Consider the following 72,089-nt stretch of genomic DNA (forward strand, 5'->3'; position numbering starts at 1 on the left):
CTATGATGGTAGAAATGGAGTTGTTGAAGATACAGTCTTCAAACATAAGTCTTTGAGAAATTTCAGAAAGCAAGACTGAGATTTTTTTGATGTGAAATATGACATTGCAGCTCAGATTGCTTAGAGAGGACAGGTGTATCTCACCTGCCAATGGCAGGTATGACTTTGGTGCTAAGAAGGAGGATACCCTGTAAACAACCCCTCATTATTACAAGATCTTGCCAAGACTTGTCTTTTTCTGATGGTGACATGTGTCACACTAGCTCTATGAAGAAGTGTGGAGCAGATGACGTTTGTTTTGAAGTTCCAGCTGTCTATTAAGAAACCTCTGTTCCTGTGTCTCAAGTCTTCTTTCCAAACCTGTTCTCAAAAATGGGATCCTACTCTCATGGTAGCTTATCACTGACTTGACACATTCTTGGTTCTTGGTAATTCTTAAGCTTGTTGCCCCTCCTTTACACCTCTTTTTTCTTCTTTTTTCCCTGTGCACAGGACCTCAGTAGGGCATCAGTAATATTTTAGGATGTTTTTATTAGTAGTATATGTTTGTGATACATAATAATTATAATTTTCTTAGTGAATTAGTACATGCATGTTTTGCATCTTGATCATTTTTATTGCCCTTTTCTGCATCAAGTTTTAAAAATCTCCCTGTGTGCTTATAAAGTGCAGTCAAGGCTGAAAAACTTTGTACATTCAAATATCAAGAAAGAGCAATAAAAAGCCTTACTTGGCGTCACTAAATCATTGTACAATATAGTGTTTGTTTACTATTGACTATTCTTTGAGGCTAAAAGAGATATCCCCAAGAAACTGGAAATACCAAAGTAGACTGCTTTTCAAAAATAAAGCCCTAAAGGACTACAGAGAGTTGTCTTGGATGCATCTTCCCAAAATGAGTACAGTCTATTTTGTGAGCATTTCCCAAATAGAGGGGGACACTGACAGGGAAGAAGCCATTTGTGCAAGGATATGGAGCCAGGGCCAGTAACAGAGAAGCATTATAGGATATGGGACATTGTTTATCTCTAAAGGTCCACCTGTTAGAGGCCTGGTCCCTGGGGTGGCACTGCTGGGGGCTGGATGACGGGCCTACTGTCAAGTGATTGGGACACTGCCTGTTGCCCTTGAACGGAATGATTACTGGCCTCGCCATGTGAGTTGGTTCTCCCTTCCTGCATGCACTTGTTTCCTGTTCCCCTCCTCCACAGCCAAGGGGGCCCTTATAAGAGGCTGACAAGATAGGGCTGTCTAGTCTTGGACTTTCAGCCTCAGAATTGTGAGTGAAATTACCCTCTTTTCTCTGTAAGTATGCAGCCTCATGTATTTTGGTATAGCAACTAAAAATGAATATACTGAAGGTAACTTTAGACTCTGATTGAACGAAGTTTAAAGTATGGTTTTGTTCATTATTAGCTGTGAAACCTCCAACAAGAAGTTTGTCTTTTCTAAATACTAGCACTTTTGACATATGTATTATATAAATTGGTAAAATAACATGATGCATAAATTGGGAACCAAGATTACACGCAAGCAAAACACTGAAGTATCATCTGAGGTGATACAGAAACGAGAGAGGAAAGAAAGGTGAAACTTCAGGGTTGGGTTGTCAAACCTTAGATTAAGGATCATTATTGTTGCTCTGAGCTCTGTCACTAGAGATAAAAATCCATTCATTGAATTAGAACCAAAATGTATTAAGAGTAAAGTGGCAAGGATAAAAATCACATAGAATTGCATAACTCACCTAATGGTGGCCAATAACAGACACACCTTATGGGCCTCCCCTAAGTTTCTAGGTGCTTTTGCCTCATACTGTGACAAGGATTCTTCTTACGTCCTCTTGTTCAGCCAACTAGGCCTTATCAATTCCTAACTCAGACAAGTCTGACACTCCTTGGCTGTCACTGAGCAGCCTGATGGGATAGCCATATTTTCCATGTTTCTAGCTTCTTTCCCCTTCCATACTTGGATAATACTCCACAGCAGGGAGTGATTTGGGGATGATTATCTAGAAGTGTGAGGTTAAACTCTTTATGGTGTCTTTTTGACCAATGGGTAACAGGAGATAGGGAGAAGATGGAAGATAAAGTTCTGTCCTTCGTTCTTCCCTCCTAGAGACTTCTCCAGCCAAGCTTCTCCCATATACCTTGTCATCAGAAACCCTACAGTGCTGAACTAAACTTATTTGCAAAGCAGGCTTGTATGATCCATGGTCTGCATGAAAATATATCATCTTGCATTTTTTCCCATCTTTCTTTAGCTCTATTAACTTTTCTTTCACTTAATTCTTTCTTCAAATTCATCTGTCTAGAGAATCTGCATGCAAATTGCTTAGCACATAAACGTTCATTAAATATGAATTTTCTTCTCTCAATATTTTATTAGTACATGTTTGTCATACTTAATGATTGCATTTATTGTGGGGAGTTTGTCCATGTGCATAACACACCATAATTCCTCTTTTTGTTCCCTTCCCTCCTCTCTCTCCCTGCTCCCACCAAGTCTTCTTCCCTTCCCCATTTGCAGAAGCTTTATTTCTGTTTTTTCTTATACTATTCTTTCTAATCCCCTTTCCCTTCCTTCTCTCCACCCTCCCTCCATCTCTTCTTGTTCCCCTTCCCTTTTGGAAAAGATATTTCTACTTCCCAATATCTTTTCTTTTTTTTGCTCCTTACTTTGGGTTTTGCATATAAAAGAAACAATGCAATATTAAGCTTGTGTGATATTTATTTCACTTAAGATTATGGTCTGGAGGTGCATCCACTTAACTAAAAATGACTCAACTTTATTCTTTATGGTACAGTAGTCCTCCATTGTATATAAATGCCACATTTCATCTGTTGATGGACATCTGACCTTGGCCAAATCCAGGATAAACTTGAACTTTAATGTGTTAGTTGACTTTATCCCTTATCTTTTCTTTCATTTGAGTTAATTTTATATCTCAGATACTGATTTTCATGTCTGTTTCTCATTTGAGGCTGAAAAATGGTTGGTCCCTTTATGTGGTGTTTGGTTTCTAGATATTATGAATTGCTTTAAATCCAAATTCTGATGAAAGATTCCCATGAAAGCTTTTATCTCAAAATTCTATCTGTACAAGAAGTTGCTGGTTCAGTTCATTTAGTTAAGGTTGACCTACTCCCAGGCATTTCTAGTCTAGCCCACCTAGATTTGAGAAGAGCATGAAAATCAGTGTCCAAACTAGTGAATCTTCTATGGCTTAGCAGTGATGAATTCTTTATCCCAGAGAATTTGGACTCATGAAAACTCTAGAATATTTTTGCGTAAGAAGGTATCAAGCTGAGTAATGAGAAGATTTCTGTAGGTCAGAATTCCATCTTCTACAGTCAGATTCGTAGCCACCCCTTTTTAGTAGATCCCATGCCAACTTGCCAATGAAAGAATGTAGATATTAAGTGTCCAACTTCAGGCCCTGTCTTCGGACTCAGATAATTCCAATTCCATTGGGCAACCAGTGTTAGTTTTCATCTCTGTTAGATCTATGAAGACCAGCATAGTTAGCACAAGCTTGAAGGAGAAGTTGAAGTTTCTCTGTAAAGATTGTTTCTTGGTTTTGCTGGAGCATACACATCTTTGTTCCTTCATTTCAACCCATCAAAACTAATTATTAAAGATCCACTTCAAATATCACATTCTCCATGAAATCTTCCTTATCTTCCTGTCTGGAAATGATTTCAACTTCACATCCTAAATACTATGTCTCTTTACATATTGTCATGTATTGCTGTTGAACATGAGCTCTTTGAGGGCAGGGGCTAAATCTCACATATCTTTGTAAGTGTCCTGAGCACAATGTTTAGCACATGGCATGATTGAAAATATTTATTGAATTGAGTTTTTCCTGTCTTTCTACTTATATGACTTGAATATTTACTACATACCAAACACTATGCTACGCGTTATGTAATTCAAATTGATTCTCCCTCCTCAGACCCAGCTAAGATCAACAGGGATAGTCTCTAAATTGTAGTCCCTAGAAGAAAGCAATAGTAACATCTTAGAATTTACAAAGAATGCTTCAGTTACAGATCACTTATTTGTTTGAGTACATCTGTGTGGTTCCTTAGTGTCTGGGTTAGAAATACCATCTCAGTCAATTAGCTTTCTTTATTGTCTTAGCTCTTCTTCACTGCTGTTATTGAGGATTTTTCTGATTTCAGACCCTCTCAAGTTTCTTCAATTTCACAAGTTATTTATATGTTTTATTCACGTAAGTGTTATAATTTGGATGAATTTAGGTTATCAATATCAGATATTCTGCTGTTTTTCCCATTCTGCTTTCTATATAGGGAAAATTCATTTTGAGAATGAGTATGTTTTATAACAATTATTAGTGGAGAGGTAAAAAGCTGCATTTAATATTCATCTCCACTGGAAGTGGTGGTAGACACCTGTAATCTCAGCACTTGGGAGTTGAGGCAGGAGGATTGCCATGAATTCAAGGCCAGCCTGAGCTACATAGTGAGACTCTGTCTAAAAAACAAAATTCATTTCAAAGTATTACTCATTATTTACAATAGTGCTGTCCAATAAAACTTTCCACAATGACAAAAAATGTTCTAAATCTGCACTGTCCCAATAGAGTAGCCACTAGTTGCTCTGGCTAATTGGGTGCTTGCAATTGGTTTATGCTAAGTCCCTGAGCTTTATAGTTTGAGCTTGAATTACAGTCCTCCTGCCTTAGCCTCACAGAGTGTCATGAGTACAGATATTTGCCACCAAACCGGGCTTTCATTAATTTAAATTTAAATAGACATATGTGATTAGTGGCTATTGTCCCAGACATTGCTAATATGGAACAATGACAGAATTGCCTCATCTATTTTTTTAATAAATAAAATGCCCTTGGATACAGTCTTTTGGGAACAAGCATAGTATGTTGTATTATTTAATTCTCCATTTGGAGACTCACAATACAAAGAGACATGTTAAACTAAGACACACTTGTTGTCTTAGTTACTATCTCATTGCTGGGATAAAATATGCAACACCCACAAGTTAAAGGAGGAAAGGTTTATTTCAGCTTGCAGAGGTTCAGTCCACAGTCACCTGGCTCCAAGGCAGAGGAGCATGGCATAGGGGCATGGAAGAGGAGAAACAGTCCATGGCATGGTAGGCAGGGGCAGCAGCCTTTCTTCTCCTTTCCCTTTTTATTTTACCCAGGCTACAAGCCTATTAGTTGGTGCTAATACCAACTAATAGTTGGTGCTAATACCAACTTCACACCCAGGGTAGGTCTTTCATCTTTAGTAAGCCCATTCAATCACACACAGAACTATGCTAAACCAATGAGGGGACTGATCCAGTATTACAAACCCATGATCCAGTTACTCCTCAAAGCCTCGCCTGTGAGTGCATGAGGCTTTGGTGTTATCAAGCCATAACCCCTCATTTTACCTAGAATTCTGTGAGCTCCTTTCACTGTGGAGTTGATACTTCTCCCCTTTCCTCAATGTTTGTGAATAATTTGTGACCTTATTCTCAAATCTTTTTGAAAATCTCCTTAAACTACTTTTCCCATTAAATGCCTATGCTATATCTTTAGCTAGACTCATTTCCTCTTCTATTTTAGGGGGAGTATAAGGATGACTTGAGTAAGGATGAAAGGGAGTCTTTTCTAAGCTCTTTAAGCTTTATAAAATACATTCTGCCTCCAGAAAATGGAGCCTGATATTTGCTCTATGAACATGAAGCTGTTGAATGTGAGAAATTTCTCTTTTTGGGCACATTGTGTGTTTTCTAGTTAGAGCTGTGGCTGAGCCTCAATCAGTTTGGTGGCTGGGCCCATGACATATCCTCAGAGTGACCTATGACACAGGTAAGGCTCCCTTTTAAGGGCCGATTGGAAACAATTGTCCTCCTCTGGTGTCACGGTTGTCATGAGTTTACCCCCCTAACAATACTGTGGGAAGGAATATGATAACATTCCGTTGTCTTTTCCCCTTTCTCTTAATAGACCAGGTGGTGATGCTTTGGATAAAATTGGTCTGAAGGCTGAGTGCAGGTCCATTATTGGGAGCATTTGCTTTAAATTATGAAATTCAGGAAGGCTTGTGGCAGAGAGGTGGCCAGTCCTGCTGCAAAAGGTGCTCGCTTGTCTGTTTCTTGCATTCTGTTAAATATTTCTTATTTCCTCAGAATACACCACAAGGACCATTTGACTGTCCCCTCTGGCTTCTGCATCTTGCTTCCAGCATGAACAGACAGGTAATAACCGTTCAGCAGGGCCATTACCTCTTCTAAAGACTATTATCAAAATGGTCATTATACATAATGGAGATGATTACAGGCAGCCTGAGAGATTTTTTAGATACATCTCTACAGTAATAGGTGGCCTTTTTTAGCCTTATATATCTGTAAGGATAATACCAGGGCACAGAATACATGACAAATGGTGATTTTTAGCAAAACTCTGTCAGCTTTTAATGCATTAATTGGATTGTGGATTTAAATGGCATTGATGCAGAAACTCTTAAATATTAACTCTTGACAAATACATAGCACAGTAGGAACATTCCAAGAACAGGAGTTAAAAGATATGGAATGTATTGTCAATGTTTGTACTGTGCAATCACCTATATAAGAATACTAAAATTAATGAAGTTTTTGAGATAAAACTCTTTTATAATGAAGTAACTAGTCAGCCAATCAATAAATATTTATAGATCTTGGGCTTCATGCCAGGCACTGGAAATATGGTAGTAAGAAAATAGGAAAGCTTAGATGCTTAGAATCTAGTGCTCTGATTTTTTTTATGTGAAATTTCAAAAATTTTGATCCCAGACAATAATGGATTCTTGTGTAGGTTACATTTGTCCACAACCATTTGAAGGTAAATAGTTGCTATTCTAAGTAAAAATGTGAATTTTACTATGTGATATACAACTGGTTGCTGACCAAATAGCCTTTCTCCTTTAAAGCCATAATCCCATTTTTGTTTGGCTGGAAAGTGTATCAGTCCCCATGAATAAATTTTTAGGGGGCCAAGTCATCAAATTAATAGGATATTAATATGGAATTCTTCACAACTCAGTTTTGACTGGAGACCCAAAAGACAGCAAGAGGTGAATAATAATCTGTCATTCCAAAAGGAGGTGGTAGTCACAAGGGACTGATATTTGATTCTTTCCTGAGAATATATGCAAAGGCCAAGGACTTTCGGTAACAAGTGATGCTCATAGCTGAGCAAAGACAGGTGGCTTCATGGGAGTGGGTAGTACCATTAGGTTTTCTGGAGCCAGTGATGCCTCTTTTGTCTGGACCGGTTAGGCATTACTGAGTAGAAAGAGCTGATCTATAATTAACACACAAGGACTTTGCCGGAAGGGGTCACCCAGAGGGACAACTGAACCCCAGAAGGAGAGTGTTGCATGGGTCATTGACAATCAAGTGACCAAGGACCATTACTATGGCCGAATAGAGAGAACATTGCATAGGTAGATGCCTCAAAGATTTCCTTGCATTAGGAACCTCTTTCACAACACGTTTTATCTCTCAGAAATTCATGCCTTGTGTTTGAGCACTTCTTAACTGATAAAATAATTTCCTCTCCTAGGCCTCCTTCCTCTGGGTCTTCCTCATTAAGATATCAGTTTCTACTTCCAATGTCCTGTATAATACAGGTTTCTGCATTACTCATACCTCCACTGTTTTAGAAGAATGCCTGACAGTTGATATAATTTTGTTCTCTTATTGTATAGTACAATTTCCCCTCTGTACTTAATATGTGTAGTAAGATAATGAAAATCCCTCCATATTTATTTGTTAACCTTCTGTAAATAAGAATTTTCCTTCCTTCCCTTCCCTACCCTCCTTCCTCCCTCTCTCCTCTCCCTCTTTTTTTTTCTTCTCTTTCTCCCAATTTAGAGCTAGTATGTTGAGAATTTCTCTTAGTTTTTGATTTCCATAGAATGTCTTTATCTTTGCTTTCACTCCTGAAGAATACTGTCAGTAGGTTTTCAATTCTAGATTGGCACTTCTTTTCTAACTTTAAAATTATTCCATTACATTGTGGTTTATATTATTTCTGTTGAGAAGTCAGCTGTCAGTCTTACTGTTGCTTCTTTGAATATAAAATGTCCTTTTATCTCTGACTGCTATTAAAATCCCTTTATTCTGGTTATTATTTATTTTAAATCTGTTTTACTACTCTGTGTATAGGCAGAATTTGTATTTTCTTTTGGTACCGGAGATCGAACTTGGGTCCTTGCACTTGCGCAGCAGGCACCGAAACCACTGAGCTAAATCCCCGGCCCAGAATTTGTATTTTCTTGTATGAGAAGGCATGACAAAAATTGTGGCTGTCTAATCCTGCCATTGGTGAAACCTTCCCATGTCACTCTCTATATTTTAATTCATCTAGCTCTAACTCATCTTTCTAGCATTTTTGTATTATTGGCACTCTCTAAATGAAAAATAATAAAAGCCAACCAAATATATATTAAGAAATGGAAATACATTTTAATAATCATGTCTTGGAATATAGGTTGCAGCTGATCCTCAAGAACAACTGGAACAAGAAAATGAAATGGTCTGTAAACGATTTTATCTTTCTTTTCTCTATGCCTCTACTACCTTGCCTTCTCCTTCCTTCCTTCCTTCCTTTCTTTCTTTCTTTCTTTCTTTCTTTCTTTCTTTCTTTCTTTCTTTCTTTCTTTCTTCCCTCTCTCCTTTCTCCTCTTATACTTCCTTTCCTTTCCCTTCTCTCCCTTTCCCTCCTTTCCCTTCTTTCCTCTCTCCTTCATCTCCCTTTTTCTCTTTCCCTCTCCCACTCTCCTTCTCCCTTTCTCTTTCCTTTTCTATCTCTCTTTCCCCCTCTTCCTCTCTTTCTACTGAGGATTAAAATCAGGGTCTTTGCACTGAGCTACATCCCCAACTGTTTTTATTTTTTATTTTGTGACAGGGTCTTGTTAAGTTGCCCGGAATAGGCTCAAATATTTCATTCTCCTGTTTTGGCCTCTGAATTCTGGGATTACGGTTGTGCCCCACCACACCCAACTCTTTTTTCTCTTTTATTATAGATTTCTAATATACATAATAGGAAAGTGTTACTTATGTCTTCTGAATTTATATCTCCTCCCTTCAAGAAACCAACCAAACCATGTCTACAATATCATATACACGATTCCCAATTCCAATGGGAAGAAACTCATTGCTTTTTTGCAACAGAAGACCCAAGGCATGTCCAAGCAAATTGAGCCAGTTAGGCAATGTCACATTTTACATACTGCATGATTTCTGGAGGTCCTGTGCTATAATCCTGTGTGCTGAGGGGAATAATTTGGGCAGACAGCCATGGAAGAATTGGCCGAATTTTCCATTCTCTTTGGAAACTAGTCTCTATAATACTCTACTTTGTAGAAGATATGCTTTCCAGAATGTAAAGAATTTCCATATGAAGGAAGTTACCTTAAACACCACTGAAATGTAGATATTTAGATAGTCTTACTATCTGTAGGATACTGAATCCAGAAAGATATTCTTTTGCAGAGCTTAATTTCCCAAACCCAAGCTATTGCCTTAGGCTATGTCTTTACCTTTCAATATTTTTTTTTTTTTAAATTATGCCCTGCTGTTCTCCTGCCTCAAGACTCCTGGGTATATGTTTGACAGGTATTTTATGTACTGTTAAACAATCTTTTTATATCATTTTTCTTTTATCTGCTATTGCAGATGGCAGCTATTTATTCTTTTGCTACTTTGCTTTTAAATATTAAAGTTATTGACAATGAAGCATATCATAGGAATGAATTATTTCATTAAGAACGGGATGATCCTACATAGATGTGTTACCTCAAGTAACATATTTAGCATCATTTATATAAAAATGAAGTATATGTTTAAAATTCAACAACTATTCACATGTTCTTGAAGCTGAAAGTTCTAATTTTACTTCAGGATCTGGGCTTCACATTTTTAAGTACTTCACATTTTTCTCTTTTCTTTTGTTTCTCTTTTTTTCTGTGTACCTTACATATGTGTGTATGTATGTATGTCTGACATGAGAATGCACAAATTTGTCCCCAAATAACTTTAGAAGTCAATAATAACAACAAAATAGTGACATCAAATATTTCTTTCAAAGGATTTTCTATTAGTTTTAAGATTGGGAAAGTCCTTGTGGAGCCATGGTTAGCTTCTGCTTCTGCTAAGAGAAATGCTTGTATTTTTGAGATCAGGCTTTTGACAAACTTAAACGTTCATCACATTTCAAGAGCAATAATATACAAATGTGTAGTTGCTCTAATTGGAAAAGAGGGTCATCAGAGTTAGCTTTGTCTAAGCACAGTGGATATAGCACTAACATCTGCAATAAGCTGTGTTATTTAACAGCCTGATGCTAACAACCCACTCCCTAAAGGATCTGTTGTGGCTTATGAATTTCAGTTATAATAATGTGTGCTTTCGTGTCCTAATGAACTTGGTGAGGCACATTCACATGGCCTAGGCTTGTTGGCTTCCTAACAGCTGCTCAAATTTGCTGAGGGCTTCCCTGTTTTATTTTTCCTACACTCCCTGACTGCTATTTATCAAGGCAGTATTCATGAAGCATGTGAATTGTGTATTGCTTATCTGAGATGGTTGAAAAACAGGATGTCAGGACCCAGTTTCTCCTGTGTATGCTCCTGTCTGATGGGCATCAAGGGGGTGTGGCATCATTTCAGAGAGAGCTACTGATGTTGTGACATTCCTTGAATGTATGGATTTTTTTTCCAGTTTAAACATTTTCAAAAATTAGTTCTTTGTTAAGCACTTTATAACATCAATCAAGGGGAAAAAACCCCCAAAGCGTAAAAGTCAAACCACAGTAGTTATTTAGAATTCTCACACTGCCAGTGACAAATTACTGCTCCCTTTGTGGCTTAAAACAGATGTGTACTCATTCACTATTTCAGAGGGTAAAAGTCTAAAATCAAGGTGTTGATGGGGTTAATTCCTCCTGGAGCCTCTTAGAGAGAATCTGCTCTATGTCTTTCATCTAGCCTGTAGAAGTTGTTAACCATTTTTTGACAATCTTATTTTATACACTCCAGTCTCTGTTCCATCGTCACAAGATCTTTGCTGCATGTCGCTCTGTGAGTCTTTCCTGTTATAAGTCCTTCATTGATTTGATCTCATGTCCTCTACAGTCTAGTAAGGCCTCAGTTTAACTTACATCTAAATTACATTTGCGAAGACTATATTTCCAGTAAGATCACATTCACACATACTGGTGGAAGAATCGGACATATCTTTTTGGGGTATATCATTCAAACCATTATAGTTAGATTTTGCTTTACAGCCTTTCTTGAGTTACATTCCTTCTATTTTACCCTATTTTGTCACAAAAAATCCAAATTTTCCTTTCTCATATTTCTTCAGTATATTTGATTATTGAGTTGAACTTTAAAATTATTAGTATCAATTAACATAAACTATTTTTGATAGTAAAATCATTAAAAGTAATATTTAGTTCCCACAAGATAGCTAGATAAAGAATTTATATTAGAAAAATATGACACTAATTAATAGGTAACAATTTATGTGTCTAATGAACAATGTTTTCAACCACTAAATATACTGAAACTTAATTCAAGAAAGAGATGCTTTAACAGAAAACAAATGCACCTTGATTTCAAACAATACATGAATATAGGGAGAAAATTGTTTTTAAAATAGAAATGTAAGTATACTTACATTAAGTATGAGATTAATTATATCATTTTCCAGGTCAGCCTTTCTAAGCTTTTTGGTCATTTTGTTCACACAGTTAGGTCTGAGATAACTGTGCCATAACCTTGGTTTGGAAACATTCAGTGTGGATCCATATATATTTACTAGCCCTGTTTCTTTTGTACCCCTCTCAACTTTTCTTTTATCTCTTACCATACCTTCTCTTTTAATTTTATTTATGTATTTATTCTGCCTTCTCTTTTTATATTAATAATTCATTTCCTTTTAGATGGCACACCAGAATCTTTACCCAGTAAGTCTTGATTTCCTATTGAAAAGGGCCAGTTGAATAAATAAGAGAGATTCCTTCTGTTTGTGTGCTTGGCTTTTATCTCTTCTGCTAATCACAGTGTCATGCTCTTTCCACTAGTAGTCACTAGTGTCCTAAGTCTAACACATTAATCGCTTTTACTGAGTATGAAGTGTATGTGTGTATATGTGTGGAAGACATTGAAATTCTTTACTTTAGAATTCCCATTGTAAACCACATAGCATTTCAGTCAAGGATGTGCCATAGTTTAAGTGATCATTAACTTGTTTGACTTACATACCATTTATAACCTTCCTCATTTTACTAATTCTTTTTACTTTCATACATTGTACCAATAAGAATTCCTGGTTGCAAATAAACAGAAAACTATCAGTAATACTTTAAGAACAAATGTTATTGGATATGTGGCAGACTCAAGGATAAGTTCCAACACTTCATGGCCCCATAGTAGAAATATATGTACATACCCTTGCCATTGTCTTGTGATACACAAAGTATGCATGCCTCCCTCTTGACTTGGGCCTGGTTATAGACTGGATTTGATTGATGTGATGTGAGTTGATAGGATATGTGTGTAAGCTTGAGATGTTCTTTGCACTTGAGCCTTCCCTTACTTTTTGGTGATCTGAGAATATACCTCATGCAGGTGGTATTTCTTCAGCCTGTATTCTGGAATGACACTTGTGAAGTAGATCACTTTTCTTAGGGGACCACTGAGTAATTGATTATCTCACAGATTCTGTGGGTCAAGAAGCTGGACACAAATTAGCTATATTCTCTGGTTCAGGATCTCCTTTGGGGCTGAAATCAAGATGTTGGCAAAGGTTGTAAGTATCTCAACGGCTAGTGAGCAAGAATCTATTTTCAAACTATGATTAGCAAGATCCAATTATTTAAAGACTATTAAATTGAGAGCCTTCTGTCTGCACTGGCTGTTGGCAAAAGCCTCTCTCAGTTCCTTGCCTCTGTGTAGGGCAGCTTAGAACACAGCAGCTTGCTTTATGTGAGTAAAGATATGAGGAGAGGTGGAGAGAAAATGTGAGCAAGATGAAAGTCAATTTTGCATGACCTAATCCCCACAGTAATATCCCATCACTTTTTCCACTTTTCTTCACTACAAGCAAGTCACTAGGTTTAATTCCAAACATAGGGTCTGGGGAGAAGGTTATAAAAAGGTTTCAAGATGAGGAGGCAGAGGGCCCAAGGGATAGTTTCAGAAGCTTTCGACCACATATGGCTTGCAGAATTGACTAGAAAGCTGGAAACCAATTTGAACATTTGGTGGAACAACAGGAATCAAGAAGAAGGGTATTCAGATGCTTAAAATGACCTGCAGGCATCTTTTACCAGAATCCTGACCACTGTCTGCCATATTATTCCTACTTTGAGAGATCCTGAGTAAGGGGACTGTGCAGTCTAAGATTCACTGAGTATAGAGTCGTGAGTAATTTCATGGGGGTTTTCTGAAGTGGGAAATGCTCATTGTTTGCATTGAACTTCATCATGGTGACTATTGTACATAAAAAACAGTCCTTAAAGAATAAAAGCAAATTCCAAACATCTCTAGTCAGCAGAGAAATCAGTTGAAGAGATTATTTGGTAATAGGTTTGTCAAATATTTTTTTCCCAGGTTTAAAAAATTATGTTTCTCTTTTATTTCCTTTACAGTAATTATCACAATGCTTAAATATGTGTGTTTGTTTATTTACTGCTTATTTTCTCAACTAGAGTATAACATGATTAGCTCGTGCACTTAGTTATGTTATGTGACATATCACATATGCTTAGTAGTGGATGAGTATGATAGCTTTTCTAATAAGGGATTAGGAGTTTGGGGAAAATAAAGAACTATTGCTAATTTGGGAGTCTGGCATATTTTAGAGGAGGTTAAAACTAAATAATACTAAACAACTAAAGGAAATTTAGAGGCCCTGGTACCTTGGAATGACAATGTAAAGAGAGATTTTATGTTGACTACATGTTCCCGATACTCTGGAAAAGTTCTATTTCTGTTCTGTCAACTCTTTACATTCATTTGTCAATGTTATTTGTTCCAAGACTGATTTCCAAACTGATGAAAAAAGGGCACCTTTTATGCAAAGAATAAATAATTTTGCATGCTCTCAGTAACCCATAATAGATTTTGTCTTTGGTTCTGCCAGTCAAATATTAAACCCATTTTCAGGCGGGTTCTCAAAGGCAACACACTGTTAGCTACCCATTGTTTTGGCCAAAAATTACAAATTTAAGGTGTGTGTGTAGGTGGGGAGGCTATGCACATGTGTGCACGTGCTCATGCACATGTGGGTACAAATGCACATGGAAATGATTACATTTGCTTTTGTTTAACATTTCTATTTAACCCAAACGTATAAAGTTTAATGAAAATATAACAAAGACCCACATCTGCAAACCTAGATCAAGATATACAAACCAGAGCAAAACAGAGCAGACAGAGTGTTATTATTAGCTGACTAGTGGAATTAAAGAAAAACTATCAATTTTCAAGGAGTTCAGATTAGAATGGTAGAAGTTCAAGGCAAGGCAGCCTTCTCCTGCCTTGGAGCAGAGAAAGAAAGGAAGGAAACCTGCCAGGTATATGCGAAGTAAAAATCCCCTTTCTTTTAAAACACAATAGCTGTGTAATTTTGTCACATGCATCTGTTGCTCTCACCTCTTACTCTGTGGTGAAGTGCTTACCAGAGCATTCAGGGAAGCGCTTCTCCCTCCCACCCCTGACACCTGCCATGGAAAATGCTGCATTATTCATCGGAGAGCTAATGGCAGGTGATGAGATCTTTTCACGCTACATCCCTCTCAGTGGGTGTTTATCACTCTGTTCACCAGCAGCCCTGCTATTACTGAGGGGCCAGAAGCACCCTACACATTCGCTTGAAAGGTAATGGGAAACGTGCTCAGCTTTCTGGGCTCCCAAGTGCAGATGAAGGTTATTTCCAGGGCAGCTGTGGAGCCCGGAGCGGGAGAAGGGTGGTCACTCTAAGTGAACAGCTTAATTTTGGAAATCCATACAAATCATGTCAGAGCCATGATAATCCATCTTCTTTAGCTTCTAGCATTTCAGCAGTCATTGTGCTGTAATAATTTCCCCTGATTCACCTGTGATCTCTATAAATAACTAGAGTGAGGGAGCAGAGGAGAGGAGACAGGAGATGAGTTTGGCTTAGTATCTGATGAGCATGCCAGCAAGGAATTTCTCTCTGTCTAGTAAGCAAGATGCTGTCTTCTGCAAAGTGGGCGAGGATGTGGCCACACTCAGGAAGCTAGGAAGGGGACAGCCCTAAGACCCCAGCTCAGTGCTCTGTTGTCATTTGAAACCAGCTTGACAAGACAGGTTCTAATGATTTATCTGAAAATATAGGATAAAAAAATTATGGAGCGGTGGCCCCTGAGTGTGCAGGGAGCCAGTTTCATCTGCAAGTCCTTCATTCCTCTGGGAGCAGCCATATCAGAAATTTCTTTGCCATATTGTTTTGTCACAAAGGATTTATTTTCTGCTCAAGTATTTTTTGTTGTCGTTCGGAGTAAGGTGAGCTTGGGTTGATAGTTCTGTGTTTCGGGGATGTTAACTAAAGTAAAAGAATCCAAGTTTGAAAAAGCCATTGCAGTCAAGATAAACTGATAGGAAGGGAGTCAAAATTTTGTCCTCCTGACTCATTCTGGCTGGTTTCACTCTTCTGGGATGGGTCCTATTCCTGAGCAGCACTGGTGGCATACAACGTTTCTCCCATCACAGGCAGGATGGTGTAGTGAAAGTCAAAGGGACATTAAAAATAATAATTTAGAATACCAATCATTGACTGCATACTGCAGATGAGGTTTTCTTTTTTTCTTATACCACCTTTCTCTCTATTCTATCTCTCCTCCAATTGTTGATACTTACGTTTTTATTATGTTTTCAATTTCTATATTGTTTTGTTAATTGAATTTCACATTATTTTATTGATTGCTATTGTAACTTTAAGTAATTTGTTTGTTTTTTAATTAGCCAGATTTAGGCAGTAGATATCATGAATCCTTTACTTTTTAAGATCAAAATATTTTATTTATCCCTCTATTTACTACCCCATACCTTCAATTCTCTCAGCTGATCCATTACTTTTCTATTATTAGGACTTACAATGTCTATCTACAATTAAGTCTTCTGTACCTTTCTCTAGGTTGTTTCTGAACATGGAAAAGCACTAAATAGGGTTTCTGATATTATGATTACATAAATAATTTACAGTTCAAAACCAGTTCATGTAATTCAACTCACAGAGAGAGACAGAGCCCAGTGTTACTAAAACAGTGTTGTTTGAAGGAGAACATTCCTTACAAGGCCAAATGAATTCTCACCTTAGCCTTCCATCAACGGCTCAAAATTTTATCATGTGTTTTTTGTGATAGCATATGTAGGTCATCATTTTCTTAAAAACATTTTGTTTTAATTAGGATTTCTTATTACCTTTATGCTTTCATGCTTCTTTCACCATAGTACCAAGATTATTCAATTTCTTAGTCATATTATTTATTGAATGCCAAAGTTTGAACACATTGCTTTTTAGGCCTGTTTCATAGCTATTATCATGATCTTTGTTTTAATTGTTCTTCTTGAACAATTTTGATCTATTTCTTTTCTCTTGTATTCTTTTTTACATTAAGCTACTGTCTTGTTACTTTTCTTGTTGCACAGACAAAATACCCAACACCCAAAATTAAAGGAGGAAAGATTTACTTAAAGGCTCACAGGTTGTAGATGTTCAGTCAATAGATAGCTGGCTCCAATGCAGAATGGCATGGCAGAAGGGCATCACAGAGGAGAAATAGTCCATGGCCTGGCAGGCAGAAGGCAGCAGCAAATAGTGAGTATCAAGCAGCAGCAGCCAGCTAACCTTTCCTGTTTATTCCATCCAGGCTACCAGCCATTTGAGTGTGCCACACAGAACTATGCTAATTCCAACAAGTGGACTAATTTAGGTACCACACACCCTTAATCCCAGTATCACATGCCCTAGATCAGTGGTGGTGAGCCTACAACATGCATGCCACAGAGGGGTGTTTGTATCTTTGAAAGTTCTAAAATGTTGGCCATCCAGCCAGCTCTGAAAAGCCCCACTTATGAGTGCATGAAGCTTTGGGGGAACATCTAGATACAAGTGATAACAGCTACCTTTTATTTCATTGTCTCCCCAGCCCAAAATGGTGAATGGGAGGTATTTAGGCATGAATGGCTATTAAATTGAAATGTCCCAATTTAGTGGGTCAATATACTTAATGAATTTATGGTTTGTATATTATTGATTTGTCAAGTTTCCCTTTTCACCTCAAGGTAGAATCTTGGAGAGCATCTATAACTTTCTGAAGAATTCTGGCTAAAAATTATATGGTCAACTCTTAGATCTTATCTCCTTTGGATACTATGTCCTTCTCTTTCTCCAGGAATCCTTAGATCTCCTTGCCATCTTTTGTACTTTATCTGACCTAGCCTTTTAAGGTGGGGCTGTGAGAGTCTCTGGTCTATTTCTGGTATTATACTTTTCTTCTTCTCTTTTGGGGCCTAATCTTCTGGTCTCCTCCAACTTTTATTGTTTCAGAGAAATTACAAGTGCTAAATGGCTGCTACAGCTGTTTATAAAGGGATGACAGTGTATTAGCCATCTCCAGATCCCTCATTTTGCAAGAGAGTAGCAGTCATTCATTGATTTCCTGGTTAATCTGAATCTTGAGAGTATAAACCAGGCAGCAACAGCAGGAAACAGATAAAATCTCCTCCAACCACCTAGCATCTTTGGGACTGTCAAGGCTACTTTTCTTCCACCAGTACATTCTGTCTTGGCCACCAGTGGAGTTTTTCAATTTATTTCTATGACTAGTAAGTGGAATTTCATCTAAAATTCTGGCAATAGTCTGAGGCTCTGTTTTAATTTTGATATGATTATGAGATTTTTATATTTTCCTCCCTACACAATTATGTTAGTAGTAAAATATGAGCCCCAATTATCTATATTAATAGTACATAATATTGAATATGATATCTATTATGTATTTTATATATAATATAAAATAAAAGACCTGTGAAGACTGTTAATTAGGTCCCACTATGAAATTCATTTATATATGGATTTGGATAAGTGGAATTTTTCAGATAATTCTACTTTGGGTAACTCACTTCTATCTTGCATGGTTGACTTGAAGTATATTATTTTCATGTTTATTTCAATGTCATCACTTAGATATCATAGAGCAATGATCACATTTTTAAATTCATACTTTGTCAAGCCCTGTTTTTTTTCTAAGTAAAGGTTGGCTAAACCATATTTCTTCATTAAATTTCTCAGCATGACTTGCTGGCATGTTTGGCTGTAGTGGATAATAGCTCTATTTTGCAAATTAAAAAGAAAGATGATAAGACATTTCTTGAAAAGATGAGGTAAGGGGTACATGAATGTAAGTTATTAAAAAATAGAAAAAACTTTAGAGTGTTTAATATACAGAATCATTCCATCTTATCAAGTGATCAGGTTTTTGATAATCTCTATTTAGAAGATAGCCCAAACCGGGAAGAAACAAAAGAGCTGTCATCAGAACCTATAGATTAATTATTTTGACAGTTATTAAATTATGTTCAGGAACCATTACTTGAAAAAATAGGAATATGTGGACAATTTAGGAAAATATATACAATTTTGATAGGAATTCTTGGCTTTTGACAAGATGCTGATTAAGTACTAAGGAAAGCTGTAGCACCCAGGCTTCTTCATGTGCATTTGGGCCTTCGTAACACCCATCTTTTGTAGGCTGCTTAGCGATGTAAAGACAATTATTAACTGATGATATACTATGAAGAATAACCACAGACATTAATTATATTGAATAAATAAGGCTTAGACAATACATCCCCAGTTTGCTGAATGTGTCTGAAGAATGATCTTTACAGATTTGGCCAGGATGTCAACATCCACACTTGGAAGAATCTTCAGTAACATTTAAAAATGCTCTACCAATGATTTGGGAAAGTGCTTGTTAACTGTTGTCTGTGTTATGTTCAAATGAATATTCAGCCCTAGGGACAAGAGTAAATCTTTCTTATTATGTGTTATCAATTACACAGTGAGCCATAACAGTTTGAGGACCACCTGCATATTTACATGCTTGAGCAAGTACTTACAAATGAAATGAAGTGTACCTGCTATAAACTCTAGTCATTTATACACACCTCCTAATGGTGTGATATTTTTCCATTTTCTTTTGGTTTAGGTAACTACTCTCTTTTCTGCCTAGTGCAATGGAAGTAATTGTGAGAGTTCAAGCTCCAAAAACTAGTTGTATTAAATTTATATTTTACCACTATAAAGTATGACATGAAATTAGAAAAAAGTCCTAGTATTTCCCAAAACTATTGTGGCAACAAAGACCTAGTACTTTCAGACAAGTGGAGAAAACAGTAAGAAATTATAGCTAATTATGTGAGGATCAACTCCGAGGGAGGACGGTGGCATCCATGTGGGACAGAGAGGCAGCCGGGGAAACAGGCTTTGCAGTCTGATGAAGTTGTGATTTCTTTCCTGTCTTCTTCTTGAGCCATCTTGAAATCACAGGATCTCTGTGAGCTTCTGACTTCTCAGCTGGGCTCCAAGCCACCCAAATTGGGTTGGAACCCAAGTTCTTCATGAGTCAATTATGCAGACAAGATCTTTAAAATGTTGAGCCTCATCTGCCTCAAATGTAAAATGAGGATAACAATAAATTCATCGCATAAATTTCATGGGGTTAAATGGAGCAAGGTTCTTAAATACACCTAAAGTGTCACACATGTAATAATGCAATTAAATGTGAACTGTTGTGAGTATCTGGTTGAGTTAGAGAAAAGAAAAACTCTGGGGCAGATCAGTGTTACAGAAAAAGATGTTTACCAAAAATCCTTTTTCTCCTTTTACCACCTACGATAGGAAGTATAATGTGATCCTGGCACTCATTTCTATTTAATTCCTGGGAACTATGAGAGAGAGGGAGAGAGAGAGAGAGAGGGAGAGAGAGAGAGACAGACAGACACTGGTGACTCAAAGATTTTGCAGTTAGAATTAAGGACTTTAAGAGAAGAGGGGTTATCCTTATGGACCTAAACTAATTGCATGAGATTTTAAAAACAAAGAACTTTCTCTGGCTGGAAGTAGGAGGTTCAACAGCAGGGACAGTCAATATGAGAAAGATCTTGAAGGCCTTTACTGGCTCTGAGGTACTGTGCTCATGTATACGAACCTCAGAGAGGCCTCATGAACACAAGGCAGCTTCAGTTCATAGGACTTCAGTCCTAAAACCATATGAGCAGGAATCTGTCAGAAATCAGCATGAGCTGAAGCAGAATTTCCCCAGCCAGCTGGCCAACACTGTGATTTTAGCCTTGTTCAACCTACAGAAAAAAGCAACTGAATCAACCTAAACTTCAGACCACTGGAAGTGTGGATAATAAATTTGTATTGTTTTTATTTACAGTATTTGTTGTACTTTGTTGCAGCAGAGAGAGACAACTAGTACACTACTTGCACCCCTTAACATTTTCTTCTAGACTGAAAGCTGCAATTTCAAGGGAGTCTCACAGCAGAAAGGAAAAGTCTATGTAGAGAGTCAAGTAAGAAGCTGGAAGGGGTTTAGTAGAAGGATATGGTCAAAATTAGATGAGCAGCATAGGGTAGGATGAAGAATTACCTGTGTTGCTATACTACCAATATGTACATTTTTTCTGTTAAATTATCTTTAGATCTGAACACTGTTTGAAATGACTGGGGAATTTAAAAACTGAAAACTACATTTATTGCTGCTTACTTTTATCCACTTTTTTTAAGATGAAGAAATAAAAAGTAAGTTGTTAATGGACTTGCCTGAGGTCAAATATCTAACAAACTGCTTCTCCTAAGCTGAGACTGAACTGTCAAATTCTTGTGGTGTGCTCTTCTTTCTGTAAATACTGTCCACATCTGGTGAACTCCTGTTGTATAGGGGAGGATAGAAGGGCAGAATGCTAAAGGAATTGAGCAGTAGAGAGTACTTTCCTACTCAATCAGGAATCTTAAAGAGCAGCTTCTTTAAAAATATTATTTTAGGTATGAATATGCACAAAGCTTCATTTACTTCCTAGACAGGTCTTACATATATGGAATCCTAACATACATTTCTCTAGTGTTCTGCTTTATGTATGAACTAATATGGGTATAGGTAGAAGGAAGTCCATGAAACATCAGATGAAGGATTGAACTAGGTGACAGCCAAGGTAATTTCCTGTCCCAGGGTTATTCAGATCATTCAAAGTAGTGATTTACGTTTGGTTAGAAAGATGCCATCTAGACCTTGCCCAGTGTTTGAGAACAATTTCTAGTCAGTAGTGCAAAGAAATAATTCTATAGGTTGTCAGTGTTTAAGGTATGTTCATGAAATCACTGAGAAGACAGGTTCCTGCATCATAGAGCCTTCACCTAGGTTTATATCACCAAGATGCTATTGCCTTAAGAGGCATTTATGAGATATATGGTGGCAGCAGACAGCAGAGGAGTTATTGTTCTCTTTGCAGTCTGAGAATCTGATTTTCTTTTTGTATGCTGTCAAAAATCCCAGTAGATGCAAATACAGTATGACAACAAATGAGATTTTTTTTTCCTTCTGTTTATCCATAATTGATAGGGGCTCACGGTTGAAGAGGGTCCAAGTGCTCTTAAACGGAACCATGAAAAATGGGTTAGCCAACTTTTCAAGGGTTAATAAGTGAAAGTCCAACCTGCTTTTCTCTTTCATCTATTTCTAACCCCAAGGTGATAAGAACAAGACTTGCGTACATTAGTTTGTTAGAGTTGCCATATCTAAATACCACAGATGGAGTGGCTTGTGCAACATAAGTTTATCTTCCTGTGGTTCTAGAGGCCAGTATGAGATCAGTATGATTTATCAGGGTTGGTTCTTCTGAGGTTCCCCTCTTGTGTTGTAGACAAACATCTCCCTGTGTTTTCACATGGACTTCCTTCTGTACTTGTCTGTTTTCTAGTCTCTTCTTCTAGTAAAGACACAGTCCTGTTGGACTAGTTGGTCTAGTAAGACTCACCCTAATAATGTCATTTTAACCTAATTTCCTCTTTAAAGACCCTTTCTCCAACCGTAGTCACATTTGAACTTCAATATGAGAATTTGGTGTTGGGGGGGGCACAATCAAGCCCATAACAACTGGGAAAGGAAGAGAACCACTGAGGTTTGTAGTCTTCTAAGAAGTATTAAATTCAAGTTGAAAAGAATGCTTTTTCTCCTTATCATGGAGAGAAGTAGGGTGAATTTTCCCCCTAAAGCCAAGAGAGAGGGCTTCAGAGTCATCTATAAAGGTTGAGATGTATTTTCTAAAAGTGCATGCATGTGGTAGATTATACGGCTTACTGAGATGGATAAGGCAAGGAGAAGTACATGGGAGACAGTTCAAGAATTTGAAATGTATTCCCTAGAGTTTGGGGGATCCCTATAGATGGAGAAGATTAGGCCTTCTTATCTGGAATTTCTGAAGGCTGTGTTTTTACTGAAGTATCTCACAGCAGCAGTATAGATGGGATACTGGTATGTTAAATGTCCTTAATCAAAAAGAGACCACTCCCAATATGATTTTCTTCTATTCTTGGACAGCTTATCTTGGTTAGATTTCCCATTGCTGGACACAGTATTTGACACTTAATTTAAAGGAGGAGAAATTTATTTTGGGTCAGGGCTTAGTCTATAGTTGGCTGGCTCCAAGGCAGAAACTGCATGGTGAAAGGACATGAGAGAGGAAAAGATGCTTGACCCATGGGAATTAGGAAGCAGAGGGAGAAGGAAAAAGCTGGGGATGAGAATACACCTTTCCAGGTCACACCATCACTGACCCACCACCAGCCAGGCCCCACCTCCTAACAATACATTCTGCTACTCAACTCCTCAATGGAGAGACCCACTGATAAGTATAGATCCCCCATGATCCTACACACTTGAAAATTTGGTGGGTGTATTTTAAACTGTTACAGTTTTTTTTCTTTTGGTACCAGGGATTGAACTCAGGTCCTTGCGCTTGCGCAGCAGGCGTTGAAACCACTGAGCTAAATCCCTGGCCCTGGTGGGTGCATTTTAGATCTAAACTAGAAGACAGTTCAAAAGAGAACCACAACTAGTGTTACTTTAGCTACCCATAAAGGGCTATGGCTAGATATTTCTCCTTGGGCTGCCCAGGTGACATAGACTAAGCAAGGAGAAACCACACACAGTGAGGATTTGAAAGAAAGCAACCCTAGTGAGGCTACTTAAGAGTTACACAGATTGTCTACATTAGTAGTTCTCAATCAGGGTGAATTTGCCTTCCAAAGGGTAATTCAGTCTTGGTTGTTGCAACTAGGAGGAACATACTACTGGCAAAAGCCATGGATAATGCTCAACATGCTACATTGCACATGGCAGTTCTCTCAATAAAGAACTACACAGGCAAAATGTCAAAAGTCTGTTAAGAATTCTTATCTGTGTGGAGTCTAGTACCTTATCACAGTTGCAGTGCTGCATTTGTTCCGCACATGAACACAATATTTATGAAAGAGTGTTTGGGAACCCTGTACACATGAGGGAAGTACATCAAACTTTTCCTTAAATGCATCACCATACACGTGGCATGCCTTTTCTGTGCCAGGGATGGGGCATGTAGAATTACTAAAACATAGTTCTTAGCCTCAGGATCTTGTACCCTTGTGAAAACAGACATGTGGGTCCAATGGGCATGCTGGATGGCTGGTGTGACAAGTGATATATTGGAGACTTGAAGATCTTGTAAATAAATGGATGGTGAATGGCTTGAAAACATTATGCTAAATTCTGTGCAACCTCATTTTGTGTTGAAAATACATATACTCATAATCCCACTTAAAATAAAACAGTATATTACAAAAAATCTAGAAATGGGTATATGGATGTGTTAATAAATTGGCTAATGACAGGATTAATAACATGTTTTAAAATTTAATTTTCAAGGTAAAACTTTTTTTAGGTTTAAGATATTTTGCTCCCCGTTTTTTTTAAACAAAGAAAATCAGGTATTGTGTAAGGATGTAAAGAAGAAAAAGTAACTACCAATCCATTTTGAAATGTAAAAACCACGAGCGATTTGGTATATGTCCTTGAAGACTTTTTCCTAACCATAAAACTTAAAACAAATAGTTTAGATCATGTTTCATTTAAGAGCTTCTTTTGTCTGTGTTAATGTGTTTTATTTATAACACTATTTTAAAGGAATTTTACAATGTATAATTCTTTACTTGCATAGAGAGAAGCTAGAATGAAGAACATATTTTTTATGCTCATTCTTCCTAACCTCTGTTTCACTCCCCAACGGCAAACATTTTTACATATTGCTGTCTTTACTTCCTCTTGTGGTTACTTCCATAAATCTAAATACTATGCTTATTAACTACCACTCTTCCTCTTTCTTTGCTTATTCTTCTACTTTCCAATTTCCAGCAACTCTTTTTTTAAATTTAGCATCATCACTTTAAAAGTTTATCTTTGTTTCTGAAACTATGATTTTATGTGCTTCGTCCTTAGCTTTTGCTGAAGACTGAGCACCAATAAATGGCATCTGTTTCTGTGGCTGTGTACAGATGATTTATCACAAACTCACATAAAAGTGTTGCATTTCCTTTTTACCACCAATATTACAGTATTTCTACCATTTGAGAAAGAATGTTCCTAATGTCAAAGTGAAATGTATTCACTTTTATTAGAAACCTTTCACATTTTAGTAAGATTGATTTACACCTTTTTTTTTTCTGAGCAGCTCTGTTTTGCCTGCTTTTTGGTTATGGTTGACTTTTTATCAATGACTTTCTTTTCTTTTCTTTATTGTATTTGATTCCCTTGCATTTTCACTGCCAATAGTAGTGACTTTTTACCATATTCTCAGAATTACCCTGTCTCCTGCTTTGCACAGACTGCTTGCAGCAAAACCACTTCTAGAATGCCCTGACTTACTGGTGTAGCCTGGGCTGGTCCTGTTGGCCCAGTCATTGCTCCAATAGCTGTTAGCCCCTGAATACATCTTGTAATTCTAAGCTTCTTTCTTTTGAGAGCCTACATCTTTCCTTTTTGATTTCAACTTTTTTGTTTTGTCTGGAGCAAATACTCAAAAGTTTGCCTCACAAATAGCGGCTGGGCTGTGGAGTCCATGCGTATCTAAACACACCTTTATTACACCTTCCAGCTTGTTTGGTATTTTAGGTTATGCTGAGAGTCTTATAGAACTTTGAATATGTCTTTATCTTCTGACATTCAGAAGTGCTGATGAGAAGTCTGATACCCATCTAATTTTGTATGTGTTGTTTTGCAGATGGCCCATGTTTTGATTTGCATTTCTAGAAACTTTAAAAGGAAGGACAGTTTCCTGGGCCAGAGATGATGATGATGTTTGAATCCAGCCCACATTATGGGAAGTTGCAAGAGACAAGCTGGAAGTGGGATCTATGTTATTCAGAGGGTCTCATAACATAAACTTCCATGCTTAATTTTCTTGTAAATTCTAGCTGGAGCTGTTCATTCTTTTTTTTTTTTTGGCACCAGGGATCGAACTCGGGTCCTTGCGCTTATGGGGCAGGCGGCAGAACCACTGAGCTAAATCCCTGGCCCCTTGGAGCTTTTTATTCTTAAAGCAGATGTGGTCAATGAGAATTTTTGCATGACCGCCATTTTTAGAAGCATAGTATAGCTGAGCTGAAGGATATCATTTATACTAATCTTTCAGAGGTAAATCCTAATTAACCCAAGTCTTTGTATTTTAGTGATGGTTTGCATTTTGAATTCTCTTTGTGTGTGTGTGTGTGTGTGTGTGTGTGTGTGTGTGGTGTGTGTTTCAATCCCTGAAGAGTCAGAGGATAGCCACAGCTTCAGGTAAACTAGGTATTACTACAGGGGGAAAAGGATATCAGCTTTTTGTGTGTGAGTAATGAGAAATGTTTTATCATTTATAAGTTGTGATTTTTGGACACCCAATGGTAAGCAGAACTGAGATGAGTTATATGAAGATGGGATGGCTTTATTTTGGAGTGCATCTGTGATTATCCAAACTAATGCTGTCTTTAATCTACCAGGTCTAGACCCTCCTTGTTCAAGTGTAACTTCCCCCCAGGGTCTAGAAAGAATGCTTTTGAAATTGGTAAATGATATAATTTAATATAAATGAAGCAGGATGGAGGGTAAGAGTGTTTTCAGGCATTTAAAAGGAAGACAAGGAGTGGGATTTTCTTAGCTATTATTTTTAAAGTGAAATTTTTCTTTTAAAAAACCCTAATACAGGTTAAGTATCCTTTATCTGAATTTCTTGCGACCACAGGTATTTTGGACTTTAATTTTTTTAAATTTTAAACTATTTACATGTGCATAATGAGCTATGTTAGAGATGGGACCAAAGTCTAAACTTAAAACTTATCTGTTTCATATGTATTTTATACACATAGCTTGAAAGTACTTTTATGCTATATTTTCAACAATTTTGTTGAAACAAAGCTGCATGGTGTGGAATTTTCTACTTGTGCCCTCATGTCTGTGCTTGAAAAGTCTCAGATTTTGGATTTTGGAAATTTATAGTTATTCAACTTGGTAATTAGTACACTGAAGAGGAAGATAAAACCTCTCCCATTTTTGTAATTGCAGCAATAATAGCACAAATTAGGAGGACATTTGGAGCATGTCTCCTACTGACACCATGATTTTGCCATGTTCTGAAATATTTATTGGAAGAGATTAGTATAATCGATAATTGTTACTTGATGGAGGTTTGTGGAAACACGTTTTTCTGCTCTGAGAACCATGTGGTTCTATTTAGATAGTCATCACAAATAATTAAGGTCAAAAGCACCATCAGTGCTCACTTTGCCACAGTGCATTAAAAATACTATTCTCTGTCTGAAAGCCGATGAGACTGATACACCACTTTGAATCTTTCTGCTATGTTGGGGATAGATTTCCATGAGGGTGACGTTGCTGTGTGAATGATCTTTGTGCATAGAATTAGGTGATGGCATCAGGCAGAATAATATTAGCCACTGCAGTCTAGAATTATATATCTGTATATAGAAGGCTGTAGGAACCAGGAAATTAAGATAAATTAGTTCTGTGCAAGAGGGATTTTTATCTGAAAGGCACCTTTCTTTTTGTAGTTTTTTTTCCATGGCAAAGTAGGGTCTATAATGGGAGAGAAATAGATAAAATATAGGCACAGAAAGAAGGTGTTGTGGTGATTTCTGCTTCCCTTGACAAAGCACAGCACATGTGTGGTTGCTTTTATCAGCTAAGTGGGTTAAACTGGGCATTCTATCGTATTAGGATTTTTAGTCATCAATTTTATATGCTAATATTATTTATCTAATTTACCTTTTTTCTTTCGCTTCTTTCATTTCTCCTCCTCTCTGTATCTTTCCTCTTCATTGTCTTCATTCTTTCATAGTAATTTTCTCATGTTTTCATTCATGTAAAAGCATCTTTGGAAGATATTTTATGCATAAGGCACGATGTGTTATGATGGGTACAGAAATGCTTACATATTTCTCTAATACTGGAATCTCTAGGTTTTGAGGTTTAGAAGAAAATATTTAGAAATTGCCTTTGTCCCTTCGAGTCATTTTGATACCTTTGAGGACAGAATCCATGTTTTGAATGTGTAGATCTAACGCTTCCTTCACCAGACGTAGCTGAAAGTAAAGCAGTGCGCTTCAAGGGTCTCGTACTTGGAGCACTGACTCCAGGCCCTGCCACTGTTGGCTTCCTCCTCACCTCTCTCTGACGTCTACAGCAACATGGAAGAGGCCCCTCAGCCTCCTCTAGGCTTCCTCTATGTGAAAACTCCAAGTTCAAAGCTGTCGTTAAACCATTACTTTTTATCAGTGTCTTCTCCTCTTTGGACATATTACGGGACACTTACTGTTATCATTTATTGTTGGATTTAAAAATAATCATTATTTAAAGAGGGCAGCTAAAATCAAATCACAGACCCATGGAAAAGAATAAATGGCTACAGAATTTCAATTCTGATTTTCGTAACATTTCTGTCTTTCTTTTAGAAAGTTCAAGATGGAAAATTCTCCTCAATACTTCCCAAGAGGTATCTCTCCTGTTGAAAAAAGACATCCATTTCTGACACTTCAAAAAAACCCTTCTTCATGGCAAGAGACTTTTGGTTCCCTATTCTTGGATGTTTCTGGGCACCCTGGGTTGCCAGGCATCCATGGACTTGCTGAGTGAATCCTCATGGCCCTGACTTAGTGGGGCCCAACTGGGGACCTCTCTGGTACTCAACAGCATGACTGATGATGGCCCCGTTTATCAGGCCAACTCTCTCCAGGTGCTTCATGTACAGTTCCGAGCCACAGAATGCTCATGCAGATCTACCCTGATGGGACTCCGACAGCAAAATAATTTTCAAAATGTTTTAGGACCCCAGGCACCACTAAAATAGCTTCACTTGTCACTTCCACAGCCTCGAATCAGAATTAGCCTAACATGGAGGGGATGGCAACAGCACATCAGCCTGTCAAGCAGGGAGATTTGAACTTGTGGGGAATGTGGCTCAGAGACTGACAGGAAAGCGCATTCAGCTGGGTGACACACACTGCCAGGCTGATATGGACGTGGGGTTGGGAGGGAAACGGAGAAAGGAGACGAACTACATAATCCTGTCTTCATGGCAGTTTACCATTTATATTTCCATACGCATGTTTTCTTTTCACCATCAACACAGGTGTGTATGTAGGAGATTATTGTGTCTACTTTAAGCAAACAGCCTCAGACAGATTGGAGACTGCCCCAGGCCCAGAGAGAAGGATTTTTGCAGTAAGAGGCAGTTTTCACTCACTACTGTATCCTGAGCACCTAATGCATTGCCTGGCATAAAGCTGGCAATTAAATGGTCCCTAAATAATTTACACAGTGACCGAGCTAAAGTTCAAATCTAGGCCACTTTTATCTTTCATTTATTTTTATTTATTTATTTTTGGTACCAGGGATCAAACGCAGGTCCTTGTGCTTGTGCAGCAGGCAGCGAGACCACTGAGCCAAATCCCCAGCCCTTCATCTTTTTTTAAAATTTAATTCTATCGGTACATTTTAGGTGTACAACGTAATGACGTTCATCATTGGAGATTTGCACCTTTACATAGTCTCTCTTGGTTCTTATTTTTTTCCTCTTCTCCTGTCCTCCCTTCAACCCCTCCATCCCTCCCTACTTACAAAGACTTTGTTTCCATTTTTACATTTTCTCATATTAATCCCATTCCCTTCTTTCCTTTCCCCTAGCCCTCCCACTTCCTTCCCCTTTGCCCCTTTTCTTCCTATTTCACATTATCTATTACACATTTAGTCCTTATTTACACTTTCAGGTTCTCGCACTAGAGAAACTATTCAGTATTTACACATGTGTGTCCTATTTATTTCACTTAAGAGTATGGCCTCAGTGTGCATCCACTTAGCTATAAATGTCTCTAATTTCTCATTTTTTATGGCTAAGTAGTACTCCATTTATAAAAAAAACACATTTTCTTGATCCAGTCTCTTGTTGATGGGCATTTGGGCTGTTTCCAAGCTTTAGCTATCACAAACTGTGCTGCTATGGACATGGGTGCACATATATCACTGTGGTATGATTCTTTTCATTCTTTGGTGAAGACACCCTAGGCCACTTTTATCTTGAGGTGAAGTGTGGATTGCCTTCACGAGTGGGGAAGAATAATTTAGAATCACAGCATTGCTGAGGACAGTTGCTGATAACACTTTGCTCAGAGCAGTAGGGGACTAGGCTGCTACCCTGGCCTGGGGAGCTGAGAAGCAGAACTGGGGATGTGCATGATGAGATTCAGGAAGAAGGGGTTCATGTATGCAAGAGAGAGCCAGGGAAAAAAATGCGTATCCAGAGCTCAGGAGGTCCTGGTAGTAGTGAGCCCATGCACGAGGCTGATGTTTAGACCACTTCTGCCTCTTTCTTTTGCATACCAGGAACTCAAGGGATAGGAAAGAGCTTTGGCTGATGTCACCTTGGCTTGAAGTCTGTCTGTTGTAGAGCCCATGTTCACATTCACTATACCATTCTGTCTCGGTGGGAAATTGTTTTCACTTTAGTTACGTGGAGATCAGCTAAGTGAAAGTCAGTTCATCACTCGAGTCTTGTCTGATATCCAGTGGAGGAGACAGATATGTGACACATACCGTGTAATTGATGTGAGGTGAGATGAGCTTGCAGTAGGGGTGTTTGGCCAAGTGGAGATTAGCAGGAAGGCAAAGACCCCAGCAAGAACTGAGCACAGGGTAATAGTAGCATAGCAAGAGCAGCTCAGAGCCTGGGCATGACTGTGGGGGAGTATCTCAAGAGACTGGAAAGTGGACAAGAGCCAGAGCGATAAGGTCTTGTGTTCCTTGTAGAGTTTGGAGTGGACCATGAAACATAAGAAAAGCACTGGAGAATTCTCTGCAGGGAGTTACATTGGATAAATGTATATTTTTAGAAAGACCACTCATATAATTTCTTTAAAGTATTTATGATTTTAGAGGGTGATTTACAGGACTGCTATATTTCAAAGAAATAGTCCTAGCATAGAATTTGTAATACCTAGGGAGACATCTAAATGCATGTTAAATTGTAAATGAAAGGGGACAACACATGTAGTTAATGTGGATAATACTGCATACATTAGGGGATTGTTTTTATCCCTAAGGGCAGGGTCTGCAATGAATTTTTAATCTTTTTGGCTTAAAAAAATCCTGAGTGATATTAAAAGGCCATACAGGATACTTGCCTACAATAGGGAAGAAGGCTGCTTTCTGATCCATGTAAATATCCCTTATTGATTTAAAAATTCATTCTGACAAACTATAAAGTAGATATTTAAAATGTGCACAGTGCATGAAATTACCTCACATTACTAGTAAATGCATGCCTTGTAGCAATTATGTCACTTATGCTCACACTAATTAAGTGTTGATGCGTGAGCAGTAAGTTGCAATGATGTCGTTAACTAATGTACATAAATATTCCCTTTAAACTGTAATTGCACTTTGCCACAATGTGAAAGAAGGCAGGCTCAATTTAGGAATTATGTAGGACTGTTCTTGAGAAAATGTTAAGGGACTCTGCAAAGCGAGAGTTTGCTTCCGTGGTGCTGTGCTCCTCATACAAGAGAAAGGAGAGGAGAAGGACAGGTCTTAGAAGTCTAATACTCAAATCTGTCAAGAACATTCACATATTCTCTCTTTCAAGATGCGGGTGGTATCCAGGGCCCTGGTGTCGATTGCACAGAACGAGTTTTCTGAGCTGAAGGAGCCCACAAGACTTAACGCGCACACTATGCCCAGCGGAGGGACACTGCACTACATTTCTGTCACAAGCATTAGCTGATCTCCAGGAAATTTGTGATGTTGTACCCATTTGTTGAAGTCAAGATTTATGATGCCCCACATTAATGTGATTTTATTTTTAACTCTAAAACTCCAAATCCTGTTTTTTCTCCCCAGAAACAAAGGCCAAGGTAGCCAGAGAGGGGACATGTCATCCTGAATAGCTTTTACAACTAGAGCCAATAGAAATGGTGAGGCTTCTGTGGTCTGGAGTCAGAGGGCTCAAATTCACTAACTGGGCATCTGTGCGCTCTGGGACACACATCTGTCTCATTTTGTGGCTGATAATGACCCCCCTCTGAAAATGGTAAGATGATTTTTCTAAAAATATTCCTCCCTGTGCCAAGAACAAAAGAAAGACTAGTGCCCCTTACTGAGCTTAAAACTAAGTTTGTTGACTCATGCTAAGAAGGAAATGAGCAAAGAGGGGAAAAGGGCCTGGTTATAATTATTAGTGACAGGATCTGGGGGAACAGCAGTCAGCAGACAAACCTCAATTACTGGGGTTAGAGAATAAAATGTAGAAAGCGCTGAAGCTATTTTAACTTTATTTTGGTTTCTGAGTTTAGATTGTCAGTTGAGGTTTTAGTAGGAGGTGAAATGAGAAGGTATTTTCTTTTCTGTTTTTTTTTTTTTTTTTTTTGGTACCAGGGATCAAACTCGGGTCCTTGCGCTTGCGTAGCAGGCAGCGAAACCACTGAGCTAAGTCCCCGGCCCCGAGAAGGTATTTTCATGCTATTTGTAGTTGAAGTTTCTTAATTCTAAGAATTTTAAGTGATATATAATCTATGCTTAGTATAATATTACAGTGTCCAAAACATTTCTTTTATGTAAATCTCTATTAGAATTTTTTTTGGGCCTTCATTTACTTGGGTAGGTTATACTGTCCTTGAATCAATCAGGATAGATTGAGTTTTCTCATAGATGGCTAGAAGGTGCGGGTCATCAGAACCATTCAGGGGTCCAGTCTGATAGAACAGTCAGTCACCACATCAGAGGTAAAAAACATACAAACAAAACACAGGCTAGGGATTGGTAAAGGACTCAATGGTAAAGGACTTGCCTAAGGGTGTGAGGCCTAGGGTTCAATCCCTAGTGCTGGAAAAAAAAAGTGTTGCAGTAAAGGAAAGCTCTGGAGGGTCTTGCAAGGGTAATTAGATGCTCTGGAAGTGGTATCTCTTATGTCTGTTCACTTTCTCAAACTATAAGGGAGGAGGTATAGTCCGCTCTCCACACCTGTGGGTTCAATCAACTGCTGATCAAAAGCTTCAGAAGCATCTGTCTGAACACATGCAGACATTTTTCCTTGTCCTTATTCCCTAACAATACAGTATACCAACTATTTGCATAGTATTTATATTGTATTAGTTATTGTAAGTAATCCAGAGATGATTTAAAGTATACAGGAGAATGTGTGTAGGTTATAAGAAATTCATATGCATACCACACCATTTTATATAAGAGACTATAACATCTGTGGAGTTTGATATTTGTGGTGGGTGCTGGAACCAGTCCTCCGTGGATACCCAGAGACAACTATTAGGAGAACTGTACTATATGCAGGGGAGGGAGAGAATTAGTTCTTTTTGGCAAACAGCTCCTAGAGCATTTACTTTTCTGAGATTGAATTTTGTGTTTTTATAAAACATTTATTCAGTAGCTCATGCCTGTAGGACAGTGTGGTAGTATCTTCTCATGCCATCTTAACCCACAGCAGCAAGGATGGACAGGATTCCTAACACCGAGACAGTTCATTGCTAGGCATCTACGATAGATACCAGTCTCAGCTACCCAGCTGCTGTACTGGTCATAAGGAAAATATTAGAGCCAAAGCACACAGGAAGAATTAATAGGTATCTTTTTGTACAATTTGAAGTCCTGCATTGAATTTAAAACAAATTAAAAGAAGGTACTATTTATCTTGAATGAATTCTCAAAGAAGAATATATTTAAAAATACTGGTAGTAAAACAATCTGAAGAATTAAATATAATAGACAAAAAATTTGAACATTCCCTTTAAAACTATTGATTTGCTACTAGAAACCTGTACTGAATCACTATTTGAAGTTCTGCAGTGAATGAAGTCTCTTGAAGATCGCACACTCTGTGAATGTCACTTCCTATTGCGATTGAGGAACAGGGTAAGTAGACAGTTAATTTTTTGATCTTTTGTGTCTTATGTATTGATGTGGTTTTAAGGTGTATCCCCTCCAAAACTCATGGTGAAATTTAATCACCATTATTAAAGTGTTAGGAGGTAGGGCCTTGGAGAGGTGTTTGGGTCAGGAGACTTGGGCCTTGTGAATGGATTAGTGCTGTCACTGTGGAAGCGGAAGTGGGTTTGTTCCTTGCTGCTCTTTCTCTAGTCCACTCTTTGCCTTTCTTCATGTGATGATTTCCACAATGTCACAACACAACAAAAGGGCACATCCCAGATGCTGGCACCTTGGTGTTAGACTTCTCAGGCCCTAGAAGGGTGAGGAAATAAATTTCTGTTTATTAAAAACTATCCATTCTGTGGTATTATTATAGCAATATGAAATGTATTAAGGTAGATGCATATAGTTCTTGTTTATTTAAAACTATCTTCAAGTAATTCTTACAACTTTAAATGATTGATTTAGAGCCTTATTGAATGGAAAAGAGAGCCTTATTGAATGGAAAGATGAGATAAAATAGAAAACAGAAAAGTTATAGAGAGATTAAAGGGGCCAAGTGAAAATGTAAAATAGCTTTAAAACATTGCATAGGAGATGGATTATTCCATCTACCTGAAAAATACCACATTCATTATAGTTTTGGTATGTTTTCAGGCCTTTCCAACCTCTCAGACTATAATTTATTAAAAGCAGCTGTAATTTGTAAGTTTTGAGACTCAAGGTTGAAAGACAAAGGGTGAATTCATTTCTTGCTGCTCAAGACAGTTACAACTGGAGAAGCAAAAGTCAAGGTTTATGTAGAGTTTTGCATGGGTATGAGGTTTTATAAGTTAATTTAAATGAGATCACATTTTGATTGAGTGGGAGCTAATCTAAGCCAGTAGTTGATTGGATGGAGTTGATATTAGAAGGGTTTGCTGACAGAGTGATTCAGCATAAGGGTCACATACCTCAGGCATGAATGGAAAGTTGGTTCTTACATTCCCTTGAAAGGGTTTATATCTTACCTTCTGCAAAGCCCCATCCCCTTACCCCCCTCTACAATACCCACTGGAGACTCCCCTTATGTAAGAAAAAGTCTAAAGATAAACCCTTTGGAACACCTGCTATGTGACAGAGACTTTGCTTTTTAAGTGGCTCCATATCTGAGTCTTGTAGGAGACTCAAAATTGATAGAAGTCTGTGTACCATGATGGGAGTGAGATGGCAAGAGAAACCTCAGTGGAACTTGTAGCTTCATAATGACTTCTTTAGGTCAAGTCCTAAAAAGTATGCCAAGGTCTTTATGGTCATGAACCAGATGAGGGGATTCCAGTTAGAGGAAAGGCAGAGAACTGTTCAGCAGTCATTCCTTCTAGAGTACCAAGAGCAATTCCACATGCACTGTGATGATGAGCTCCTTCCTTCCCTCACACCTCAATGTCTTTCTGGCTTTCCTAAGATATCCTGTATACTGGTGTCAGATTGACTGATGGGGGCTTTGGAAATGCAATTCAAGTTGGCAGAAGTCTAAACATTTTTAAACACAATAGCTGTGCTGGAGATATGAAGAAAATGTCTGGAAGATATTTAACCTTGAGATCAATGCACAGGAAGGCTTCATCCTTCCCCTGTCTGCAGGGGCATAAGCCTTACCCACATCTAGGTCCCATCTAACTGAAAAGAAGGAATTCAATGTTGACAGCCTCCCCTGAGATGCAGAGATAGAGGAAGTGGAACAGGGGAATAAAAAGATAAATTTTATAAGGATCCACTGGCTGTTTTGGAGACAGAAAAGAGAGCATGCAGGGTGAGGATGTTTAGGTGGTAGGTCTAAGAGTAAGCAATACAGAAAGTTTCTTGGTTCATGTAATAACCCAAATGATTTAATGTCCATAATATCACCAGGAATACAGCTCCATTTTCCTGTGGATTTCTGAGCTTTCTGCCTCACTATGCTCCACATATGTATTGGATTTTTCTTTAGTCGGACTTTATGGTAGGAGAAAAGTAGCTGCTAGCTGTTCCAGGCTACAATTTCCTTTTGCACAGTCAGAAGAAGAGATGGAATGTCTTCTCATATTTAGGAAAGTCAAACAGTTATTTTGATCGGAGTCATCTTAGATAATGTGCCTGCATTTGAAGGACTCCTCGAGACCAGAGGAATAGTATGGGCTGGTTTGGATTCATTCTTTTCTTTACCATGGCCAGAGGGGTACTGTGACCTTGCTTGGTTAAGATTCATCTGAGCCTGCTAGAGCCAAACCAGTTTAAACCCCCTAGTTGTTTTCCAGGAACAGAAAGGAGAAGCTAAAGAATTAGAGACTTACTTTCTAGTAGGTGACCACAACATCCATTTCCTATGACTCTGATACCATCAAATGCCAGACTGAAGATGTACAAGGCCTCTTAGAGGGCCTGACTCTCTTCTTCCTTATTTTTTTTCAATTGGAAATTTGCGCCTTTACATAATCTCCCTTGGTCCTTATTTTTTCCCCATTCCCCTGCCTCCCTTCAATCCCTCCACCCCTCCCTATTTACAAAGACTTTGTTTCTGTTTTTTCCTTTTCTCATAATTTTTCCTTTCCCTTCCCCTTCCCCTCCCAATTCCCCTATCCCTTTGGACCTTTTCTCCCCATTTCAAGTGATCAATTATTTGAATAATTTTAATCCTTATTTATACTTTCAGTTTCTCACACTAGAGAAACTATTCAGTATTTATTCATGTGTGTCCTGTTTATTTCACTTAAGAGTATGGCCTCAATATGCATCCATTTAGCTATAAATGTCTCTAGTTTCTCATTCTTTGTGGCTGAGTAGTATTCCATTTTATAAAAAAAAATCTTCTTTATCCAGTTTCCAGTTGATGGGCAATTGTGATGTTTCCAAGTTTTAGCTATTAAAAACTGTGCTGCTGTGAACATGGGTGCACATATATCATGTGATATGATTCTTTTAATTCTTTGGGGAAGATACCCAGCAGGGGAACACCTGGATCAAATGGGACATCTAGTCCTAGTTCTTTGAGGTATCTCCATACTGATTTTCACAGTCATTTCACCAGTCTGCACTCCCACCCAGAATGGAGAAGGATTCCTGTCTCCACACAACTCCACCAACACTTGTTGTTGGTTGATTTCTTGATAGCAGCCATTCTTTCTGAGAGGAGGTGCAATCTCAGCATTGTTTTCATCTGCATCTCTAAAATAACCAATGATGTTGAACATTTTTTCATGTTTGTTTGCTGCTTTTACTTTTCTGTCTGAGAAATATCTGTTCATTTCAGATGCCCATTTTTGAATTGGGTCTTTACATTTGGGGGGTCTGATTCTTTTCAGTTCTTTATATATTCTAGATAGTAGTCCTTTGTCTGAGTACAGCTGATGAAAATTTTTTCTCACATTGTAGGTTGTCTCTTAGCTCTGTTGGTGGTTTCACTTGCAGTGCAGAAGCTTTTTAATAAAATAAGATCCCAGTTGTTGATTCTTTCTGCTAGTTCCTGTGCTACTTCATAAAGTCTTTTCCTATGCCAGTGTCTTCAAGAGTTCTACCTAACTTATCTTCCAGCAAGTTTAGTGTTTAGTTTAGTGTTTAGCAAGTTTAGTGTTTCTATTTTAATATTTAAATCTTTAATCCACTTAATTTAGTTTAGTGCATGGTGATAGATATGGGTCTAGTTTTAATCTTTGGCAGGTTGAAATCCAGTTTTTTCAGCACCATTTAAGAGGCTATCTTTCCTCCAGTGAGGGTGGTTGGCTCCTTTGTCAAAGATGAGGTGGCTGAGTGTGTCTGGAGTTGTTTCTGGATCTTCCAATCTGTTCCACTGGTCCTGAGGTCTGTTTCTTTGCCAGTACCATGCTGTTTTTATCACAGTAGCTTTGTAGTATAGTTTCAAATTGGGGATTGTGATACCCCCTGCCATGTCTCTGTTACCTAGAATTGCTTTTGCTGTTCTGGGTCTCTTCTTGTTCCAAATGAATTTTTGGATTGTATTCTCAAGGTCCATGAAGTATGCTGCTGGGATTTCAATTGGGATTGCATTGAATCTATATAGCAGTTTTGGAAGTATGACCTTTTTCACTATATTCTTTCTTCCTACCTAGAAGCAAGGAATGTCTGTCTATTTTCAGATATCATCTTCAATCTCTCTTTTCAGAGTGCCATAGTTTTCAGAGAAGAGGTCTTTGATTTCTTTCATTAGGTTGATTGATTCCTAGGTATTTCAGTTTCTTGGATGCTATTGTGAAAGGAATTGTTTGCCCTATTTCTCTCTAAGTGAGTCTGTTGTTTGTGTAGAGGAAAGCTATTGATTTTTGTGTGTTGACCTTGTAACCAGCTACTTGTCTGAATTTGGTTATTAAGTCTAGAAGACTTTTGGTGGAGTTCTTGGGGTCTTCTATGTAGAGTATCATGTCATCTGCAAATAATGCCAATTTGACTTCTTCATTTCCCATCTTTATTCCTTTTATTTCTTTCTCTTGTCTAATTGCTGTGGCTAATGTTTCCAAAGCTATGTTGAACAGAAGTGGTGATTGTGGACATTCTTGTCTTGTTCTTGATTTTAGTGTGAAGGATTTCAGTTTTTGTCCATTTAGTATGATATTGACTGTTGGTTTTTCATAGATAGCTTTTATCAGATTGAGGTAGAGACTGTCTACTCCAATTTTTAATAGGGTTTTTATCATAAATGCATGTTGGATTTTGTCAAATGCTTTTTCTGTATCTCTTGAGATGGTCATGTGGTTTTTGTCCTTGGCTCTATTGACATAGTGCATTACTTTTATTGTTTTGTGCATGTGGAACCATCCCTGCATCCCTGAGATGAATCCCAATTAGTTAGGATGTATCATCTTCTTGATGATCTTCTGCATTCTATTTGCCAGTATCTTATTAAGGATTTTTGCATCTATGTTCATTAGTGAGATTGGCCTATAGTTCTCTTTTTCAGTTGGGTCTTTCTCTGCTTTGGGGATCATGGTCATGCTTGCTTCCAGGAATGAATTTGGGAGTATTGCTTCCCTTTCAATTTCATTGAAGAGTTTAAACAGTGATGGCAGCAGTTCCTCTCTAAATGTCTTGTAGAATTCAGCAGTGAAGCCATCAGGGCCTGGGCTTTTCTTAGTTGGTAGCTTTTTAATTACATTTTCAATTTCATTGGTTGATATTGGATTGTTTAGAATCTTTAGGTCTTCTTCGTTCAACTTTGGTAATTCATATGTATCTAGGAATCTGTTCATTTCTTCTGTGTTTTCCCTCTTATTGGCATATAGTTTCTCAATTAGGTAGTGATGATGCTCTGGATTTCTGCTGGGTCTGTTTAATTTCATCCTTTTCATTCCTAACTGCATGGATTTGGGCTATTTCTTTCCTTTTTCTGATAAGGTTGGCTAAGGGTTTGTCAGTTTTGTTTACTCTTTGAAAGGACCAACTCTTGGCTTCATTAATTTTTTTTTTATCATTCTCTTCATATCCATTGCCGTGATTTCTGCTCTGATATTTACAATTTCCTCTCGTGTGAGCTTTGGGTTTGTCCTGTTCTTCTTTTTCTAGAAGCTTGAGGTTCAGCATCAGGTTGTTTAATTGGGCTCATTGTGTTTTCCTAATAAGAGTATTCACTGCTGTAAATTTTTCTCATAAGACTGTTTTCATTGTGTCCCATGGATTCTGATATGTTGTATTGTCATTGTCATTTAATTGTAAGACCTGTCTGATTTCTTCTTCAAGTTCCTCTGTGACCCATTGGTTATTCAGACATGTGTTGTTCAATTTCCATGTGTTTATGAAATTCTTGCAGTTTCTTTTGCTTTTGAACTCCAACTTCATCATACTATGATCTGATAATGTACATGTGATAACTTCAATTCCTTTGTACTTACTTAAACATGTTCTATGAGTGAATATGTTGTCTATTTTGGAGAATGACCCATGTGCAGCTGAAAAGAATGTGTATTCTGATTTTTTGGGTTGGGACACTCTGTAAACATCTGTTAAGTTCATTTGTTCAAGGGTTTGATTGAGTTCTAGTATTTTGTTGCTTATTTTTTGTCTAGTTGATTTATCTATTTGGGACAGTGGGGTATTGAGGTCCCCCCTACCATTGCATTAGTGCTTATTTGATTTTTCATGTCCATTTGTATTTATTTTATATAGTTGGGTGCACTAGTGTTTGTTGCATATATATTAATTATTATCATCTCTTCCTCTTGGTTTGTTCCCTTTATGAGGATGTAGTGTCCTTCTTTGACTGTATTAATCAGTTTTGGTTTGAAATCCACTTGATCAGCAAAGAGGATAGCTACTCCAGCTTTTTTGGGGGTTCCTGTCACATAGAGTATTGTTTTCCACCCTTTAGCTTTCAGTCTATGAGTTTCTTTTTGAATTAAGTGTGTTACTTGTGTGCAGCATACTGTTGCATCTTGCTTCTTGATCCATTCTGTCAGTCTATTTCTCTGGATTGATGAATTGAGACCATTAACATTGATGGTTATAACTGATGAGTATTGACTTATCATTTTCCTGACTTTTCCTTTTTGTTGGATTCTCCCCCTTTGGGTTTAATTTCCTGTCACACTGGATGGATTCATTCTACAGGGCTTCCTGCGGTTGTGACCCTCATTGTGTTTTCCTAGGACATTGTCTAAAATTTTTGGAGTGCTGGTTTGGTATTCACGCAGTTCCTATGGCACTCTTTGTTACGAAAGTATCTTATTTTTGCATCCATTTTGAAAGATAGTTTTGCAGGGTACATCAATCTTGGTTGGAGATTGTTTTCCTTTAGGGCTCGAAATATGTCACTCCAAGCTCTTCTTACCTTGAGGGTTTCTGTTGAGAAGTCTGCTGTGATTCTGATAGGGTTTGCATTGGATGTGATTTGTTTCTTTTCTGTAATGGCTTGTAGAATTTTGTTCTTCTGTTGAGTTTCTGGAATCTTAATTGTTACATGCCTATGTGTGGATTTTTTTTTTTTTTGGTCATGGCTAGTTGAAGTCCTGTATGCCTCACTTATCTGTATGTCAAGTTCTTTTCCTCTGCTTGGGAAGTTTTCTGCCATCACTTCTGTGAACAGTTTTTTTTTCTGTCAGGTGCACTCTCTTCTGTTTCTTCATTGACTCTTATCAGTCTTATATTATTCTTCTTTGCATAGTCTGACAGCTGCTGGGTTGATTTCTTGGGGTCCCTTACTATGTTAAAGAAGTTTTTCTTTTCCTGGTCACTAATTGCAATCTTATCTTCTCTATCTGAAATTCTGTCCTAACATTGGCTCATTCTGTTGCATAAACTTTCAATGGATTGATTAATCTGGAAATCTGTTTGCATCTGTTTTATGAATTCCATTTGTTTCCTATGTTTGTATTCTATCATGTTCCTCAGCTCCTCTGATTTTTTATCTGTGTCCTCTCTCATGTCTTGCACTATGGGCACCATCTCTGCTGTTATGTGAGAAATTATTTCTGATTTCATTTATTCTAGATCTTCTTTGTTGCCAGTTCAGGGAGTCCAGGTGGTTGAGTATCGGGTTGTTCCTCTTGTTTCCCTTTGGGGTTGCTTTAGGTGATCTGGAAGTCTGGTTTTGGGACTTGTTTACATGTCTTCTCATTGCAGGGTAGGGTGCTGCTGGTGCCCTCACAGCTCACCTGCTTGGCACTTGGTAGGGCTCTGTTCCTCTACACTGGGGGCAGTGGAAGGGCAGCCCAAAAGGCTCAGCTACTTGGTGCTGGGTGGGGCTCTGCTCCTCTGCAATGTGGGATGTGATGGTACAGTGAGCCAAAAGGCTCCTCTCTTCTTCCTTATGGCCAAGCACTTAAAAGACTCCAAGACAAGCATTTGTTTACACTTGCATCTAGATTACTGCTTCTCATTTCAGACTCCAAGATCTTCATCAAAGCCTGGAGCCTGGGGCTGGAATTACAGCTGAACCATAGATGATAATAAGGAACTTATTAAGGAACTGACTGTTTATGTTGAAGCATCAGAGAATTGTTTTTGAAGAATTTTGTGGTAGAAAGTTTTATAATGAGATTTGTAGTTTGGAAAAACTACTTGAATGTCAAATAAATCGAATGGATAGAAATTAAATAGAGGTTTATAGTACTTAAGGCAAGACACTGAAATAAAGCGTTTGCAGTGGTGACAGGCGCGAAAGTCCTATATGAGAACATTTAAGGAAGTGTCTAAAGACTTAATAAATGAATTCTTAATGGTGATGGCAAGAGGATTTGGTGAGAGAAAATAGAGGGTCTGTGATGCATGACATGGCTGGGAAGGTCATAGAATCTATTTCTGAGAGGAAATTTTTTAGTAATGCAAAACAAAATACTAATTTCCCAGTCTAATACTAGAAAAACATGATGGTTTTTAAAATTTTTGTTTTGTTTGGTGAAAGTAAATACTAATGAGTTATAGAGAAAGAGTTTGGAATGGTCTGAAGTTCTATTTTTGTTCATTTGCTGAATTCTTACCCTTCAATGAATAATAGAATAATAATATTTTTGTTTATTCTTTGGTTCAGAGACAAGGAAGTCACTGAAAAATATTCTTTTCTCCTATGTTGTTGCTGGTCTGGAAGCACCAAAAGCCATCCCTCTTTGCCTTGGAGGGACATGCTGAAAAGCTGGGTTCAACAGTCTTCTCTCTCTTGTAGTCTCATAAAAGCCTTATGCTTTTCCATCTGGTCTCTTCAGTTTGATAGTCAGACTTCTTGGTGACATCTTGGGGCTCACTAAGATTGAGTATATTTTTAAATAAAATTCTAGGGTGGTGAGAGAAATGACTTATGAAGCAATGTTTTCTTTACATGGATATTTTTGAGTTCCTATGACCAAAGCTTGGTTTTCTGCCTCAGGTTTCTTGGTCCTGAGAACTTTCAACAAATCTTGAGTGCTAGTAAATAGGCTAGACCTTTAGCTCTCAGTACTAGTGCTAGAATAGAAATACACTTGTTACCATATCACAGATTTCTTATGAACAGTAAGTGTTAATGTGTGATAAGTATGAAGTGTTTGCAATTTCAGACTTTGTAATTGCCCCCTCTTTCTGTCATAATAAAACTCAAACTCACTTGACCTGAGAAGCGCCACTTTCTCTGGTCTGGATTCTGTTTCCCTCTGTGGTTCATATCCTTCCATCCCTAAGCCATCTACTCTACTACAGACACAGTGGCATTTTGATTTGCTTGTAACCTTCTAATGACACACTGCTGTTTCTCAACTTTGGGTGTTTTCTCCTGCCACCCTACCTGCCTAAAAGGCTTGTCTGCTTGTGTTTCAGTCCCTCTCTAAGATTCTAGGCCCTTCTCCCCATTCTTTTCAAACCAAGTTGGACCTAAGGCAGATGTTTGTATTAAGGTTCAGAGTGTGGAGTGGGAACATGAAGAAGGTTTCTGTGGGTCCCTCTTCTTGATGATTGAGATAAAACACACAAGGAAGGCAGCACAAACTGTAATTTTACAGATGGGCAATGAAGTTATGAAAGGTTTAACTAATCTATCTGAAGGAATAAAACAAAGATTTAGAGCTGAGATTTGAACACAGGCATTGTCTCCTAGGTACCAGGGTATTTACTTTATGCTACACAGAATGTGGTGAGTGACAATTTATTTATTCCTTATCTATCCTGCTGTTGTTCCTTCCTACTTATCTGCTTATCAGGTCCAATAAACTTTACCTAAGGCCTAAGGATAACAAGAAAGACCTTATGCAGAAAATAAAATCTTAGATTAAAATAACCATTAGAAAGAAAAGACGTGTAGAGGTGTGTACTCTGATGGCCTCTTCTTTACTCTTGCTCTAGATCTCTCTCTTACACCTGACAGATGGGAAGGATTCCTCCTTCTGCTACTAGGAGGGAGATTGCACCAGCCCAGCTTCCATTATCCTTCCTAACCTTCTTTGGTGTTCCCTGTTCTTCTTATCCCCACCCTGTACCTACTTCCAAGTCAATATATCTCATCTAGTTATTGATTGCTGAATAAAAAACTACTGCAAACTTCAGTGGTTTAAAATAAATTTTCAAACATATGACTTAGAATTTTGGACAGTATTAAGCTTCTGAGCAGTTTTGCATTGACTGGGGTCACATGCTTGACCCAGCTGGAGGTGGGGCTGGTCTGGAAGCACCAAAAGCCACCCCTCTTTGCCTTGGAGGGGCATGCTGGAAAGCTGGGTTCAACAGTCTCCTCCCTCCTCCTGTAGTCTCATAAAAGCCTTGTGCTTTTCCATCTGGCCTCTTCAATACGATAGACTTCTTGGTGACATCTTAGGGCTCATTAAGATTGGGTATATATTTTTTATAACATATATTTGCTTTTGTAGGTTTTAGAAATCTAAATAGCACGTGTTTCAGGAGAGGAAATGGAAATTGCCCATCTCTGAAGAACTGGAAACTACCATGTGCGACTTCTACCACCTTCTGTTGACCACAGTGGTCACAGGGCCTCCCAAGTTTCCAAGGACGAGCTCTCAGAGCCCCAGCACCTGATGGAATAATGTTAAATGGTGATCATTCTTAATGCTCCACTATAACCTGCAGAAAAGCCACTCTCTTTCCAGTGACGGTGATGGAAACAGTATGGAGTAGCCGTCCAGCACCTAGGCTCTGCTGACTTCAGGAGGTGGGATTTTGATTGCACTATTTACCTGCTGTGTGCTCTGGTGAAATTCAACTTCCTGTGCCTGTTCCCTCATTTAAAAAAAGAGATAGAGAGAGGTAAGTAATGTTCTCCCCCACAGAAGGTCCCTACCTCCTAGAGTTATAGCAAGATAATTCATGGAAAATTCTTGGAACAATGCTCATGTAATGGAAGCATGTAAAGGTGAGCTATTGTTAGAGACAAAGTAGTGTTACTACTCATTGTCTCAATGCCTTTCCTCCTGAAGAGAATCCTTTGCTTTCCTAAAGAGTTCCATGACAGGACATAAGCCACTCTCTCTTCCTTCTAAAATTGGACTCCCTTCAAAGCCTCACATAGACGTAGCTGCCAAAAGAGGAGCCTACTTCAAGCTTGAACTTTAGGTAGCAGATTGCCTCTAACTTGAGCAGTGTAAAACTTCAGTGCTCTTGGGACTGAACTTCTCACAATGATTGTAGCACATTTTAAATTGTGTAGAAAATTAACTGTTTGATCCTCTGTCTCTTCTATTAGGCTGTGAATTACTTGAGAACAGAAATTTTAAACTTCACTTTTTTTCTCCAATTCTAAGCAAGATAACTAAGGGTAATCTTCAACCTTTTATAAAATGAGTGATGCAGGAGTTATTTACTTATTTATTTATTACTACTTGGGCAGGGACAAGGTTAGAACAGAAGGATTATAGATGCTGTACAGATGAATAAAATGTTACAGTTACATACTCACAAGAGATTTTTGTAACAGGTGAAGAAGCAAATATATGTCCCAAAGAATATATTCAAGAGTACTAATCCAGTAAAATTTTTGTTTTATTTATTTTCTCTTAAAATATATAATAGGTCCAATTTTACTTCGTATGCCAGTTTCCAGTTTTCTTTTTTGTTGATACATTATAAATCATGATCCAACTGCACTTTAGCACCAGCTGAAATTATAGCTTCTCTTCTCACATATTTGTTCTAGCTTATTTTTTATGTATCTATCATTTCTCATTACTTTTTGAAGTCTTTGGCTTTTTATCTTTCTATCATGTGGGCTTTGAGTTCTTGAAAACACATTCTGCTTTATAACTCTACCTTTTGGTTTTCCAGACAAAATTCAGATTTGCACTTTTATTACTCCTTTGCAGAATGATGACAATGATTTTGGTTTTCAGTGGCTTTCGTGCTTCTTTTACATCCCTTAAGGATTGTGTATCACATTTTGGGCTTGTTCAGTGCCCCTTGTTTTCAGATAAAATCCAGTTTCTGGAGTTAGTTGGGTCCTAGTGGACTAAAATGGAATAATGAATGACAGTGATGACAAACAGATCACAGCCAAAGCTTTCCTAATGAAGGTCCTTGGACTTACTGAGAAAAAAAATATTTAGAAAACCATTCATTCTATATGCTGAATATACAAAGCAAAATGTTAAAAAAATTAGACACAGACATTAATGCTCCAATACTCTTTTCTCCACTGACTCCCCCTCTGAGGTCACCCCTGTGACCATGAATGAGTGCAGATGATAGGAAGTAATTATTATGTCTTGGGCTTTACTTGGTTTACAGTAAAAATTTTTTTTTTTTACTTTGTAGTGCATGGATATTTAAAGCCCATGATCGTGATCACTCTTTCAATGTAACTGTGAAACTTATAGGGTGACTTTTTAAAAACATAGAGTTATGCAGTTTTCAACAAATATTTATTGGTGATTGTAATGTGCAAATTGTGCTGGACATAATGGGAGATATAATTAGGGATATAATCTCTCTTTTGTAATTGGCTCTCAAAGAAATTATGGGTGTTGAAGTTGGAAGGTGCTTTTTGAGGTTATTTGTCTGTTCTCCAACTTTATAGATAAGAAATCTAATTTCTGAAGGCTAAGTGACCTTGGGAAATGCACTCAACCTTTTCAAACTTTGATTTCCTTATTTAAAAAATAGAAATAATAATATATAACCCACAGGGTTGTCATAGCAATTTAATGCAATGATTTATGTTGACTATGCAGTTAACTGCTGTCCATAATAAGCTCATAATAAGCTCATAATAAGGTACAGCCATGTACCTTGTAATGACAATGGCATCTACAACAGACAGTAACAATGGTGGTTCCATAAGATTGCGTCACTTAGTGACACCATTGCCATCTTTGTTTGAGTACATACACCTTATGATGTTCATGCAATGATGAAAGTTGCTTAATGATGCTTTTCTTATGATGTTTCCCTGTCAGTGACACATGAATGAATTATTGGTAAGGATTATATAGGTCATGGCAAAACAAGGATGCAGATCCAGTTCTTTTAAGCTATTATTTTATGTACCTCTCCATGCTATAAATGCATTATTTTCCAGTCTGGGCAAGTTTTCTCTTTCATTAATGCCATATTCAGAAACAGATAGGTGTTAATTGTCAGGTTGCCATTTGTTTTCAGCAAATCACAATAAACAAAATGGTATTTCAAACAAAAACAACAGTAACAAAAACTCCAAACCTTTTTTGTGTGTATGCACTGCTTAGATGCAGTATGGTAAAAGTTAAATATATATATTTTTAAGTTAAGACTTTCTAATATAGACACAGATTAAATGTCATCCATTTGTTCTGTGAAGCATCCCAAATGCTACAGGATACGCTCCAGATTGTAATTTTTATGAGATTTTTCACACTCTGAGTGCTTATCAGTTTATTTTCTGGCTGTTTTGGTGGTGGTCAGCCTGGGCCCTCTCCTCCTGGGGGGCAAAGGTAAATCCTCCTTTCTACCTCATTTGCATACTTCCCATCCTGAGCTGGGCAGCAGCCAGTGTTGCTGGGAGGCTAGTGAATTGAATGTTCACCAATCTTCTTTTCTTGGAAAGCTTGTCTCCTTATCACTTTATGTTAAATATGGATGGGAAAGTCTCTCCTGATCTCACCTCCTAAGTTTAGCCTGCTCTCAAATGCACGTGCTTCTTTCTAAAGAGGGCTGAGGGGAATAATTTTTTTTTTTTTTTTTTGTACCGGGGATCGAACTCAGGTTCTTGCGCTTGTGCAGCAGGCAGCAAAACCACTGAGCTAAATCCCCAGCCCGGGAATAATTTTTAATAGGCTTCAACAGAACTGAAAATATGCTGTTGGGCCTCAGACTTGGATCTCCTTGTCCTCTGTAGCATTATTTTAAAGCAAGATTGTGCATGCATGCGAGTGTGTGTTTGTGTGTGAATTTGGTGACGTTAAATAGTTTCCTGCTTTTTGAGAGTTGCTTTGTGAAAATAATCTTTATTCATATGTCAAATTATTACATCTATTTCTTTGTATTTAATTCCTCTCTATTGATATATCTAGCTGTATTTACTCATCAGTTTTAACCCTGAAAACAATAGGGCATGTATTAGGGTTCTCCAGAGAAACAGAACCAATAGTGTGTGTGTGTGTGTGCGCGCACGCTTAGAGACTGATGATAAAAATTGGTTTGTATAATTATGGAGACTGACCAGTCCCAAGATCTGCAGTCAGCATGCTGGAAGTCTAGGATCACTGGTGGTGTGATTCTATCTGGAGTCCAAAGGACTAAGAGTCAGGAGATATGATGGTATAGTTCTGGTCTGAATGTTGGAAGGCTTAGGACATAGGACAAGTTGATGGTTTGGTTCAAGTCCAAAGGCAGGAAAAACTGATGGCCCTGCTCCAGACAGCCAAGAGGAAGAAATGCTTCCCTGCTTGTGGAAGGTTCAGCCTTTGTTTCTTTCATGCTTTTAACTACTTGGATGGGAACGCCCACATTAGGGAAGGCAATCTGATTTACTCAGTCTACCAATTCAAGTGTTAATCTCATTCAAAACACTCTTATAAACACATTCAGAATAATGTTTGACCAAATGTCTGGGTATTAAAGAGACCCAGTAAAGTCAGCACATAAAATTAACCATTTTGGTTCTTAATGGAATATTTTTTTTTCAGTGCTGAGGGTAAAAAACAGGGATTCATGCATGTATGCTAGGCAAAAACACTATCATTAGCCTACATCTGCAGTCCAGCTTTTTTTTTGTCTTCAACTACTGTGATGCGATGAGAAGTCAGATGTGTAAAATGTATATGGCTATTTATAAAATTAGCCTTGACCAAATTTCTAGTTCTTTACAAGTTTTATTTTGCTGAAATAATTCTAAAGCATGGCACTTTGGGGCCAATTTGTTAATGTCTCTGCATAGAATCAGTCACAGTGGGACTAAGTTTCCACAAATTCAATATTTTTTGTTTACTGTTTACAAAAAGAGTGGAATGTGTGGTCAGCTAGAACTGAATTTGCATCCAGGCTTTGGCATGCAGTATCTGCATAAATTTGATGTATTATTTTAACTCTCTATGTTCCTCTCTCCATGAAGTGGAAAAATAATACTTTCTTCATAGTATTAATTAAATGACATAATATATGCAAAACAGATAACTGCCTTTTTAGTTTTAAAATCATTTGATTTTTTCAACATAAAACTTTGATGATATTGCATTATATAGAATCCATTTTTGATGCAAAATTGTCAATTGTTGTGTTCGTATTTGACAGTACATAATAATGAATTTGCCAATCCAATTCACTGAAGTAATTAATTTTTTAAATTATTTATTTATTTTTTTCATTAAGTTTATTGGCACATTTTAGGTATACAATACAGCTATACTCATCATTGGGATCTTTTACCTTTACATGATATATCTGGTTCTTATTTTTTCCCCATTCCCCTGCCTTCCCTTCACCCCCCTACCCTTCCCTATTTACAAAGACTTTGTTTCCACTTTTTTCCTTTTCTTGTATTTTTTCTTTTCCCTTCTTTTCTCTCCCCTACCCTTCCCACTTCCCCTACTCCTTTAAACCTTTTCTTCCTATTCCACAATATCAATTATAGATTTTGATCCTTGTTTACACTTTTAGTTTTTCATACCAGAGAAACTATTAGGTATTTACATGTGTCTCCTATTTATTTCGCTTAAGAATATGGCCTCAGTGTGCATCCACTTAGCTATAAATGTCTCTAGTTTCTCGTTCTTTATGACTGAGTAGTACTCCATTTTATATAAAAAAAATCTTTTTTATCCAGTCTCCAGTTGATGGGCAGTTGGGCTGTTTCCAAGTTTTAGCTATTACAAACTGTGCCCTTATAAACATGGGTGAGCATATATCACTGTGATGTGATTCTTTCAATTCTTTTGGGAAGATCCCCAGCAGAAGGATATCTGGGTCAAATGGGACTTCCAATCCTAGTTGTTTGAGGTATCTCCATATTGATTTCCACAGTAGTTCACCAGTTTGCATTCCCACCAACAATGTGGAAGGGTTCCTTTCTCCCCACAACCCAGCCAGAATTTGTTATTGGTTGATTTTTTGATAGCATCCACTCTTTCTGGGGTGAGGTGGAATCTCAGTGTTACTATAATCTGCATCTGGTGAATGACCAATGATGTTGAACATTTTTTCATATGTTTATTTGCTGCTTTTACTTGTTTATCTAAGAAATGTCTGTTCATTTCCGATGCTCATTTTTAAATTGGGTCTTTATATTAGAGGGTTCTCATTTTTTTTTTATTTCTTTGTAGATTCTAGATAGTAGACCTTTATCTGAGGAACAGCTGGTAAAAATTTTATCCTACATTGTAGGTTGTCTTTTAGCTCTGTTGGTGGTTTCTCTTGCAGTGCAGAAGCTTTTTAATAAGATGAGATGCCAATTGTTGATTCTTTTTGCTAGTTCTCGTGCTACTGAGGATTTGTTCATAAAGTTTTTTCCTATGCCAGTGTCTTCAAGAATCCTACCTAATTTATTTTTCAGCAAGTTTAGTGTTTCTGTTTTAATATTTGTATCTTTAATCCACTTCAAGTTTAGTTTGGTGAATGGTGAAAGATAGGGGTCTAGTTTTAATCTTTGGCAACTTGAAATCCAGTTTTTTCCAACACCATTTATTTTTTATTTTTTTAATTTATATATTAATCAGTACATTTTAGGTAAACAATACATTTACATTTCTCACTGGGTGCTTGTACCTGTACATGATGTATCTTGGTTCTTATTTTTTCCCCCATTACCTGTGCGCCCTTCATCCCCACCACCCTCCCCTATTTATGTAGACTTTATTTCCATTGTTTTTTCTTTCTCATAATTTTTCCTTTCCCTGCTTCTCTTTCACCTTCCCCTCCCACCACCCCTACACCTCTGGACCTTTTCCTATTTCAAATTATCAGTTATTCATTTTAATCATTTTTATCCTTATTTACACTTTCAGTTTCTCACAGTAGAGAAACTATTCGGTATTTACACATGTGTGTCCTATTTATTTCACTTAAGATTATTTCACTTAAGATTATGGCCTCAATATGCATCCATTTAGCTATAAATGACTCTAGTTTCTCATTCTTTATGGCTGAGTAGTACTCCATTTTATAGAAAAACCACATCTTCTTTATCCAGTTTCCAGTCGATGGGGACTTGGGCTGTTTCCAAACTTTAGCTATTACAAACTGTGCCGCTATAAACATGGGTGCACATATATTGCTGTGGTATGATTCTTTTAATTCTTTGGGGAAGATACCCAGTAGGGGAATAGCTGGGTCAAATGGGACCTCTAGTCCTAGTTCTTTGAGGTATCTCCATATGGATTTCCACAATGGTTGCACCAGTCTGCACTCCCACCAATAATGGAGAAGGGTTCCTTTCTCCCCACACCCCCACCAGCGTTTGCTATTGGTTGATTTTTTTTATTGGTTGATTTCTTGATAGCAGCCATTCTTTCTGGGGTGAGATGGAATCTCAGTGTTGTTTTCATCTGCATTTCTTGAATGACCAGTGATGTTGAAATTTTTTCATATATTTATTTGCTGTTTTTACGTCTTTGTCTGAGAAATGTCTGTTCATTTCAGATGCCCATTTTTGAATTGGGTCTTTGAATTTGGGGTGTCTGATTTTTTTCAATTCTTTATATATTCTAGATAGTAGACCTTTGTCTGAGGTACAGCTGCTGAAAATTTCTTCCCATATTGTAGGTTGTCTCTTAGCTCTGTTGGTAGTTTCTCTTGCAGTGCAGAAGCTTTTCAATATGATGAGATCCCAGTTGTTGATTCTTTGTGTTAGCTCCTGTGCTACTGAAGATTTGTTTATAAAGTCTTTTCCTATGCCAATGTCATTGAGAGTTGTACCTAACTTATCTCCCAGCAAGTTTAGAGTTCCTGTCTTGATATTTACCTCTTTAATCCACTTCGATCTTAGTTCAGTGCATGGTGATAGGTATGGGTCTAGTTCTAATCTTTGGCAGGTTGAAATCCAGTTTTTCCAACACCATTTATTGAACAGGCTATCTTTCCTCCAATGAGGGTGGTTGGCTCCTTTGTCAAAGATGAGGTGGCTGAGTATGTCTGGAGTTGTTCCTGCATCTTCTAATTTATTTCACTTATCTTTAGATCTGTTTCTTTGCCAGTACCATGCTGTTTTTATCACAGTAGCTTTGTAGTATAGTTTCAAGTTGGGGATTGTGATACCCCCTGGCATGTCTCTGTTGCCTAGAATTACTTTTGCTATTCTAGGTTTCTTCTGCTTCCAAATGAATTTTTGGATTGTTTTCTCTAGTTCTGTGAAGTATATTGTTGGAATTTCAATCGGTATTGCAATAAATCTGTATAGTAGTTTTGGAAGTATGGCTATTTTCACTATATTGATTCTTCCTACCCAGGAACAAGGGATATCTTTCCATTTTCTTATATCCTCTTCAATCTCCTTCTTCAGAGTGCAGTAGTTTTCAGTGTAGAGGTCTTTTGCTTCCTTTGTTAGGTTGATTCCTAGGTATTTCATTTTTTAAGATGCTATTGTAAAAGGAATTATTTCCCGAATTTCTCTCTCAATGGGTCTGCTATTTGTGTATAAGAAGGCTATTGTTTTTTGAGTATTGACCTTGTATCCAGCTACTCTACTGAATTCCAACACCATTTATTAAGCAGGTTATGTTCCTCCAGTGAAGATGGTTGGCTCCTTTGTCAAAGATAAGGTAGCTGAGTATGTCTGGAGTTGTTTCTGTATCTTCTAGTCTATTCCACTGATCCTCAGGTCTGTTTCTTTGCCAGTACCATGCTGTTTTGATTTTTGTTTTAATTATTTTATTGGTACATTTTAGGTATACAATACATTTACATTTCTCATTGGGAACTTGTACCTTTACATGATACATCTTGGTTCTTATTTTTTTTCCCATTGCCAGCCCTCCCTTCACCCCCTCCTCCTTTACCTATTTACAAAGACTTTGTTTCCATTTTTCCATTTTCTCATATTAATTCCATTCCTGTCTTTCCTTTCCCTTATCCCTCCCACTTCCCCTTCTGTTTTGCCCTTTTCTTCCTATTTCACATTATCTATTATATCTTTTAGTCCTCATTTACACTTTCAGTTTTTCACACCAGAGAAACTATTTGGTATTTATACATATATGTCCTATTTATTTCACTTAAGAATATTGCCTCAATGTGCATCCATTCAGCTATAATTGCCTCTAATTTCTAATTTTTTATGGCTGAGTAGTACTCAATTTTATAAAAAAACCTCATTTTCTTTATCCAGTCTCCATTTGATGGGCATTTGGGCTGTTCCAAAGTTTTAGCTATTACAAATTGTGCTGCTATGAACATGGGTGCACATATATCACTGTGGTGTGATTCTTTTAATTCTTTGGGGAAGATACACAGAAGGGGAATAGCTGGGTCAAATGGGACTTCCAGTCCTAGTTCTTTGAGGTATCTCCATACTGATTTCCACAGTGGTTGCACCAGTCTACACTCCCACCAGCAGTGGAGCAGGGTTCCTCTTTTCCCGCAGCCCCACCAGCATTTGTTGTTGGTTGATTTCATGATAGCAGGCACTCTTTCTGGAGTGAGGTGGAATTTCAGCATTGTTTTCATTTGCATCTCTCAGACGACCAGTGATGTTGGACAGTTTTTCATGTATTTATTTGCTATTTCTACTTCTTTGTCTGAGAAATGTCTGTTCAATTCAGATGCCCATTTTCAGATTGGGTCTTTAAATTTGAGAGATCTGATCTTTAAAGTTCTTTATAGATTCGAGATAGTAGACCTTTGTCTGAGGAAGAGCAGGTGAAGATCTTTTCCCACATTGTGGGTTGTCTCTTCACACTGCTGGTGGTTTCTGTTGCTGTGCAGAAGCCTTTTAATAAGAAGAGATCCCATTTGTTGATTGTTTGTGATAGTTCACAGGCAACTGAGGTTTTGTTCATAAAATCTTTTCCTACACCAATGTCTTCAAGGGTTCTACCTAACCTCTGTTCCAGCCAGTTCAGCATTTCTATTTTAATATTTACATTGTTAATCCATTTCAATTTTAGTTTAGTGCGTGGTGAGAGATAGAGGTCTAGTTTTAATCTTTAGCAAGTTAAAACCCAATTTTTGCAGCACCATTTATTAAAGAGGCTATCTTTCCTCCAGTAAGGGTGTCTGGCTCCTTTATCAAAGACGAGTATGTCAGGAGATGTTTCTCCATCTTCTAATCTGTTCCACTGGTCCTCAGGTCTGTTTGTTTGCCAGTACCATGCTATTTTTATCACAGTAGCTTTGTAGTATAGTTGCAGGTTGGGGATTGTGATACCCGCTACCATGTCTCTGTTACCTAGAATTTCTTTTACTATTCTGGGTCTCTTCTTGTTCCATATGAATTTTCGGATTGTTTTCTCAAGGTCTGTGAAGTATGCTGCTGTGATCTCAATTGGATTTGCATTGAATCTATATAGCAGTTTTGAAAGTATGGTCATTTTCCCTATATAGATCCTTCCTACCCAGGAGCAGGGGATGTCTGTCCATTTTCTAATGTCATCTTCAATCTCTGTTTTTAGAGTGCTATAGCTTTCAGAGAAGAGGTATTTGATTTCTTTTGTTAGGTTGATTCCTAGGTATTTCAGTTTTTGGATGCTATTGTGAAAGGAATTATTTGCCCTATTTTGCTCTTAGTAAGTCAGTTGTTTGTGTAGAGGAAAACTATTGACTTTTGTGTGTTGACCTTGTATCCAGCTAATTTACTGGATTTGGTTATTAAGTCTAGAAGACTTTTGGTGGAGTTCTTGGGGGTCTCTGATATAGAGTATCATGTCATCTGCAATAATGACAATTTGACTTCTTCATTTCTTTCCTATCTTTATTCCTTTTATTTCTTTCTCTTGTCTAATTGCTGTGGGTAATTTTTCCAAAACTATATTCAACAGGAGTTCAGATAGTGGACATCCTTATCTTGTTCTTGATTTTACTGTGAAGGATTTCAGTTTCTGATCATACTATGATATTGGCTGTTGGTGAGGAAAGCATAGTGTTTTCAGCAAATGGCACTAGAACACCTGGTATCTGTATATAAAAATTAACCTCCACCCTTTATTTCCACACATAAAAATAACTTGAAAAGGTCTATGAACCCAAATATGAAAGACTAAAACTATAAAACTTTAAGAAGAACTTATAAGGGAAAATGTTTATGAATTTAGGGTAGGCAAGAACTTCCTAGGATACAAAGCATGATGTATAGGGGAAAAAAATTGATAAATGAGATTCCATCAAAATTTAGAACTTTAAGTGATATCATTAAGAAAATGAAAAGTAGACCTTAAACAGACCATATTTACAATGCATATAACCTATGACCAGTATATATAAAGAACTCTTACAGCTCATTAATAGACAACCCAATTAAGAAGTAGACACAAAAGATGATAAATAGCCAGTACAGTACAAGGATAGTTGTGAAACACTAGAATCAGAGAAATACTAATCAGTACAATAACAAGATTGAATTAGGACAATTCAATCCCCTCATTAGGGAGATGAAGTTAAAAGTTTTAAAAGCCTTGTCATGACATTTTCTTTTTGTTGGATTCTCCCCTTTTGCATTTAATTTGTCATGCCCAGTGGATTCATTCTGCTGGGCTTCCTGGGGTTGTGATCCTCATTGTCTTTTCCTATCGTCTAAAATTTTTTGGAGTGCTGTTTTGGTATTCATGAAGTTCCTAAGGTGCTTTTTATCATGAAAGTATCTTATTTCTCCATCAATTTTGAAAGATAATTTTGCAGGGCACATCAATCTGGGTTGAAGGCTGTTTTCCCTTAGGGCTTGAAATACATCACTCCAAGCTCTTCTTGCCTTGAGTGTTTGCACTGAGAAGTCTGCTGTGATTCTGATGGGCTTTCCTTTGTATGTGATTTGTTCCTTTTCTCTAACTGCTTGTAGAATTTTGTTCTTCTGTTGGGTTTCTGGAATCCTAACTACTATATGCCTATGTGTAGATTTTTGTTTGATCAAGGCTAGTTGGAGTCCTGTATGGTTCACTTATCTGTATGTCAAGTTCTTTTCCCCTGCTTGGGAAGTTTTCTGCCATCACTTCTGTGAAGAGTTTTTTTATGTCATCTGCACTCTTTCCTGTTTCTTCATTGGCTGCAATCAGTCTTATGTTATTCTTCTTTGCATCGTCTGGTAGCTGCTGCATTGATTTCTCCTGGTACCTTACAATATTAAAGCAATTTTTCTTTTCCTGGTCACTAATTGCAATCTTATCTTCTGTATCTGAAATTCTGTCCTCACACTGGTTCACTCTGCGTGTAGACTTTCAGTGGAGTTTTTAATCTCCTGAAAATCTGTGTGTGTTTTATGGATTCCATTTTTTTCCTATGTTGGGATTCCATCATGTTCCTAAGCTCCTCTATTTTTTTTATCTGTATGATCTCTAGATTTATTAATCATGTCTTGCACTATGGGCACAATCTCTGCTGTTATCTGAGAAATTATTTCTAATTTCATTTTTTCCTGATCTCCTTTTGTTGCCAGTTCATGGAGTCCAGGTTGTTGAGTATCAGATTTTTCTATCTTGTGTCCCTTTGGGGATGCTATAGGTGATCTGGAAGTCTGTTTTTGAGGCTTGTTTATGTGTATTCTCATTTCGATGGGGGGGGGTTGGGGATGCTGCTTGTATCCACACAGCTCACCTCCTCTGCCCTGGGAGCTGTGGAATGGTAGCTGGATGCTTCTTCCTGGTCACTGGGATTGTCTCACCTCCTCTCTCCTGGGAGGGGTGGAATGGAGGCTGGGGAGCCTCCTCCTGTGGGCTGGGATTGGCTCACCTCCTCTGTCCTGGGAGTGGTGGAATGGCAGCCAGGGAGCCTCCTCCAGGGCACTGGGATTGGCTCACATCCTCTGCCCTAGGAGCAGTCTGTATGATCTTTTTGATGATCTTCTGCATTCTATTTGCCAGTATCTTATTAAGGATCTTTGCATCTATGTTCATTAGTGAGTCTGGTCTATAGTTCTCTTTTTCATTTGGGTCTTTTTCTGCTTTGGGGATCAAGGTGATGGTTGCTTCCAGGAATGAATTCAGGAGTATTGCTTCCCTATCAATTTCATTGAAGAGTTTGAACAGTAGTGGCAGTAGTTCTCCTCTAAATGTTTTGTAGAATTCAGCAGTGTAGCCATCAGTACCCAGGCTTTTCTTGGTTGATATGTTTTTAATTATGTTTTCAATTTCATTGATTGATATTGGGTGGTTTAGAATTTTTAGGTCTTATTTGTTCAACTTTTGTAATTCACGTGTATCTACAAATCTGTCCATTTCTTCTGTGTTTTCCATCTTATTGGCATAGAGGTTCTTGAAGTAGTTATTGATGATCCTCTGGATTTCTGCTGGGTCCTTTGTAATTTCACCCTTTTCATTCCTAATTGGATGGATTTGGGGCCTTTTCGTTCCTTTTTCTGATAAGGTTCACTAAGGGTTTGTCAATTTTGTTTTTTCTTTGAAGAAGCAACTCTTTGCTTCATTGTTTTTTTGTATCATTTTCTTAGTCTTCATTGAATTGCTTCCTGCTCAGATCTTTATCATTTCCTCCCCTGTGTGAGCTTTGGATTTGTCCTGGTCTTCTTTTTCTAGAAGCTTGAGGTTCAACATCAGGTTGTTTAATTGAGCTCACTCTGTTTTCCTCATGTGAGTATTCACTGGTATGAATTTCCTTTGTAAGACTGCTTTCATTTTATCCCATAGATTCCGATATGTTGCATTGTCATTGTCATTTAATTGAAGGAACTGTCTGATTTCTTCTTTAATTTCCTCTGTGACCCATTGGTTATTCAGAAGTGTGTTGTTCAATTTCCATGTGTTTATGAAATTTTTGTGGTTTCTTTTGTTATTGATCTCCAATTTCATCACACTATGGTCTCACAATATACAGGGGATAACTTCATTTTCTTTGCACTTACTTAAACTTGTTCTATGAGTGAGTATGTGGTCTATTTTGGAGAATGACCTGTGTGCAGATGAAAAGAATGTGCATTCTGATTTTGTGGGGTGGAACACTCTGTAAACATCTGTTAAGTTCATTTGTTCAAGAGTTTGATTGAGTTCTAGTATTTCATTATTATTTTTTGTCTAGTTGATCTATTTGTGACAGTGCAGCATTGAGGTCCCCCCTACCATTGTATTAGTGCTTATTTGATTTTTCATGTCCATTAGTATTTGTTTTATATAGTCAGGCACACTAGTGTTTGCTGCATATATATTAATGATTGTCATTTCTTCCTCTTGGATTCTTCCCTTTACAAGGATGTATTGTCCTTCTTTGTCTCTCTTAATCAGTTTTGGTTTGAAATTCAGTTGATCTACAAAAAGCATAGCTACTCCTGCTTTTTTGGGGGTTCCTGTTGCATGGAGTATTGTTTTCCACCCTTTAACTTTCAGTCTATGAGTTTCTTTTTGAATTAAATGTGTTTCTTATATGCAATATACTGTTGCATCTTGCTTCTTGACTGATTCTGCCAGTCTATTTCTTTTGATTGGTGAATTGAGACCATTAACATTGATGGTTATAACTGATATGTATTGACTCATCATTGTCATGACTTTTTCTTTTTGTTGCATTCTCCCCCTTTACATTTAATTTGTTGTCACACCTGATAGATTCATTCTGCAGGTCTTCCTGGGGTCATGATCCTCCTTGTCTTTTCCAGGATATATTGTCTAAAATTTTTTGGAGCGCTGGTTTGGTATTCATGAAGTTTCTAAGGTGCTCTTTGTCATGAAAGTATCTTATTTCTCCATCAATTTTGAAAGATAGTTTTGCAGGTTACATCAGTCTGGCTTGGAGGTTGTTTTCCGTTCGGGCTTGAAATATGTCACTCCAGACTCATCTTGCCTTGATGGTTTGTGTTGAGAAGTCTGCTGTGATTCTGATGGGCTTTCCTTTATATGTGATTTGTTTTTTTCTCCAACTGCTTGAAATACTTTGTTCTTCTGTTTGGTTTCTGAAATCTTAACTATTATATGCCTATGCATAGATTTTTTTTTGATAAAGGCTAGTTGAAGTCCTATATCCCTCACTTATCTGTATGTCTTGTTCTTTTCCCCTGCTTGGGAAGTTTTCTGCCATCACTTCTGTGAACAATTTTTTTATGTCCTCTGCACTCTTTCCTGTTTCTTCTTTGAGTCTGATCAGCCTTATGTTATTCTTCTTTCCATCGCCTAGCAGCTGCTGGGTTGATTTCTCTTGCTCCCTTAGTATTTTAAGAAGTTTTTCTTTTCCTGGTCACTAATTGCAGTCTTATCTTCTATATCTGAAATTCTGTCCTCACATTGGCTAATTCTGCTTTGTTGACTTTCAGTGGAGTTTTTAATCTCCTGGAAATTGGTTTGCATCTGTTTTATGGATTCCATATGTTTCCTATGTTGGGATTCCCTCATGTTCCCCAGTTCCTCTATTTTTTTAATCTGTGTCCTCTCTAGATTTATTAATCATGTCTTTCACTATGGGCTCAATCTCTGATGTTAGCTGAGAAATTATTTCTGATTTCATTTATTCCAGATCCTCTTTCATTGCCATTTCAGGGAGTCCAGGTTTTTGAGTATCAGATTGTTCCATCTCATTTCCCTTTGGGGTTGCTTTAGGAGATCTGCAAGTCTGGTTTTGAGACTTTTTTTACATATCTTCTCATTTCAAAGGGGGGTTGTAGGGGGGGATATGTGTTGCTGGCACCCACGCATCTCACCTCTTCTGCACTGTGGATGGTGGTATGGTGGCCTGGAATGTTCACCTCCTCTGTGCTGGGGGCAGCTCTGCTCCTTGGCACTGGGCGTGGTGGCATGTTGGCCTGGGAAATTCACCTGAAAGAATAAACTTTGACAGAAAGTTAGGTCAGTTAATTATCTTTTTGGTCTTAGGGGAACCTGAAGCTGTTTTAATATTCTCCTCTGTCACCTATTATGCAAATAAGGGAGAAATTGTGAGAAGTATAATGAGCATAACTTTTGGAGTATCAGCCTATTAACTTTAACTATACAAAACCCACTTTCTTTATCAGGAGAGTGTGATAATAATTAAAAAGAGTGTGATAACAATAATTAAAGTATAGTTACCTCTTTTTTGAGAATAAATAAGGTATGAAGTAATGCTTATAAAGTACTTAGTATGTACAGCACAGCATGTAGTAACTTTTAGTTTGACATTAGCTACTATAATTTTTTAGTAACAATATTTCTAATAATTAATATGTAGCAAAACACATTGAATTATCTGTTAGGTCACAATATCAACACTAATATCCCTTATATACAATGATCATGAACTTCAAGACATTATGTGCTCAGAGCCTATTATCACAAATCAGGACTTTCATGTGTAGTACACTATGTGATTCTTCCTTGCTTGCATATTTCTAATGCTTCGTCTGAAGTGCTGGAAGTATACTTTGAAAAGACTGTGGCTTACTGTTTATATGAAAGTTAGTGTGAAAAAAAATGCATTGTTCTTCCATAAAAGAACTCTCTACAAGAACAGAAGAGTTGTTTCCACAACACTGAAAATAGAGACTAAACAAAGCACACTGGAAAAGCTCCTTGGTGTTATATGAGCAGTTCACATTGTCTTTCCCTTTTTATTGTACTGTTTTTACCACTAGCAGTCAGTGTGGAGCCTTCACTTATGAAAATATAGCTGTTTGCAGTTTAGACTCAGTTTCATTCTCAAGCTTTCATAAATGAACACACAGGAAGATAATACTTTATGGAAATTTTGTTTTCTTGTTGTTGTTGTTTTTCTTTTATTTTTCTTGTAGGCAACTTGGTGAAGAGAAGGTCAGGTAAGAGTGAGTCCTATGATGTATTGTAATTCCTGGGAAACACATTTGCATCCTATGAAATTCTATTCACGTAGTGCAAAGACAGAGACCATGCCTAATTGAATTAAAGCCTTTTCACTCATTCCCACTTGTTTTCTACTATTATTGTCATGATATACTCATGAAAAGATGTAACATACCAATGGTCTGTCCAGTATACTGTCATCTTGCAGTAGAAAATCTGCTTCTATCTGCTCCTTTAATCCATTTTATAATGAAGACTGCTTTCATTAATTTACAGAAGTATTGTAAATTAACAAAAAATTTCATGTATTTATGGGCTGCAAAGTGATAATATAGTGAACACATTCAAAATGTAGAATGATTAAATCAAACTAATAAGCCTATTAATTACCTCAAACATTTATCATTATTGTAGTGAGAACTTTTGAAATTTACTCTTTCAGTAATTAAAAAATATGTAATACATTGTTACTCTAATCACCAGTCTGTGTTATAGACCTCAAAAATCTTAATCCTCCTAACTAAAACTTTGTACCTTTTGCTCAATATCTTCCCATTGTTCCCATCCCCAGCCTCTAGTAACCATCATTCTAGTCTCTACTTCTGGGTTCAATTGTTTTAGATTTCTCATATAAGGGAGACCATAAAGCAATTGTTCTTTTGTGCCCATCTTATTTAATGTAATGTCTTCCAGGTTCATCTATGTTGTTTCAAGTAACTGAATTTTCATTTTTAAGACTAAAGAATATTCCCTTGTGTACATATGCCACATTTTTGTTATCTGTTCAGCAGGTGACACACTCATCAGTTGATTCTTTAAGTAGGTCAGTGTGAATAATGCTGTAGTGAATATGATAGTGCAGATATTTTAACATGCTGATTTCAAATCCTCTGGATACCTGAATCACATAGTATTTTTAATTTTTTGAGAAGCTTTCTTACTGTTTTCAATAATGGCTCTACTAATTTATATTTTCATCAATAGTATGCAAGAGTTCCATTTTATTCATATTTTCATCAACATTTTCTTTTCACCAACACTTTTTGATAATAGTCATTCTGATAGATGTGAGGTGATTTCTTACTGTGGGTTTAATTTGCATTCCCCTGGTGAGTATTGATGTTGGACAATTCTTCAGGTTTCTATTTCTATTTCTATTTACTTTATGTCTTTTGAGAGTGTTTATTTTAGTGCTTTGTTCACTTTTTTTTTTGCTATTGAGTTGCTTGAGTTCCTTATATATTAACTCCTTATCAGGTGTATGGCTTGCAAGTAGCTGCTTCCATTCCATAGCTCATTTCTTCACTTTGTTAATTGTTTTTATGCTGAACAGAAGGTTTGTATTTGATGTAATTATGCTTGTCCACCTCTTTGATGATTTGAAAGAGCTTGAGAATAATTTTTATTAGTTATTTAAATATTTGGTAGAATTCAGCAGCAAAACCATCAGCTCTTAGAACTTTTCTGAAATGGTTGACTGTTAGTGAATCAGTCTCCTTACTCAATATTGGAAAGTTCATATTTTCTCTTTCTTCATGATTAAGTCTTAGTAGTTTCAATGTTTCTTGGAATTTATCCATTTCTCACAAGTTACCAATTTGTTAGCCTGTAGTTGTTCATTATAAAATAATTCTTTGGGGTCTGTGGGAGGTTTGTTCTAGGATCCACTGAAGATACTAAAATCTACTGATTTACAGATTTTGTATAAACCCCTTATATAAAATGGTGTAGTACTGGCATATAATTTAAGCACATTTTCCCATATACTTTATCATCTGCTGATTACTTATAATACCTAATGTAATGTGTTACATTTATATAACATGCTATGTAAATATTTTTTACATATATTTTTCAGAGAATAATGACAAAACAACATCTGTACATGTTCCATAGAGTCACAATTTTTTAAAAAATATTTTTAATCCAAAGTTGCTTGAAATCGTGGGTGTAGAAATCCCAGAGATAGAGCACTGAAAGCAATCTCTTGTGGCCCTTTGTATTTCTGTGGTATTAGTTGTAATGTGTATTTTATTCCTTTTTTATTTTTCTTGAGTCTTTTCTAATATGTGATATATTCTTATATTTCCATGATTTCAGAAATTTTCCTTTGTCTTTGATTTTTGATAGTTTATTATGTGTTTTGTGAACTCCTATATGACTTTGGTGTCAGACATTTAGGCTGACTACCGGAATTTTAGAATATTTCCTCAGATTTGAGCGGTTTTCAACCATTATTTCTTTAAATATGCTTTCTGTTGCCTCTTTTCTCTCTTTGGAATTATGCGATAGTTATTTTTCTTGATGATTTCATGTAATTTCTGTAGGCTTTCTTTATTCTTTTCAATAGTCTTATTTGGTCTTATGGATAATTTTTAGCATTTTATTTCAGGTATACTGATTTTTTTCTTCTTTATTGAGTCAACTGTTGACATTTTCTATTGAATTTAGCAGTTACTGTATTATTCCTATCTAGAATTTTAAATGTTTCTATTTCTTTTTCATCAATTTCCTTTAATTTTTGGTCTGTAGATTCTTGTAATTCACTTAATTTCTTTAAGAAGATGATTCTAAATTCTGTGTCTCTTATTTCATAAATCTCTATTTCTTTAGAGGCAATTATTGAAGCCTTATTATTTCTTCTAGTATGTCATGATTCTGTGATTCTTCATAATCCTGTGTTCTTGCATTGGTGTCTGCACATTTGAGGAGACAGCTACTTCTGGCCTTTACAAGTGCTCTTTTGCATGCACAGACCTTCACTATTTAGGCTGTGACTCTGAATGAGCTAGTTAGTAACAGCCTTAGGCAAGTAGAGCTTGCTTCGTCAGTTGACTAGACTGTCTTTTCCCTGATGTTAAGTGGGTCCAAAGAGCCCATTGGCTGGATTTGCGACCAGGGGAGGTTGTTGACTGAGCACTAAAGTCATCTCTGATAAGGATCACAGCATGTATTTTCTGAGCAGGTTGCACTGTGATTTGAATTCTGCAATTGGGCAGGGTTACCAGCTGGGATCTGATATTAAGTAGAATAATTGGTCTGGATGGATGTACCAGAGGACATATTTCATAGACATGCAGAGTTGAGTTGCTTCCTTGCCTAGCTGGGCCCTTGGAATGGACCTTCATTTAGGGTTAAGCCACTATTTGGACTCTACAGCTAAGTAAGTCCAACCTCTATGCACCATAGGTCTGTACTCAGTTGTGTATCTCCTTGCCTCAGGAGGGGCCTTGGAGGGGCTTCTAAGGTTGAACTGAATCACTGCCCTCTTGGATCAGGCATGTCTAACCTCTTTGCCTCACAAAAATGTTTTATTATTTATCTCCTAGCCTGGGAAGCCTTGGAATGGACTCTGTGGTGCACTGAGCTGCTATTTGGCCTCTTGGTTCAGGTAGGTCTGAACTTTGTCAATATGTACAGATGTAGTCCTTTTCCTTCCAAGGTGGGCTCTTGGGTCAGGCTCTGAAATTAGGCTTGTCATCTATGGACTCAACCAGATTGAACTTCCCACAATGTTTTTAGGATTGACCAGCTCCAGCTTTGTGGGTAACCTACGCTATTGGCTGGTATTTTTAATTTGGTGCCATCACTCTGAGGAACGTAGAGCTATCATCAAGATCTTTGTACAGGTCACAGTGAGTTCTGCCTCTTTCCTTTGCTTCTACTTGACCCTAGCTGGACTTCCCCTCCCCTACCATTCCCAGTTTTTCCCATGAAACAAGAAAGGAGTGAGCTTCTGGGAAGTATCTCTGAGTGGCAGGGGAACCTGGATGTCTTTTCTTACTGTAGAAACCATGGAACTGTGGGGATCCTTTCTGTGTGCTATTGCACCAACTTGGAAAAGGAAGAGGAATGACATGAAAAGAGTGAAACCATGTCTCTTATACCTCTTACCATGGAGTTTTTATTTGGTTCTTTGATCCACATGGATGTTTCAGTGTTCTTCTCAAATTGTAGGGTCTGTACATACATGGTTTTGTCAGTGGATAGTTACTGATGGACTTTCTAGGGATGAAGGTGGGGAAGCAAAGCCTGGGACCTCTTACTCTGCCATCTAGCTGATTCATTCCTTGTCTTCATGTATTCTTGCCACAGACTTGAGGCCTGCATCATGAGTTTAAACCTGATTTGTAGTTTATGGGACACACAGTTTAGAAGAAGAGGCAATTAGATATGTAGAAATGAAGACATTCTAAAGGAAAATTTGCCTGGCCTCTTCAACAAATCAGTGCCAAGAAAAATGAGGGAAAGAGAAGGAGGAGAATTTTCTAGATTAAAAACAATTGAAGAGATGTAACAACCAAATGAAAAGCAAGATGTAGTACTTGGTGGAACCCTGGTTTGATTAGATCAGTTTTGAAAAAATGGAAATTCAATGTAGACTATTAATCATTATTAAGAAATTCTTTTGAATTATAGTAGATATATAATGGTATTGTGATTAGAAAATGTGCTAATTGGATTTTTTCTAGAATTTCATTCTGAAGAACATAGAGAAGAAATGTTTTCTCTATTATTTTCTTCATAATACAACAAATCTCTGTATGAAGCAAGAATGACAAAATGTTAAAAATGGATAAATACATTGAGCCTACAGTGTTCATTGTACTATGCTCTGCTTTTCTATAAATTTGAATTTTTGTCAATAGAAAATAGTAAGAGTTTTCATGGTATAATTTCTCTTAGGCAGAATGCTATTTAAAGTATTTTATGAAAAGAAATACTCATAGAAGTAGACTAAACAAAGATTAACAGAATGACAAACATCCTGAAAGAAGAGTTCCAGACACATTGTTAATTATTTATAGATGTTTGCTATTCTTTTAAAAGAGACATTTGTTTATGAACCTATTTCATGATATTTTTCTAGGTATAGAACTAGAAAGATCAATACAATATGCTCCTTTGAAGGGAAAGAATTATAAATTCTTTAGAATTAATTTTAGACCAGAAGCTTGGTACTTTAGTAGGAGTTGTCCTAATGTAAAGGAAAGAACCCAAGTTTTGTCTCTGCTTGACACTGAATATGGTTACAGTCATTTACTAGTATTGTGAACTTGGTAAATTTCTTAGATGGAATCTCATACATCTTCTCTGTGAAATGGGAATAATAAAACTTACCTCCCAAGGAATGTTGTAATATTTTTTTTTGTTAAATTCTTTTATTGATACATTTTAGGTATACAACACAATTGCATTTCTCATTGGGAATTGTACCTTTACGTAATGCACCTTGGTTCTTATTTTTTCCCCATTCCTAGCCCTCCCTTCACCCCCTCCACCCTTCCCTATTTACAACGACTTCATTTCCATTTTTTCCATTTCTCAGCATTTTTCCTTTCCCTTCTTTCCTTTCTCCTGCCCCTCCCACTACCCCTACCCCTTTGGACCTTTTCTTCCTATTTTGCATTATCGATTATTCATTCTACTCATTGGTACATTTTAGGTATACAATATAATGACATTCATCATTGGAAATCTTCACCTTTACATAGTCTCTCTTGGTTCTTAGTTTTCACCCTTGCCCAGCCCTCCCTTCAACCCCTCCAGTCCTATTTACAAAGATTTTGTTCCTATTTTTCCATTTTCTCATATTAATCCCATTCTGTTCTATCCTTTCCCCTAGCCCTCCCACTTCCTTCCCCTTTGCCCCCTTTCTTCCTATTTCACATTATCTATTATACGTTTTAGTCCTTATTTACACTTTTAGTTTCTCACACCAGAGAAACTATTCGCTATTTACGTGTGTCCTATTTATTTCACTTAAGAGTATTGCCTCAATGTGCATCCACTTAGCTATAAATGTCTCTAATTTCTCATTTTTTATGGCTGAGTAGTACTCCATTTTATAAAAAACCACATTTTCTTTATCCAGTCTCCAGTTGATAGGCATTTGGGCTGTTTCCAAGTTTTAGCTATCACAAACTGTGCTGCTATGAAGATGGCTGCACATATATCACTGTGGTATGATTCATTTAATTCTTTGGAGAAGATCTCCAGGAGTGGAATAGTGGGGTCAAATGGGATTTCCAGTCCTAGTTCTTTGAGGTATCTCTATACTGATTTCCACAGTGGTTGTACCAGTCTACACTCCCAGTAGCGATGGAGCAGGGTAGTATTTGTTATTAGTTGATTTCATGATAGCAGCCATTCTTTCTGGAGTGAGGTGGAATCTCAGCATTATTTTCATTTGTATCTCTTGAATGACCAGTGATGTTGAACAGTTTTTCATATGTTTATTTGCCATTTCTACTTCTTTGTCTGAGAAATGAATTCATTGGGGAAGATACCCAGCAGGGGAATAGCTGGGTCAAATGGGACTTCCAGTCCTAGTTCTTGCTATATTTTGCCATATTGTTACATGGTTTTAGTTTTTAAGTTTTATTATACCTGGATAATTTTCCACCAAAGTAATATATTATGGTTTGCTTTACTATTCCCATATGGTTTAGATAATTACCATAAACTTTTGGCTCTTATAAATAAATAAAAAATAATAATACAAAGTTGGATATTTATATCTAAAATTGAGAAGTCCTTATTAGATAATCCATAAGGTTATTTGCTGTTTACATCAGAAGTTAATGCCTATTTGACGGCTTAATAATGCTTGTGATTTAAATCAATTCTATGATTCTCACAAGATTTTCCTCAGGATCACAAGATAGCTGTAACTGGTTCAAGCACATCATTACAGGGGAACCTTCAAGCCAGAGAGAGTAAAATTGGAGAAAGAAAGGTCTACTTCATGGCTCTTTGACTGGAGAGAAAAATTCTTCTCTGGAGCTTCCATCACAATTCACCTTAGATTCTTATATCTAGAATCAGGTGATACATCCAAATATGATTCAGCTGTGACAAGAATGACAAGGTTGTCCTGGTTTCCATGGACAGACATTATTCTTTTCTGACACTGGGCACATCCCTCTCCCTTGTCTCCCATCGAGGCATAATGAATTTCAGTTAGCAAAGATTAACTGGAAATGGTGCTGTATTAGTCAGTTCTTCAGAGAAATGGACCATTAGGATGTGCACAGTGTGTGGGTATATGTGTGTTTGTATTATAAGGAATTGGCCCACATGTTTATGAAGATGGGTCCCAAGATCCTCAGGGTGTCAGAAAGCAGGAGCCTCTGGAAAGCTGAAGGGTTCATTCTGGCCAGTGTCTGACAACCAGAAGAGTCAGTGGTGGCGTTCTAATGGGAAGCATGTAAGCTTTAGATCCAGGAAGCACTTATGTTTCAGTTCAAGTCCATAAGGAGGCGAAAAACTAATGTTCTCTTTTGAAAGCCATTAGGCAGGAGAATTCCCTCTTACTCCAAGAAGGTGAACCTTCTTCTAGTCAAATCTCCAGGGGATTGGTTGAGACCAATCCGCATTGTGGAGGGTAATCTGCTGGACTCAGCCTACCAATTGAAATGTTCATGTCATCCAGAAACAGCCTCACAGAAACACCAGAAATAATATTTAACTAAAATATCTTGGTATCCCGTAGTCCACTTCAAAAAAATAACCATCACAGGAAGGGTGGGTAAGTAGCCAAAAGTGTCTGTTTCAGAAGTAAGGAACATTAGTATATAATTTTTTTGATGATTTTAATAGCAGTATATTCTTAAGAATGAATTATTGGGCTTGAGTGATGTAAAATATTTTTAATGCTTTTGATATGTATTTCCCAATGCTTACATAACACTTTTACTATTTTCATGGTCTCTAGCAATGTTTTAGAATTCATTTTTCTGCCCCCCAATTTGTTTTCTTAAATTGCTGATTAGATGTAAAATGTTACTCATTATTGCTTTTCTTTATGAATAGAATATACTTTTGTCATGTTTCTCTATCTCTTATTTGCATCTTCTTTTTTTGTGCATTCTTCTAATGAAATCTTAGCAACACCCTTAAAGATTTTATGTATGTTAATGTTATATAATACATAAATGTCTATTGTATTTTCTGCTATCCTTTTTCTGTTTGTGTCATTTCTATGTTGTTTTACTTTTTACTTAAATGTTGTGTTTTTTTCCTCTGCATAGCTGTTTTAATTTTCATGTTACTCGCTTTGATCCTTTTCTTCATAATTTATCCTTTTTGTTTTAATCCTCTTAGCTGTGATGAATACTTTGCCTTCTGTCTTATGATTTAATATTAATCTCCTTAGAATTAGGGAGTGAAGGAAAATTTTCTTAATATCACTTATCATAGACTCTCACTGTTTAGACATTCTTCTTTTATGATTTAAATGTGATGGACTGAACTGAGCCCCCTATTCACATGCTGCAGCCTTGATTTCCACTGTAATTGTGTTTGGAGACATCATTAAGGTGGAGCCCTAATCTGAAAGGAGGAAGAGAGAGATCAGAATTCTCTCTCCACCATGGAGGCGTGGAAGGAGGGTTGATAATTTACAAACCAGGGAAAGATTTCAGAAAAAACCCCACTCCAGTCACACTTATTTCTTGGACCTTTAACCTTCAGACATGTGAGAAATAAGTTTCTACCTAGGCTGTGCCATTTTGCTATAGCAGCTTGAACCAGATGAATACAGGAACATTTTTAAATTTACTGAGATTCTGTCTTTGAGATTGGTCATTGCTTTTGTGAATGTACTCTATGAGTAGAAATCTCAATTTATATAAATATGCAAATTAATATATAACTCCATTACAATAAACTGGTTATTGTTTATATTGTAAGTGTAGTCTCCCTTTTTTACATGATATTTAATACTGGATGGAAGAGTATATTTCAAAGTATGATATATCAGTTCTGAGTTTTCCTGTGGGATCTAGCATGAAGATTCACTACACAGAGTTCATAAACCAGGCTTTCCTAATTTATTCAAGGTGAAAAGGGAACCATTCTTCCATGAGCTAGGAGCCAGAAGATATGAGCAGTGGCAGGTAACCAGAGGCTGGAATCTTCCTCGGTCACTGGGAGCAGATATGACTCATCTCAGGAGTGTAGTTTGCATTTGGAGTTATCATTCTAAGTAAAACTGAAAACCAAATGTGACTACTTAACATTTTGATCTTACAAAACATCTAAATATTTTTTTGCTCTGAATTCTACTTTTGAATATGTATTTTTGGTTAAATATTTTAAACATCTTTAAAAAAATACAAGTGACTTTTAGTAATTTGTTTAGCAATTACCTGATTTCCTACCAATGTAAGTTTCCCTGAAAGATGAAAAGTGAATTAAATGTTTTCTCAGTGAGGCTGCTAGAATAATTCATAATAAATGAAACACAATGTCCTCAAAAAATTGTTATCAGTTATCTGTAGGATCAACTCTTCAGTCTGAACTGAGTGGACAATTCAACTATAGCCAGATTTTATTTTTTCTTGAACAGCTTTGGCTGAATAATCAACTGATTTGTTGGCATCACATAGAGATAGCCCCACACTAACATTCTTTTTTTCTGCAGATGTTGATTATAAACTATTCATTTTCATTTAGGAAGAATTTCCAAGAGAGAATAAAAATGGCTCAATATTTGTGAATTTAATCCATTTTAAATCAGCAGCTCCTGTAAGGAAAACAAACTGAGGAGCAATTGGGAGAATAGCCTCAACTCTTGAACATTTCTAAGTGGAGTAGAGGGCCCAGAAGGTGGGTTTTTGGTTCTGAGCATTTGCTATCTGTGGTCTGTTGAGAATGTTAAGAATGTTTCTGGGAAGAGGTCCTGGTTTTCAGCATCACGAGTGATCTCACCATTCTTTGATCTTCCTTTCCCCACCTGTAGGAATTCTGGATGCTACTCCTTGTCCAGTCAATGTTTATCACATCCCATTCACAAACTTGGTATCCAGGGCATCTAGATACTTTAAAGTCTAAAAAGTGCTTCTTTTCTAGGGTTGTGGAAACCCCATTCAGTTTTATTTGGGCTTTAGAGTAGTGTGTGACTTCAGAGACAGCAAGTCCAAGCATAGGAAATTAATAGGGCAGAATAGATTTATTTATTTATTTGGATCAGAACTTAACTAAATTTAGTACTTGTTTTTTTTTTGAGAAAGAAAGAAAATCTTTAATTCAACATCCAATTATTTTTAAAAATGGATCTAAAGACATAGCAGGAAATTAGACCAGCCAGTCTGACATCAGTTAAGTCTCAGAACATTTTAAAAAGATCAAATGCTGGAACATTTAAAAAGCACAGCTTGATAACAGTCAATTAAGGTAGCCTCAGGATGTGGCCAGGAGATTTCGGTAATTTGTGTGTGTACAGCCTGGACAAAAACTCTGAAAAGCATTGCTGTAAGAATCAAGGAAAACTGTAAAAATCATAAAGCAGCATATGGCTATTTGACATAGCCCCTTTCTTTCTTTTTTTTACTTAATAGCTGAAGCATTGAATCCTGGGGCCCCAGAAATGCCTGGCAAATTGAATTAATACTTTAGTAAACTTGGGTAGAAGTCAAATTAAATTACAAATCCTTAGCAATTTAGTTTTTTGTTCAGAACAATATTACTCAGTGGTACTAAGGTTTTGGGGTAAAGGGGGATCTGGTTTTGGTTGACTCACCTAGGACAATGCTTCTTAAAGTACAGGGCATGGGCTGATGTTATTCCATGCACTATTTTTAGTAAGATAATTACAGAAACTGAGAGTGTTTAGAAACATTTATAACCACATGGCCAAGTACTTTTCTGAAAACGTGGGGCTGAATTTTGAATATCTTTTATTTTTTCAAAAAATTCAGCCTTGGCAATTAATTCTATAAAGCTATAGGTTTATGTTTCATTGAAACAATAAAAATCATTGCTTCCCAATGGACAGTCTGAGAAGCACTGGTGAACATTATTTAAAGAAATGGCACTTAAAGTGTGATGTGTATCAAGTTATTAGAAAATAGTATCTTATTTTTCATGTTGGTACGGAAAAACTCCAAGCCCATGTACCTCAAATACATTTGTAAAATGGTTTTTAAAAGTAGATACTTGAAGAAATTCATTAGACTGAAAGATAAGAGGATCTGAGAAGTCTTTTGTAGTGAGCTATACCTGCAACTAAGGCAGCAGTACGTGTCACTCACATCCTTGATCTTGGGCTTTACCGAATGATTTGTATCGGGTGGTAGATCACGGGTGGAAGTGACAGTGATCAGATTTTGAAAGAAAGCCTTAGAAGCATTGTGTATTCTACTTGGGCTTCTTCAGTTTGTGTGAGCACTCTGAGAAGAGCATATTCCAGCTGTCTGCTGCCTTGTTATCACAGGTCGTGTGGTAAAAAAATATGTTGTATGTTTAAATTAAAAAATATATTACAGTAAAAAACACATTGGCATTGATCCCCATCAAAATCCTCCCTCTCACTTCAAACACACTTATGCTGTAGTTCTTGCTATTTTCTGAAGCAGTTCTGAAAGTCCTCTTTTGTGAATATCTTTTTATGACTGTCTTGAAGTCCTGAATCAATTCAAATCATTTATGGCAATTTCTGTCAAATAAAAACATCTCACTCACCTTATTCACTTGACCTGGTACTGTGTGACTTTTGTCTCTTTTCCAAAGTCAAAATGGCCATGAAATGTAAATGTTTTGGATTGATTGAGGACATTGAGGCAGCTACGAGAGTTTAACTAATGACACTCACAGAAGAAGAATTCCAGAACTGCTTCAGGAAGTGGCAAAAACGATGGGATAAGTGTGTTCCATGTGAGGGAGAGTATTTTGAGGGTGATTAATAGCAATTATTGTTGTAATACTTTTTTTGAAATTTGAACATTCAATGTATTTTATGATGATACCTTTTAGATCCTATAATGGGATATATAGGACAGAGCTAAACTGAC

The 72,089-nt window shown here is 37.2% G+C and overlaps 1 long non-coding RNA gene across 1 annotated transcript; it reads left to right on the plus strand.

Moving 5' to 3' along the window:
• Positions 1 to 28,095: 28,095 nt before the first annotated feature.
• Positions 28,096 to 48,554, plus strand: LOC147825988 (uncharacterized). The gene is made up of 4 exons (XR_015440131.1): positions 28,096 to 28,142; positions 31,541 to 31,730; positions 33,465 to 33,565; positions 43,873 to 48,554. It is a non-coding gene; the product is annotated as an uncharacterized LOC147825988 (long non-coding RNA).
• Positions 48,555 to 72,089: the final 23,535 nt, after the last annotated feature.

This window comes from Heterocephalus glaber, unplaced genomic scaffold (assembly GCF_053883595.1).
Source record: "Heterocephalus glaber isolate CG9 unplaced genomic scaffold, H.glaber_assembly_v1.0 deba00001481, whole genome shotgun sequence".
Lineage (NCBI taxonomy): Eukaryota > Metazoa > Chordata > Mammalia > Rodentia > Bathyergidae > Heterocephalus > Heterocephalus glaber.